Source organism: Barbus barbus, assembly GCF_936440315.1.
Source record: "Barbus barbus genome assembly, chromosome: 18".
NCBI lineage: Eukaryota > Metazoa > Chordata > Actinopteri > Cypriniformes > Cyprinidae > Barbus > Barbus barbus.
The window spans coordinates 2,334,159-2,405,932 of record NC_136746.1 but is presented as its reverse complement, the minus strand read 5'-3'; the positions used below and the strand labels follow the sequence as shown (position 1 = coordinate 2,405,932).

Here is a 71,774-nt window from a genome sequence, read left to right as displayed (position 1 = left end):
TGACATGTTTCTTACCAGAAGCTCACTCAGCAAAAGTTCATGATGCCTATCCCCAGCAATGATTAGAAACTGATATATTTAGTTTATCAAGAAGCAGTATTGGGCAAGCTACTTCCAAAATGTAATACCTTATATATTACTAGTTACTGTCTTTTGAAAGTAGCTAGTTACATTACAATATTACTGTCTCTGAATTGTAATGCGTTACACTACTTTTGAGTTACTTTCATCAAAATATTCACAGAAGTATGACTAGGCATTATAAAATGCCAAAATGTATTTTATTGCTGTTCGTTATATATCCAGTGGAGGGTAATGTGGTAGGTCTATATAGCATAAAATTATATTTAGATATGTAGCTCTACATTAATGATTCATTGTAGTTTAGTTTAAACGCAGATAACCACAAACCACATTATTACATTCATATTTACACTGTAAAAAAAATAAAAAATTGAACCAACTTAAATTTTTAAGGCAACCAACTTTTTGCAGATTTTTGAGTTCTCTCAGCTTATTTTTGTAGGAGATTCTCAACTTTTTGAAAACAAGTTGAGAAAACTCTGCTGAATCTGGTTGCCTTAAAGTTTTTTTTTTTACAGTGTAACACCTGTAAATAAAGCGAAATGTTATGTTAAGTAATATACTACTGTAATATTATTACTTTTGTAATTCATTACTCCCAACACTGTCAAGAAGAAATGATCAATCTTTATTTTGGGGCGGGGGGAGGGATCCAATATTATTTACCTGCGAACCTTAATGTAAAGTGAACACCTGTGAAGCATTTATTCATGACCTATAAACGTTAATAACCTGTGAAAGTGAACCTTATTGCAAAGTTTGTAATGTAAAGTCTTGATTGCACTTCTAGTATTTAGGCTCTGTGTTCCTATTTTCCGGTATTGTTTGTGTTTCAGTTGTTGTCGTGTTTTCTCCTGTATTCTTTTGGAGTCATTATTAAAGACTATTAGCTTTGAATCCTCCAGCATTGTGAGCTTACTACAGCACAACACTGTAACAGTCTCACTATAATAGTCTATTTTTGCTGCATCAAGGAAAACATCAGGAATCTGGTTTTGAGCAAAATGAGTATTAAACATTTATAATATGTGAGTTAAAAATGGCAGGTATTGAGTTAAAATAACTTTGTGTTTATAACTGCTTATCAATGATTTATAATGCATTTGTAAATGAGTTATTATTGGTCATTTATGATTGAACATGTTTATAATAAACCCCTAACAAAGGGAATCTTAATGTAACGTGTTACCGACATCAGTAACATGAGGGTGAGTAAATGATGGCAGAATTAAAATTTTTTCTCAAACTATCGATTTCATTTGTCAGATACAGTGCATCACGGGACACTGCGAGGGTGCCGTGGAAAAGATGTCCAAATGCAGGTAAGGCTCTCTTTTAGTCAGAAACAAAAAGGCCAACACGGCACAAAAAAACAAAGTAGTACCGGACTGGGATACGAGACGGCAACACAGTGCTTGTATCCCAGACCAGAGCAAACACTTGAAACAAACAGTTACAACCACAATTACAAATAATGCAACCAGGCCGAGTGGTGAGAGAAGGGAGACTATATAGTCTGTGGCAATGGGGAACAGCTGAGGGTGTAATAATGTGAAAGGTGTGTGTAGTTTAGAGGAGTGGAGACCGGGAGGAAGGGAGATGGTGACCTCTGGTGGAGAAGGGAAGAACTGCCGGGCCCGGACTCATGACATGACCCCTCCTCTAAGGAACGGCTTCCAGACGTTCCACCAAAAACCCAAAAGTCCGGAGGGAGGTGGAACGGGGGGGGGGGGGGGGGGGGGGGTGTGTATGGCGGGCCAGGCCCGTACAGTGGAAGAGGGCCTGGAGACAGAGGTAGACACGGGTGCCAGGATGGTGCCAGCAGAGCAGGAGGCCAGGGTGGATAAGGTGGATTCATCCAGGGAGGCTTGTGAGCGAACACCGCTGCCTCGGGGAACTGTGAGCGGACACTGCCGCTTCGGGAGATCTGTGAGCGGGCACTGCCGCTTTGGGAGATCTGTGAGTGGGCATCCCCATCTCGGGAGCTTTGTGACCGCATACCGCTGCCTCAGGGGAGCTGTGAGCGGACCCTGGCGCTTCGGGAGATCTGTGAGCGGGCACCGCCGCTTCGGGAAAACCTAAAGTGAGCTCTGCCGCCTCGGGAAGACCTGAGGCGAGTTCCGCGGCCTCAGCGGGAACATCAGCGGGCTCCGCTGCCTCGGGAAGGCCTGAAGCGAGCTCCGCGGCCTCAGTGGGAACATCAGCGGGCTCCGCCGCTTCGGGAAGACCTGAAGCGAGCTCCGCTGCCTCGGGAGGACCGCAAGCAAACTGCGCCGCCCACACCGACATCAGCAGGGGTTCCCGCACGCTGCGCATCAGCCCAGGACGCTCCGGAAGCGGGTGTGAGGCACTGGGCGCGGCCGACGCGGCCTCCGACGCCCCCCGGATCGCGGCATCGGGAGAACTGTGAACGGACTCCACAGCTAACTCCACCCTGAAGGCCGAGCCGCTCACCTGCAGAGCCAGGTCGATGTAGTCCTCCAGCGACTACTCGGGGTCCCAGTATGGCATCAGGGATTTGAAGGGCTCGGCCAGGCCTCCGTAAAAAAAGACCATGAGGCAGGTCTTCTCCATAGCCGCCTCTCTTTCAATCAGAAACAAAAAGGCCAACCCGGCACAAAAAAACAAAGTAGTAACGGACTGGGATACGAGACGGCAACACAGTGCATGTATCCCAGACCAGAGCAAACACTAGAAACAAACAGTTACAACCACAATTACAAATAATGCAACCAGGCCGAGTGGTGAGAGAAGGGAGACTATATAGTCTGTGGCAATGGGGAACAGCTGAGGGTGTAATAATGTGACAGGTGTGTGTAATGTGACAGATGTGTGTAGTTTAGAAGAGTGGAGTCCGGGAGGAAGGATGATGGTGGTGGAGAAGGGAAGAACTGCCGGGCCCGGACTCATTACACAGTGTATCAAAGGAATAGAGGTCACTTTTGGTCTTTATCTCTGTTCCTTTTGCTACAGACACATTATGATCCTCATACAAAACACAAAATAAGGTTATGGTTGCCTACACAGCATTAAGAAATTGAAAGGCTTGACACTGGGAAAACAAAAGCTCCATTCAAGACTGCAAATTTAATTTGGTAATATCCATTAATGTCACTACAGCAAGAGGGAGGGAGAGTGAATGCTCTTCAAGGTAATTACCTTCAATTTTCTGCTATTAAACTCCATCAGAATGGACAGAGTGCATATCAGAGATGAATCCGCTCACATACAGAGGGCGCTGGCCTCCACTGTGTCCACATCCACACAGGAACAACCTTTATTTACTGTATTTATTCACACAGACATCTATGAACTAACAAACTACTGAATAACTTGAAACGGGAATACATGAGGTCAACATTTAGAAAAAATAAGGATGAATTTGTCTGGTATGTGTCTTTTTTGAGTTTGTGTGAAGTAGTAAGTTACATTTATAAAATGTATCACATGAGTTTGAACAATTTTGAAGCTCTGTAGACTTTACATAAGCGGTCTGTTAAAGAAGTCATTCAAATCTACTCAAGAGTTTTCATGCATCCTGTTTACTGTGGCAAGAGGTTGTGTATATACAGCCAAAAGATACACCCTAATATAAAAGTACTTAAATACTTTCCTGTACTTTTCTATTCCAGCCATTGTCATTTAGCCAACAGCAAATGGAAAAGTTCAGAATAGGCAGTTAAAGGTTCAGAAAGGCAACAGTCCTTAGGTAGTTTCAGATGCAAAGTCAAATAGTTTGTTGAAATGCACAAAAAAAAAAAAAAAAAAATATATATATATATATATATATATATATATATATATATATATATATATATATATATTAATTACATAAAGCAACCAGGGTTCTGGGGTCCACAAGAGGGCTTCAGAAAATCTCCAAATGGGCCTCAAGATTAAATGCAGTGATTTAAAAGATGTCAAAAAGGCATTAAAATAAACTAAAACAATTCAAATTAAAATTTCTTCCCCTCAAAAATTAAGTCTCCCCCTCATTTTTTATTTATTTATTTTTTCCTTTAAAGAATGTCTTGGAAAACCTTTATATATGAGGTAGACTAATTACAAAACCTTGGGCAGTTTTATAAAGAATATACATGTTTCTTATGCCAAGCTCAACAGAATGTTCTTATGTAGGAATTGTGAGAAAGAATACATTTAAAATCTGTGTCAGTTAATTAGTTAAAAAGAGTAAGATCCCTCAAGAACATTCAGCTCTTATTTTTTAGTGACTTGTTTTACTTTACAGGCGTAAGGGGAAGTAGACTATAGATTAAAATAAGTTTTGAAGACAATAGGGGTCTTTGAATATTGCTGTGAACAATGACCTTAGAGTCAAAATTGCTGAGAAGCGCAGGCGTAAGTTGCTGTCTTTAAGCGCAAAAGAAGTCCATGTCCTACAGAGACAGAGAAAACAAAACCTGTAATGCATTATCAAAGTAAAAAAAAATACAATGTGAAGAGCAGTAGATTAAATACTTACAGTGGTTGGGATCTCAAACGTTTTCTTCTGAAAAACGTGAGTCTCATTGACATGGTTACTAGGGAAATATCCAATCACACCCATCTGGTCTACATAGCGCTCCCCGTAGACCTGCAAAAGCAAAGCTGCTGCTGTGATTTCTGGGTTTGCAGTCAGATCAGCAGAGAGAAATGTCAAATATAAAGACCCGCACACTTCCAGACCAGAAGACTCCGGCTCCCTCTGCAGGCTTGAGTTTAGAAAACACATAGATTATCTGGCCTCGCCTCAGGTTTATGTATCTGCAGTCTGAAGCGACGTAGTCTTCAAGAGCTTTAGCCATTGAAAGCACATCTGTGAGGCAGAAACAAGACTTCAGAAACAAAGAACAAGTACAGATAATAGGGGTAGTTATAACACCTTTATCTTGACTACAAAAGCAACTAATACATGTAAATACTGCTAAAATAGATCATATGATTATATATCCATTCCTTCTGTAATTATATATACATAAAGAAATTCTGGTCAGAAGTTAAATATAAACTTCTAGATGTTGATCTTCCATTATCACCCTCAGTGTTTCTGTTGGGAGATCTTTCTTCCATTAATTCTTCAAAAGAAACAAAAACATTTATCTTTACCTCATCCATACTAGCAAAAAAAGTACCATTAAACTGGAAGGATAGAACTAAAATATCTATTACACAATGGTTCAACCTATTAATAGACACTTTAACACTTGAGAAAATGACTTCCTCACGTAGAAATAAAATGACTGCTTTTGAAAAAACATGGAGTCCTCTATTAAAGTCAATTCATGAAACAAGGCATTAAATTAAGGTGTGGATAATAGTGACTTGCATTTAAGTTGTTAAATAAAGTGAGTATAGTGTTAAGTATATGTTATATATATATATATATATATATATATAATAAGTATATCTGTGTTTTGTTTTGTTTTTTTGTCTTGTTATGTGTTCAGCATGTGTGGTATAGTATTGCTCATGTCTGTTCGATGTATGATTTATTTGTCTACATTATATGCATATAGTATTGTATTACATTGTATTTATTGTACCCTTTAGCTTAATAAAAAAGACTACAATACAAAAAAAACACAAAACAATAAATGAATATTCCCACCACTATTGCAGTTTGTTGAAAACTTGTTGACCAACAAGTTGTTTAAGCTGTTACTAAGAAAACTGCCTCTCAACAACATGTAAGCTGAAAATATCTATGAAAAAAGAAACAGCTTAATCATAATTAATAACTTAGTTTTCAAGTCATTAAAAAAAGTTATGCCGTATTAGTTGTGTACTGTGGCGACTAGTGTAACTCACATGAACAGTCCTTGTCTGCACAGATCTTGACGTCTGCCAGTTTCTCCATGAGAGCAGCGTGTGTCCCGTAACACACAAACCCCACACAGATCCAGAGGAAGATCAGGCCGAGTGATTTGTCCATCTTCATATAACTGTAAAGCAGGAATCGCTTCTCAGTGCCACACTCTCTGTGAAGAGCAGCTCTGAGAGTCCAGCCGCACATTCCAGCTTCAGGGAAAAACAGCAGCTTCCGGACTCACACTCTCCCGCCAGACAAACACTCTCCCACATTTCTGCTGCAGTCCAATAACATGACAGAACACTGTGTAATAACGCTTAAAAAACATATCCAGGACTAAAGTCATATCCATATTTCCTACTTGGATTATATGAAATGTTTCCAAAACAAAAAAAAATACTGGTTATTTTTATTTATTTTATTTTTTAACCCAATGCTGGGTTCAGTCTGTTGGGTCATTTTACTGGATTGTTTTTAATATTTTTCCATAGGTGCTGGGTAGTTTTTCTATTCCTTTTATTGCAGACGGGTGGCGCTGTTGCGCTGCTTGCTTGGTGATCACTAACTTTAAGTCACTCCATTGCTAGATAAATGATAAAAATAAAGAAACGGGATAAACAAAAAAGTAAATAATATACAATTGTTACTTGAAAATAGTCAAAACAAAAACCCTCACAGGAGAAAATTACACAAGTGACGCTAAAGAAAACAAAGGAACAAAACAAAACCAATCTAACTCGATTGCAACCTCTAACCTAACTAAAGAGAAACAAAACAATAAAAGCAAGTCTTCGGTATTTACATGCCCTTACTTTCCTAACCTGTACTAACCAAACAAAAAGATGCATAAACAGTGCTCACTTCTAACCTGATGTATCTATACATTGGAATCACTAGGTTTTTGTAGCGTGTACGTCACGTGACATATTACCTGTCCAAAACTCCTGTGGCATGCGAAGGTTGTCATCAGTTAATAACAAAGAAAGCTAAAGGAAAAGTAATCACAACAGTTAACAAGATGACATCTTAAATAACAAGAAGAAAATATAACAACAAGGTCAAAACTAAAAAAAAACAAGAGAGGCAAATTACCAAACACTAAAACGGAGCAGAAAACTAAAAGTCGCCTCTGCTTTGCGTTCATCTAGACGTCTCTTTTAAGTGAAGTGAAGTGACATACAGCCAAGTATGGTGACCCATACTCGGAATTTGTGCTCTGCATTTAACCCATCCAACGTGCACACACACAGCAGTGAACACACACACACCGTGAACACACACCCGGAGCAGTGGGCAGCCATTTATGCTGCGGCGCCTGGGGAGCAGTTGGGGGTTCGGTGCCTTGCTCAAGGGCACCTCAGTCGTGGTATTGAGGGTGGAGAGAGCGCTGGACATTCACTCCCCCCACCTACAATCCCTGCCGGCCCGAGACTCGTTTTCCTCTGCATTTTCCCTTTAAGACTAGCGATGGCCCAGATTGGCAGCGAAGGCCATAACTTCACTTAAATCACAATGAAGATTGACAACCTCCTAAGCCAATAACAGTCCCGAGGGGTTGATCCTAAGAAAATGACTGGGAGGGAGAGAAAAGCGAGAGAGAAAAACGAAGGCACACCTGCCGGGACGTAACAATGACCCCCCCCCCCCCCCCCCCCATCATTACCCAGGGGCATCGATCTGACCTTCACAAAACATTGCATCTAAAGGCCAAATTAATCTTAATTTTGTAAAAGCCAACTAAATTGGTTAAATTGTTCATCTGGATGTCCCTAAACTTTTTTTTTCTTTTCAGGTTTACCTCACTAATTCGTTTTATTGCACACACACACACACACCGCAGTAATACATTTTTCACAGACTATTTCATCCTGAAGTGGAGGTTAGCTAAAGCTAATGTCTCCAATTCACTCTTACTCACTGTTTAACACTTTATCTCATTGTCAGTACAGTCCTTAGTGGGTATGCTGAGAACTCTTTAGGGCCAGAATGGTTACGAGCTTTTGTGTGGCTCGCATGGGGTATTTTTCAGTATTTCGCAGATTGGCTCCAGATCAAGTCCCAAGCGAAATGTATCTCTAGCAGAGCTGTGGCTATGTTCCAGTGAAACTCTGAAGGCCCCTGGTAGAGCTAGATGAGCACCTTATCCAAGAGAGCAGCCAAGGCCAGTTCTACTGACACGTGAGAGTGTAGCTAAGACTCCTGAGTAGACAGCCCCTAAGTTCAGCTCCAAGCCCAAGCCATACTGTCCCCATTGTGACAACAGGGATCACTACCTCAACTCTTGTGAGGCATTCAAGAAGTTGACCACCCAGATTGTAGCTTGGATTAAAGATTGTAAACGCTGTTGGAGATGCGGACGGTTCCATGCTGTAGAGTCTTGCAACCTCAAACATCCATGTAGAATCTGTAAAGAGCTACATCTCACAGTTCTTCACGATTCCATCAAAGACACCACCAGTGCTGTCCTCACCGTCAGCCTCTCATTGACCCGAGTTTACTTGGACAGACCGAACCGTACACCCAGAGACATGCTGAAGGTCATCAAGGTTCTCCTCCACAATGGACACCACACAATGGAGGCACATGTCATTCTCGATGATGGGTCAGAGAGAACCCTCGTGCTTTCCCCAGTCGTCCAGCAGCTCAAGCTTACCTGTACCCCAGAGTTACTTCATTTACAGACTGTCAGACAATCTCACACAGAACTTGAAGGTTCATCTGTTTCCTTTCGAGGTCTCAGCAGTAAGCAAGCCCATGCAGAGGCTAACTATCCCCAATGCCTTTATTGAGTCTTGCAGAATATAACTACCCAGTGGCTGCCCTTCAGCGAGCTTATCGTCATCTGAGAGATCTTCCTCTTCCCCCTGTTGACAGAGTCAAACCACTACTCCTCATTGGTTCTGTCATGCCGCACCTCTTAATGCCGATACATCCTGTAAAGACGCAGCGTTTATTGTTACGGGGGACTTCAACAAAGCCAACTTCAGAACAATAGCTCCAAAATACTTCCAACACATCACCATCAACACGCGTGGTGATCGTGTACTTGATCACTGCTACTCTCCATTCCGGGACGCCTACAAATCGCTCCCCCGCCCACCTTTCGGCAAATCGGATCACACTTCCGTTCTGCTCCTGCCTGCTTATAGGCAAAAACTGAAACGAGAAGCACCCGCCCTCAGGACAATTCAATGCTGGTCGGACCAATCAGACGCTATACTACAGGACTGTTTTGATCACGTGGACTGGGACATGTTCCGGGCAGCGTCTGATGACGACATAGAGGCGTACTCAGATACTGTAACGTGTTTCATCAGGAAGTGTGTAGAGGATGTAGTACCGACAAAAACAATCCGCATCTACCCCAACCAAAAACCGTGGATTAACAGCGATGTTCGAGCAGCCTTGTCAGCGCGGACATCTGCCTTTAAATCCGGAAACTCTGACGATCACAAACAAGCCAGTTACGATCTCAGGAAATCAATCAAAGCTGCCAAACGACAATACAAAAACAAAGTTGAAGAACAATTCAAAACCAACAACGCAAGAAGCATGTGGCAGGGTATCAATAACATCACAGATTTCAGAGGGAATAAACCAGCTACTGTGAACATTGCCGCCTCTGTACCGGACGAACTTAATCACTTTTATGCTCGTTTCGAGGCTCACAACACCGCCCACACAGAGCGCGCTCCCGCGGCTGTAGCAGAAGAGGCGAGCGCACTTTCCTTTTCTGTCGCAGATGTAACCCGATCCTTCCGACGGGTGAACATCCGCAAGGCTGTGGGTCCCGATGGCATCCCAGGCCGTGTGCTCCGAGCATGCGCATTCCAACTGGCCGGGGTTTTCACAGACATTTTTAACCTTTCCCTCTCTCTGTCTGTGGTTCCCGCATGCTTCAAAAAATCCACCATTGTGCCTATACCAAAGAAAAATAAAATCACATGCTTGAATGACTGGAGGCCCATTGCTCTGACACCCATCTTCAGCAAGTGCTTTGAGAAACTCATCAGAGACTACATCTGCTCTGTGCAGATGTAGTCTCTGATGACTCTGGGACTAAACGGATCTCTGTGCAGCTGGATCCTGGACTTCCTGACAGGCAGATGTCAGGTGGTCAGAATGGGCAACAACACTTCATCCCCGCTGACCCTCAACACTGGTGCTCCTCAGGGCTGCGTCCTCAGCCCACTCCTGTACTCCCTGTACACACACGACTGTACAGCAACACACAGCTCCAACGTCATCGTCAAATTTGCTGACGACACAACGGTGATAGGCCTGATCACTGACAACGATGAGACGGCCTACAGAGAGGAGGTGAGAACCCTGACTAAATGGTGTCAAGAGAACCACCTCTCACTCAACATCGACAAGACCAAGGAGCTGGTGGTGGATTTCAGGAGACAGAGCAGAGAACACACACCCATCACCATCGACATGACACCTGTGGAGCGAGTAAACAGCTTCAAATTCCTCGGTGTTCACATCACTGAGGATCTCACATGGTCCGCTCATACAGATGCAGTGCTGAAGAAGACACACCAACGCCTCTTCTTCCTGAGACGGCTGAGGAAGTTTGGAATGAGCCCCAGCATCCTCAGATCATTCTACACCTGCACTGTGGAGAGCATCCTGACAGGCTGCATCACCGCCTGGTTTGGAAACAGCACTGCTGGCAACCGCAAAGCTCTGCAAAGGGTCGTGCGAACTGCCCGTCACATTGTTGGAGGTGAGCTTCCCTCCCTCCAGGACATCTACACCAGGCGGTGTATAAAGAAAGCCCGGAGGATCATCAACGACTCCAGCCACCCGTCCCACAGACTGCTCTCTCTGCTGCCCTCAGGAAGACGTCTCCGCAGCATCCGATCCCGCACTAGCCGACTGAGGGATAGCTTTTTTCCTCAGGCTATCAGGCTAATGAACAGTAAAAACTAATACACCCTACAGCACACTCCCACTTTACAATATACCACGCACTGCACTTTAATTCCAATACAGTTCAAACTGGACTACCAGTACACTACTGCACAAATACAACAATCTTTTTGCCAGCACTGGATACCATCCAATGCACATCCATGACTTTTGCACATCCGGTTTATATATAATCTGCTGCATCTTCGCATATTACTGTGTGTATATAACGTAGAATGTGTACTACATACTGTGTATAATGTGTATCGGTAACTGTATGTCTGTCTAATAGTACACTATGTGTACTGAGTATATGTATGTGTATATTACACATTGTCATCTGTATAAGTCTGTACGTATGTATGGTAATGTCTATATGTAAATTGTTTATATGTAAATTGTCTATATGTAAATTGTTTCTGCAGTGTCTGGAGCACGCTCTCAAGAATTTCACTCACGAAGGCACACGTGCTGTGGTGATGTGACAATAAAAGTGATTTGATTTGATTTGATATGCCGAGGACCAGACGGAGGTCCAATAGCCATCAGAACACAGCTGGGATGGTCTCTTCAAGGTCCCATGAGCCCCAATCAGCCCTCACGGTGTTATCAGCAGTGCCTTTATATCACCACCGCTCCACCCCATAATGATCTGATTCGGCACGTTGAACAACTCTAGCAGGTCGACACCCTCCCATACAATGAGAGAATGGTCACCAGGTCCAAGCAAGACAAAGACGCTCTCGCCATGCTCCAGAACGCCACCACCAGAGTGAACGTAGATGGCGTTCAACGTTATGCTACACCATTGCTCCGACGCATGCCCATGACCATATTCCATGCCGTCAAGGATGCTGTTCTTCCTAGTCTTCGAAGTACCAAGCACAGATTGGCACGAGATCCTCAACTAGCCAAAGCCTACTGAAATCCGCAAGTTGGAATCTGCTGGATATGTAGCCAAGATAACCACGGAAGAAGCACACAATACCCTGGAGTCTTGGTTCATTCCGCACCATATCGTACATCACAATGGCAAGGACAGGATCATCTTTAACTGTTCCTTTCAATATCAGGGGCAGCCCTTGAACAGTCAGCTACTTCCTGGTCCGATGCTGGGACCATCTTTTTTAGGTGTGCTCCTGAGGTTCCGACAACACACGGTGGCCGTGAGTGGGGACATAAAAGCTATTTTCCACCAGGTACGCTTGTTGCCCAAAGACAAGCCAGTGTTGTGGTTCCTTTGGAGGAACATGTGCAGAGACCAGGAGCCCGTGATATATGAATGGTGGGTGCTTCTGTTCGGAACTACATGCAGCTCGTGTTGCGCCATCTACGCTCTCCAGCGCAGTGCCCAAGAACACCAGAGCAACCAAGTCAGTCTGGTTAACATAGTTGAGAATTCCTTCTATGTTGATAACTGCCTGCACAGCACTTCAAACTCTAATGAAGCTAAGGAGGTAGTTGATGGACTTCGTCAACTGCTGTCTGAGGGAGGCTTCGACATAAGACAGTGGGCCTGCAACATACCCTCTGTCATCGAACATCTTCCCACAGAAGCCCGGTCTGCTAACAGTGAACTGTGGTTGACCAAAGCCAGTACAGACCTACAAGAACCCCTCTAGGCCTATGGTGGGACTGTTTCAGTGACACCCTGGGTTATAATTTGCAATCAACCGAGCCCCTAGAGCCTACAATGAGAAACATGTACAAGACCTTGGCCAGCCAGTATGACCCACTGGGGTATATCATTCCGTTTACCACCCAGGCCAAGGTTCTCATCCAAGACCTCTGGAAGCAGAATTTGGGTTAGGACGATCCGATAACACCTCTACAGCTAAGAGAGAAGTGGTTAATATGGATTAGAGAAATTCCTAATCTCTTTCAGCTGCAATTTCCTCAACCTTATGCCCCAGCCTGTGCTGATTACCCTAGTGCCATCCGAGAACTCCACATATTTTGCGACGCATCAGAAAGAGCATACGGCTCAGTGGCCTATTTGCGCACTACTGATTATCAAGGCCACGTCCATGTCGCCTTCGTTTTGGCCAGAGTGGGTCCCAGAAAATGCCTCTGCATGCCTCGTTTGGAACTGAGTGCAGCCCTGACAGGCATTCAGTTAGCCAAAGTGATCCAGACTGAGTTGTCTCTTAACCTCCATACAGTAACCCTCTGGTCCAACTCAACAACTGTGGTGAACTGGCTCACCTCTGAGCCCTGTCGCTACACGGTATTTGTAGGGACATGTATAGCAGAAATCCAGACCCTCACAGATTCGGCTAAATGACGTTATATTGATTCAGCTCACAGTCCTGCTGCCCACATGACAAGAGGCCTGACACTGACCCAGCTAGCAAGTCCCCACCAGTGGAGTTCAGGAACAGACTTCCTCCTTCAACCTTCTGACCAGTGGCCATCTACACCCATTACTGAGGTAGAATCAGAGATCAGTGAGTTGAGGAAAACTGCATTCATCGGCACTGTCACAGTCTCCAATCATTCACTTCTGGACCCTAATCAATTCCACACATGGCTAGAGCTTGTTGAGGCCACTGTCATGTCCCTACACGGGGCGGCTGCTGCAGACAGTGACTCTTCACTGCAAGCTGACGACTATGTTGAAGCAGAGAAACTTATCCTGGCTCAAGCTCAACATGACTCATTCCCAATAGAAGTCCAAGCTATGAAAACTGGACAGCCGATTCCAGCTACCAGCCGTTTGGCATCCCTTGCACCAGAGTATGATAGGGACACAGGTCTCATCAGAGTAGGGGGACGGTTACGTAGAGCGAGTGACCTTGACCTTTATGCCATCCACCCGATATTGTTGGATCCTGGTCATTCTACAACGAAGCTGTTAATTAAAAAGACAGGCCGCCGACTTCTGCATCCTGGTTTTGAAAGGGTGCTAGCAGAGTTGCGTCGCCAGTATTGTATACTTCGGGGCAGGGAAGCCGTCCGTAAGCATCAGCGCAAATGCCAAGATTGTCAGTTCTGTGTAAGTGCATGACAAACCGATGTGTGCACCTTGATCTGTTGGAACACAACTTTGTAGGAGGAGATCGAGAACTACGTGACACTTTTGATGTCATGGCACCCAAACTTAAAGAGCTGCTTGCTCCACAGAAGATCAGATTCCGCTACATTCCACCTAATGCTCCTCATTTTGGAGGAACCTGGGAGCGTGAAGTCAAATCTGTAAAGACTGCACTACGGGTCATTCTGCAAGAACAAACGGTGCCAGAGCCAGTGTTGCAGACGTTGTTAGTGGAGGTTGAGGGATTCTAAATGCCAAGCCTCTTGGCTACGTATCTTCCGATGTTGCAGATGTGGACCCAGTGACTCCGAACCTACTTATGGGCCGTCGTGATGCCTCCCTACCTCAAGTCTTGTTCGACTCTACCAACCTGCTCGGAAGACGCAGATGGAGACACAGCCAGGTTTTGGCGGATCATTTCTGGACTGCCTTCATTCGAGATTACCTCCCAAGTTTACAGGATTGGCAAAAGTGGAGAAAGGATGGTGAAGAGTGTGGGCCAAGTGGTTCTCGTTGTTGATCCCCAACTTCCTCGTGCCCTCTGGCCTGTGGGTACAGTGACTGAGACGTTGGCTGGACCTGATGAAAACATTTGCACTGCTCGTGTCAGAGCTAATGAAAAATACTACACTCGCCCAGTTGTTAGGGTGATTCCACTTCCTCACTTTGAGGAAGAGCCTTGGACACTGTAGACAGACTTTCTTGGTGTTTACAATTATCCTGTGAGATAATTGGGGGTGGCTGTGTACGAAAGCTGTTGATCACACGGACTGATTTACAGTGTGACACGCAGGAAGACAGTTTGGTGAATGTTCATCTCTGCACGCTCGTTTATGCTCTGTGTAATGCGTTTATGCCTTGATGTAAGTACATCTGCATATGTATGTTTGTCAAATGTATGTTATTGATGTCCCGCGATCGTTCTGCGGTTACCATCGGCAAGCTTTGAGCACCATAGCGGCCGTACTTTGCCGTGAGAGAAACGCGCTAATCACTATTAGCATTGGCTGTATTATTATCCTGCGTTCCAAGTGTGTTTACATTAATAACGCATCATCGCATAACTATATCATGCCTATTTGCATTGGTTAGGCTGCTATTAATGTTAATGATGCAGACTTGAGTGTCTAATCATTGTTTATTTGTGTATGCTTGATTATCATGCCAGTGTGTAAATGGTTCTCAGAATACGATTGTAATTATATTTCTTTATTGTTTCTTTAGACCATTAATACAGATATCATTGCCAAAGAATTACTGGTTGAGGTGACAACCCAAAGACTGTTCAATAAATGCATCTTTGTGAAGAATCTCTTCTCCGATCCCTGATTCTCTTACCGGAATCCCGTCCATATTTTGCCACCTCAATCAGCGTAATATAGAGTTGTAGTGCCTCCGCTACAACTATAGACCCTTTTCCTGTTAGTAAACATTGTGAGGTTTTTCTGTGGGCGGAGCTTAGGTGGTGGCAGAAAGATCCCCCTGACCGCTTCACTAACGCTAGCTATGAAGTCTGTATTATTCCAGCCACAATTATATACAATTATCAGAACAAAGTATATACAATTACACATGATTAAGCATATAAATCGTCAGTTTGTTGTTTTACACACATGCACACAGACATTATTTCATACACGACATAGTGAGATACATAAGAAATTTTTAGACGCGCCCATAACAACAAAAGACAATACTTTATTGAACCTTTTCTGATAAGAAGTGTGAGCTGCCTGCAAACGCCAAGTAGGGCTCGCTGCAGCCTGCGGTGGACATCCAACCCCGCCCACATCCAAGTGTGACGTCAGAAACCACGCCCAGAAACTACGTCACCTCTTGTGATTCCTGTACCGGGGAAATCCAGAAGCAATTTACAGCCATTTCAGGGATCTAAATAAAATTATTTCGATTTTACTAATACACGTTTTCTTATTTCTTTAAAGGATGTCTAGGCTAATATGGCACAACTTAAATCTAATATATTTAATATGTCTAATGTATGGAGCTGATTTCTCATCACAACAGCCTATAAAACACTTGCATTAGTTGATTAAATTAGGATAATTGTAATAAAAAACCTATACACCTTACCTTATTCAACCTTATTGTAATGAGATAAATTCTCATTTATTACTATTGATTTTAAACTACCTAAGACACCTTTTAGATTTATCACATTTAAAGGGTTTAATTAGATTTTGTTATTGTTAAAGTCCCAACACATTGTTATAATTTATAATTATTTAATTTTCTAAAGATGTGTTGTTCCACTTATCATCAATTGTTAATATTTGAATGTTAACAATTGTTATAGGTTAATTCATGCTGTAACTGTAGGGCGAATATATGTTCCCAAATGAACTGCATATGAGAATATTATGTAGACCAACATTTTAAGTGAACTTAAAACAATCTTCACATGAACCCATATAATAAATTACATATTTAGCTACTTGTGCCCTTCAGCAGAAATATACAGAAAATGAATAGTTACCAAACACTAAATTAAATATAGATGAACCCCTTAAAGCTATAAAAGTTATTGATTTCCTCTTTTCTTCTTGGATTAATAGACATCACAGCAGCTGGTTATTAGCTCATTTGCCTGCTATTGCTTTAAAAGCTGCTGCTGCTGAACGTGATGTGGATCTGACATGCATCTTATTTTCTCACAAATCTCTTTAACTTTCTGACCCACTTCAGGTGTTAAAGTCTCAACTAATGAGCGGATGAGTTGAATCGGGTGTTTTAGATGAGGGAGACAGTGCTGGGGTGCCTCAGGACAGTTTTTAAAACCATTTCAGAGGCATGTTCTTAAATGTGACGCATAACATATCGCATGCATGCACACAGTTTTAAGGCAACTTTAATCACCTTTTTTGTAACTTCATGCCTTAACTGACGGCATAACTAGGTCATTGCATGCACGTAGTCAGGGGTGTCATGCACTCATTATTTTTGAGGGGGCTCGGTGGTGTGGTGGTGGGTGATTACAATAACACTTATGTTTGTTTCTTTCCTTTTTATTCGAAACATTCCCAAACACATTAACTGTATCACAAAATATCTTGATTCTCACCTTTATAGATGATGTCCATATGGGTCAAAGTAGCCCAGTAATGTACTCTATTAACTGCATAAAAACCTGTCTGTTCATATAAAAACATATAAAAATATGTTATGACACAAATGTGGGTGTCATGCCATAACATATTTTTTATATAACTGACTTTATATTTAATGTGAATTTATCATTGAACGTTAATGTGAATACAAACATTGTGAGTTAAGCAATTTATAACACTTTCATTGTATAGAAAGAAAGCAAAGAGCATTTTCACTGACAGTCTAGAGTTCAAGCACTCTCAACAACTCCCATTAAAATCACTGAAGCTGTTTACACTGTGAAATGAGTATCTGACAGACTCATACACACATCTGCACTTTATTGTCTCTAACGAGAGAATTCGCCAGAAAGAGGTATTCAGTCAGAAGACAACACCGATGACTCATCTGAACGCCTCTGATTGGTCACTGCTCAACAGCATCGTGTGTGATTGGTTATAATGCTGTGCTGTAACACACGTCTGGCTCTGGCTCAGCTCCAGCAGCCAACACAGAAATTAATTTAGCAGCTGATGATATAATAACGCTGGTGTGATTGCATTGGGCGGGTTTTGGGCTGGAAATCATCCATCCAATCTGGCAACACTGGATTTCATAGCGTTTCATTAATCATTTGATCCCCACTGGGCATACAATAATTCAGCAGAGGCAGGGATGCATATAAACACAGTTCATCTTTTTTCAAATATCAGAAAATCAGATCAATTTACCTCAAAAGTGTTCTATGCAGGTGAAATGTCAACATGAATCAGTCATACTCTGAAGTGAGTTTTGCCTCCATCTGAGGTCCAGAGGAAATTAAAGTCATCTTACCACACACACAGTTTTAATTTCAATTATTAGACTCTTAGGCGTCTCTTCACCTTCTTATAATCTTTAACAACTTTAAAGGTTCTCGAATTATGCCACAAAACGAAAGTGAATTAAAGAAATGCTAATGCACACAGTGTATAAATTATCCTCCGTCTCCAAAGTAAAAGAAAGCCAAAAATCCCTAGAGAAAAAGTTTTGTCTCCGTGTATGTTATTGATCATAGTTTTTTGTAAATAACCAAACTGATGTAAAAGCAGTGCAATGTTTTTGTTGTGTGACACACAGGTTATTGATGTTGCGTGGTGATTGCAGCATACCGAGATTATGAATATTCATCAGTCACTCAAATTATTAAAATACTTCCGTCTTCTTTTATTCTAGTGTTCTCACGGGATCTATTCTATTCTATTCTATTCTATTCTATTCTATTCTATTCTATTCTATTCTATTCGCCCGTTATGACAACGTATCAAAGAGCAGTAACATTATACAAAACAGTACCAAATAAGAAAATATATTTCGTTCCCTTTCGCCTGACGTAATGCGTAGAAAGTTTGCATGACGCACTTCCGCAAACTTGGAGCGGAAGTTGTGTTGTTGTTGTGGGGGTTGATCCCCGCCGGCTCGAGTTATTTAGGATGCTCGGCTCGCTCTGTTTGTGTTTATATCTGTCTGAAGCGGCGGGCTGAATGGCGTAGTCAGACACGGTGGTTTTCAGTCGCATGTCGGTGTTATTTGAGGGTTTGGGCCGGGATGGACTCGCTCTTTGGGACCGCGCTAAAGTCCGGAGCTGCAGGCAGAAAAACCGCCAAAAACGGCAGCAAAAAGTGCAAATACCGCTCAGCCCGATATCCCAAAACAAGCAATAATCCGCCTTATCTACCTCCAGAGGTGAGTTTGCTCTGGTTGAGCTGAGCTCAAACACATCTGTCTGTTTTACAGCGAGCTGTCCACTCCGCTTCCGGTTACTGCTTTTATTATATATTTATATTTCCTCCTGGCAAGACTATATGTTTGTATATCTCCGGGCTTCTGAGCATTGCGTGATGAATCTTCATAACATACATAGATGAAGCTGTAAAGTATACATTGCATTGTATAATGTCAATATACCAATCTCTTGAAGGAATGAAGATATGTTAGGGTCATTACTGTAAAGTGTGCTAATAATAAAACAGGTGGAACATGATAATTAGCCTCTCTAGAAGCTCAAAACTAGCCGAGTGCGTTGTAAACATTATAATAAACACGAACTGAATAATGTGAAATGCAGCATACACATCTTTGATAGCATAAAAACATGCTTTTAAAATCAAATATAAAGAAATGTAACACAAAAATTCTGGAAATGCACCTATAAATTATTTACTAATAAAATATAGCCTATATGTACAGTATTTTACAGTAGAACTTCATGTGTCTTTTAACATATATATTACAATAATAATAAAAAAAACTGTTATATTGTTGTGGCAAATCCATTTGAAAGAAAATATATTCCATATAACCTGTCCGTTAATTTGAGTTTATAAAACTGCTTTATAATTAACTTACATAAGAATTAGTGCTGGCAAACAAATAATCGCATCCAAAATAAAAGTTCTTGTTTACATAATATATGTGTGTGTGTGTGTTGTGTATATTTATTATGTATATATTAATACACACACATACAGCGTATATTTTGAAAATATTTACATGTAAATATTTATATTCATATAACGTGCATAATATAAACATATTTTTCTTAAATATATACATGTATGTGTGTGTATTTATATATATTATATACCTAATAAATATACACAGTACACAGTAATAAGAATTGGATTACAGCATATTAGAGAATTTGAGAGAATTCATGGTTTTCACTTTTTTGTTTGGCTGGCAATAAAGGAGAGCTTCGGTAAGAAAGAAAACACAAGACGTGGACATCAAACGATCAATAAAGATGAGAGAGAAGGAGTGTAATGAGAGGTTGGGCCGTTGCATGAATCATTACTGTGTCCGTGTTGTTTCACTGCAACAGCTGATGAATGCTGATTCAGTGCTGTTTCTTTTACACTAGTAGAGTCACTCAGATGATTGATTACTGTAGTCGTTAGTGGGACTTGTTGAACTAGATTGTTAGAATTTTAATGAAAGCAAAATAATTTTATCTAGGGCTATGTTCAACACCACGTTTTTGTTTGTTTTCCTTCTTCATTTTGTCTGTACTTAAATTGTGACTTGTTTGGCAATTAGCAAAGCTTGCTTCAACTTACCTGACATGCAGTTAAAATGTGATTTAATGCAGTGTGTCTGATCTCAAACGACGGTTAAAGTAGTAAGATGCGTATAGTAAGAGGCTATTCAGATCTGTTGACTTTGTTAGCGGTGTCAGCGCGGCTCTTTCTCTTCTTTGTGCTTTTGAATCCTGACCTGTGTGACTTTGAGCTCGGTTCAGCGTTAACTCTGTCCTGTCTTTTGTTTCAGGCTGAAGAGGGAAACATCGAGTACAAGGTAAACTCTCCACACGCTAACATTGCACAGATATTCACCGAACACAACGGAGCGCCTCAGATTTGGACATGAATGTTTGTTGAAAGAATACATAATGTTTTGCATTGCTTTTATTCATGCATACTTACCCTGTAAGTAGCTAGCAGTCTGAGCGTCTCCTGTGTAAATGCATGCAGTAGCAGATTAGCAGAGCTTTTTATACACTACAGCCGCCGCCGGCAAACAAAACAGTGCTGACGCTCCCATCATTACTGCCCAAATCTCAGCTAAACATGCTCAGCCGGACTGTTGTTGTTGTGTGTGTTTTAGCTGAAGCTGGTGAACCCCACGCAGTACCGCTTCGAGCACCTGGCCACGCAGATGAAGTGGCGCCTGCAGGAGGGCCGCGGGGAGGCCGTGTATCAGATCGGTGTGGAGGACAACGGGCTGCTGGTGGGCCTGACAGAAGAGGACATGAAAGCCTCTCTCAAAACCCTGCGCAGGATGGCTGAGAAGTACGAACACACAGACACAGCTTTACACGCTCATTCTGCGTGCTAATGTTAACCTGACAAACTCATCTTGTCTCAGTTATATCAAATCAAATATCACAGGAGCATGCAATTAAAAGTAAAAAAAACCCACCTGCAGAAAATATTAATGAAATAAAAGGTCACTTTGTGACTGTCTTAACGCATTTAATACACATTTAAAAAGTGCACTTTGTAATGATGTCAACGCTTTTCTATATAAAGTACATTTTAAGTCTTTGTTTTAATCATCTTTTGTTGTGCTTTAAAGAAGTACACTTATTTTGTTGTTGAATAACGTAAAAACACATGTAAAGTACTTAATATTAATTTTAACCATAGTGTTATTTTTCATTACTAAATTGCAGATACATCATTACAAATGTGTGATTACAAATATATTTAAATACACGATATGCTTGTTTCAATAGAAATGATATTAAAGTATATTATCATGCATGCCTGTCAGTACTTTCAGCAGTACTTTAACCATATCTAAAATATAACATGAAATTAAATAAAAGATGCACTTGTGTCAAAAAAGCACTCTGAAGTTCAGCTAATTGCATTTGACATGCATTTAATCTTTCATTTAATTCCAGTTAAGTGTCAGAAAACATTATATTCAGTTTGCACTGAAGTATATTCTTTTAAAGTGTATTATTTCAGTCATTAGCACTCTTAAGTATGCTAAAGTGTGCTTGTTGTCACGAGAAGGGCTGCTGTGTTCTTGGCTGGTCCGGTGAGGGTGACAGCCGCAGTGTAGTGTTGTGTGTGTGAATGCTGTGTGTGTGTGTGTGTGTGTTCAGGGTGGGTGCAGACATCACAGTTCTCAGAGAGAGGGAGGTGGATTACAACTCGGACGAGCCTCACAGAATCGCTGAGGTGCTGGTCAGGAAAGTGCCAGATGATCAGCAGGTAATCGTCTGCTGTCTGTGTCATGTTCATCTGGACCCGTATACACAAAGTGGTTTATTGCTAAAACTAGCTCCTACATCTGAAACGTTAGGAGTAGTGAAGAGGACTCCTAAATCACGAAGACCAACTCAAATGGCTGTTACCGGCAATCTGCCTCAGAATATAAACATTTTAGAAACATTTGACGATAATGAACCTTTAGGGTTTGGAGGTTATCCCAACTCCAAATTTTCCTTTGATTATATCCTTTTCATTAACCAGTTGGGCAAGAAGTAACCGCTGTTCTTGTGTCCAGTTTGGTTTGCATGTCTTTCTTAGGGATGTGCGGGTCTAGTCGACGAAACAGTACAGCTCCTACTAGTCGACACTGATAACAATACTCGATTACACGAGAGAAAAAACATGATGATTACCATCATTTTAACGTTACATTTAAAACATTTTAAATAACAAGTTAAAATAAAACTTTTGAAAAAGAATACATATCAAAATATATAAATATTTTTCAAAGCGTATCTGGGCAGAATCTAACCTCTCATGCGTTTTCTTCATGTCAGTTGCGGCGAGCTCAAAATGACCAGGCGAAAGACCTGCAAGGTGTGGGATTTTTTTTAATTAGAAGGAGATGGAAAAGTTGTGTAAACTGTGTAATGTCAAACTGGCTTACAATAACTCTACTGGAGCGATGCGTAATCTTATTCAATACAGGCGCACATGCAATAGCTTGGAGGCTAGCCAAAGCCAGCAATGTCAATCTTTCATACGTCGCTGCGGTCCGTGATCCCATCCGCGCGATCTATTCTTCTAAACGAAGACCCACTTCGGTGGTGCTGCTCTTTTCAAAACTGTCTGCTTGCTTGCAGTTATCTCTCTGCGTGCGTGTGACTTCAGTTCCTGCCGAGCGGCAGGAACTTTATTTTTTTCAAGTGCAGAATCGTCTAGTCCAGTCTTTCTTTTACTTACTTTACTTTACTTTTGTCATTTAGCAGACGCTTTTGTCCAAAGCGACTTACAAATAAGAAAAAGTAACTAAAACTAAAAAGTTACAACTCTATAAATACTATCTACCCACATATTTAAGAAAATAAAGAAATTAAATAAAATTAACACATGCATATAACAACAACATTTCAATAATAAACATATCAATGAAAAAATTAAATAAAAAGCTACTACTATCCCTTGCCGGTGTCCCTGCCCGGTGGAGTCGCACGGTAGAGTCGATGGTCTTTACACTCTTTACTTTCTCCAGACCATGTTAACGTGTTAAATTCACTGAACAAATGCGCATGGTCTGAGTAAGTAAAACTAGCATTCTTTTGTTTTTAGACAATATAGCCAACATGAAGTACATTTTTAAAAGCCATTTTAATGCTATTCCTTGATAAACGTTCCTATTTTTATTTTTTTTACTTTTGTTATAATATGTTGGCTAACTTTATATGAAAATGAAGAATTCTGTCAGTCTATTGATTGATTTTCCATTTCTGCATTGCTCCAGCTGATCTGAATAAATAAGCTATGCACCGGTTTATGCTGAGTATATGCTCTTTCTTTTTTTCTGTTTAACGACCACCTAATATTAAATGATGATAACGCGAGGCAAGCATATGGCATAATCATGACCTATTTTTAGCAGAATTCATTTGTGATTCGACCGTGTGATTCAAAGATTTAAGTATTTCAAGTGTAGGCGGTTATATAGACACACGCACTTTTTTTTTTTTCTTTTGCCCTTTTTTTGGGGGTTTGTAGTTTTTAGACTAGTCGACTAGTCGGATACAAAACTTCCGTTTAAACGACAGTCAAATTAGTCGTAGCGCACATCCCTAGTCTTACTATCTGCCACAATTATTCTACTCTGTTAATTAAAAGGCGGTTTATATGCATCCACTAGGAGAAGCATACATGTAAGAGACCGACAAATTAGCCAAGGGTGGTTCTAAACCCTTTCTAAACCATTTAAACCACTTCAACACATTTGAATGAAGAGCGCACACACTGAGAGTTATGATACGCACCTTCCCCACACCACTATACCTAATCATTGTGTCTCATATGCACGCCAAAGTCAGTTTTTGCATATAAATAGCACATCAAATAGAAACAGAAAATTGTGCCATTGACACGCACTTGCATGAGACTGTCATTCACTTTTGCATCCTCTCGAGCAAATAAGCAAATATACAAAATATTATGTCACAATGGCTGTCTTGACGAGTATCCAAATAAACGCAGTCGGCTACATCTTAAGCATAGACCGTTAAGAAAATATTGGATGTTTCTCAGTATGCATTTCTTATAGTAGACTAATAATGTTAATCAAACAACAAAAGAAAAACATGAGAATCACTCTCTAAGTAACTGTAACTTTAATAGGTATTGTAATAGTTTTCATAAGCACAGTAAAATACTGTTCATTTAGGTAATTTGTATCTCTAAAACAAAGTTTGTCTCGGCAGCTTAGTGAATGGGTTTTAAGAGAAAACTCTTAGCTGAAAATTTTTACTGCTATTCAGGAGAACTCTTAGTGGTAAGATAAAATGTTTTGTGAATACGGGCCCTGATGTGTTTGATGCTCTCAGGCCTGTGTTAATGGCGTTGTGTGACGCTTCTGCAGTTCTTGGACCTGCGGGTAGCGGTGCTGGGTAACGTGGACTCGGGGAAGTCCACTCTGCTTGGTGTACTCACACAAGGAGAGCTGGATAACGGGAGAGGGAGAGCACGACTCAACCTCTTCAGACACCTTCATGAAATCCAGACCGGACGGACCTCCAGTATCAGCATTGAGATCCTGGGCTTCGACAGCAAAGGAGAGGTGAGAACTGCTGCACTGTGTGCCTCAGAACTGAAGAGTGTCACACATCACTTTATTTCTATGATAGGATGTCAAGTTTCATTGTTGCTTGGCAGCTGTAAACAAACTAAGCTCAAAATCTGCCTAACCCCATTTTATAACAAGTTCTGTCTTGCCTGGACTTGTTTGGGATGTGTCCCGATTTGTATTTTTGCAGTATTCTTTCACTAATAACTAATAGCCACACACATATATTTACTGTTGCATCGTGGTTTACACATTTCTGCTGTCACATTACGTACGTACTGCCCAGCCGTAACTTCATCCTAAAGGTGTATTATGGATTATCATAGAGCTGCACAATAAATCGCATTTTAATCGAGATCACGATTTCTGCGTCTCTCGATTTAATAATCATAATCCTCTTCGATATTTGCCTGCTGGTTACTTATCCTGACAACATTTCCTTTTACTTTGACATTTGTGTTATTTTGCATTGATACCAAGCCTCCACAAGAGTTCATGGTTGCGGTTGCCAGATATCAAGAGTTCAAATCCTCCAATCGGAGCTGTTTTCATAAATCAGTAAATCTTTTGCACATTGGTTTACTTATTCTTCCCAACCTGGTAACCATGCACGCGCGCACACACACACACACAGACACACACACTCACTCTACATTATGGATAAAGCACTCATGAGCTGAAAATACCTGTAAAACATGTAAGCTGGAATATAAAATAAAATAACGTGTGTAATTCAGGCAGTATGTTTTCTTTCATGCAGTTGTTTACTAAATATGCGGGCAAACCATGCGAGTTGACCATCTCTTAATTTGTGCTAATGTATTGCAATAATTCTGATTAAATGTAAAAATTGTCAAGATTTTTAACCATTTTTCATGCTGCTCTAGATTATCCTCAGCATTAAAGATGAACTTTGCATGTGTATGTTGATTTGCATCGGTGTCTGTTCTTATCTAGGTGGTGAACTACAGCGAGTCCCGAACGGCGGAGGAAATCTGCGAGAGTGCCTCAAAAATGATCACCTTCATAGACCTGGCAGGCCACCACAAGTATCTCAAGACCACCATCTTTGGCTTAACCAGCTACTGTCCAGACTTTGCCATGCTCGTGGTCAGCGCCAACACCGGCATCGGTAAGCATTTACAGCACGGCTGACATTGTGCCATCAGGCTGCTGTTTGCTTGAACCTGTTTATCTCAGATAGTGCCGGTGAAGAACAGTCTGATAAATGTCAAATCACACAGGGCGGGTGACACAAATAGACCTCATAATGTTTGGACACGTCAATCCATTTTTGGCATGGAGAACATCTAATCAGCTGTTCTCCTGGATACTCAATAATCCTAGCATATGATCTTATGTAATGCAGAACGTCACTCTTAAGTGCCCCCCCCCCCCCCCCCATTCCGTCTGTGTACCATGCCCCAAAATACTTCAGGACTGTTCTGGTCCTGGACCAAAGTGGGTCTTGAATGAAAATATAGGGAAACTGACGAGGCAGTCTAGTTGTGACTGCAGACCATCCACCGCCTGTAATTTACTCCTATCCTGGTTTAATATGAAGCTGTAAGCAAGCCATTTGTAGGTTAATTACCCTTAAAGGAACATTTCACCTAAAAATGTGCTCACCTTCAGGCCATTCAAGATTAGGATGAGTTTGTTTCTTTATATTTGTAGAAATGTGTCCGTGCATCAGTGTCTCAGCAGTGGATGCTCTGCAGTGAATGGGTGCCGTCAGAATGAGAGTCCAAACAGCTGATAAAAACATCACAATAATCCACACCACTCCAGTCCATCAGTTAACATCTGGAGAAGACAGATGCTGTGTGTTTGAAACAAATCCATCACCTGAAATCTGTTAACTCTGTGTTAAATCTTAAATATCTTCAATTCGGCTGTGATTGAGTCACTTGGAGCAATTTCTTGTGCAGTGTGGACAGAAACTTGGTGTAAAGCATTTCTCCTGCTGCCATTAACCGTATAATAACCATAACCAGCAGACCTGTTAGTTTTTATGAGTGATAGTTTGCAGATTTCTTGCTAGATTGTGTACAGGAGGTGTGCCTCCTGGTCCTGGAACAACATATGCTGACTTGCCACTATGTTGTTTAGGTTTTGGGAAGTAGAGTGTCAGAAATAGGAGCTGATATTTGGGCGAGCGGGTCATGCACGTCTTTAAAGGAGAACACGATGCCCTGTCCGCAATGCTACACCAGCGCACTTAAATTATGCAAGAGCAGACGGAGGCGGTGGTGTACAGTATCTGCTGCACCTCTCTGAGTTTGACTTTCCATAAGCAAATCCATGCAAACACAGGCATGTCCAGTTCTCCAATCATTAACCGGCTGGACTTTGGACAGATTTTACTGGCCTGCCACAGAGGCAGCTAGACGTGACCCGCTGTTATTTCCATGCTCTGGACTGTGTGAATCAGAGTTTAAGGAAGGCATGTCAGTGACGCTCAATGCCTTTGGCTGTCAGATGACCTGCTAAAGCTTATCACACGCCTACAAGACACATTCTGACAAGGGTTTCGCCGGCCGCAGCCATCAGCTGGAAGGTGCAGGGTGTATTTCCCGCACCAGCAAACATAACCACTCCCTCACTGACTTTGAGTCCATCACAAACTAAGACTGCTGATTGAGCTGATGCTGTCTCGTGTCCAGTCAGGCTGATCAGACAAACATTTTCTGTTCAGAACTGCACACTATGGACGTAATCCTTATCTGTGAAGCTATTATCTCAGATATGAGTGTTTCACTTTCACTGTATCGCTGGGATTCCTGGCTCAGTGAAGTATGAATAATTGCAATTAGATGTTTTTTCTTTTGTATAAAGGTGTAAATTCTAAAACAGAATTGAAATATTGGTACATGCACATAACTGTGAACTTAAAGTACTGAGTAATAGAAGACAGCTAGGAGTAGGTTCAGGGTAATACATAGATATTACCTAGTAATAGCAATAGTAAGTAGTCAAGTCTCCTTTATTTCTATAGCACTTAATTAGGGCTGTAGCTATCGATTATTTTAGTAATCGAGTATTCTACCGATTATTCCATCGAGTAATCGGATAAGAAGTCATTTTTCTTTATTAAAGAGCAATACTAGATATACAAGAGCAAATAAGAGATCTCTTAAAATAAAAAACTAATTTGTTTCCTTAAATAAATATTTTTATGGCTGAAACTGCATACATTAATAACCGTTAAAACTAAACCCATTTAATGCATTTAATTGCCAAATTACATTCAAAATGTAATACAAATATATCAATAAAAATATAAAAATGAAATAAAAATACAAAAATCAATTTCACATTACTTTAAAAAATGTAAACGGTACAAACTAAAACAAAGGCATAAATCAAAATAATAGTAATAAAAATAATAATACCTAAACATTGCATTTATGTCGTGCAACTGAACTCAATCTAACAAAAGCTCAAGCATGACCTAAGCCTTAATGTCTTCTTGGAAGGCTTTGTGGCTTTTGTAAAAGGCAAAAAGCAGTGGACAGGAAGGTAACTTGAACAACACAATTTCTGAACACATTTTTCTGCAACATGAAATTAGAGTTATTTGGAGAATAAACCCTCTTAAATATCTCTCTACGTTCTGGTGTGTGTGTGTGTGTGTGTAAAACTTGTTTTTGATATTCTGTGTGGTCAGTTCACAGCAGTGATAGAAATTAATCAATAAGTTTAAATTGATTTTTACATTTTATGGGCATTTTGTATCTTTATAAAGCCTTTTTTTTCTAAAAGTGTGCATCATCTTTTGAGTCAAATGCTTACATTTAATCAGTCAATTAGAATAATAATACATTTGAGCTGTTACCAAACAAATGATATCAGTATCAACAAAATTCATCTTTGCAATGCAGAGGAAACACAGAAGCTGCATCTGAAGAGGCGTTTAAATATAGGCCTATTTACACACTATTAATTCAGCTCAGACGGACATGAATGCATTTCACCTGCAGTTACAAATGCATAAGTAATATTTTGTTATTTTAAACATGAAACATTGAATACTGATATCTACAATTATTTTAAAAATGAAAAGATACTTTAGATGTGAAATTAAATCCGTCAGTAGGTGGCAGCAAGTCACTGTTAACAAGTGAGTCATTGCAACTGAACCGAATCATTTAACGGTTGATTCATTCAGGAACGAAACACTGTCATGTTGCTCTGAGATGCAAAACATTGCTTATTGTTTTAATATTGATGATTTTGGCATACAGCTCATGAAAACCCAAAATTCCTATCTCAGAAAATTAGCATATTTCATCCGACCAATAAAAGAAAAGTGTTTTTAATACAAAAAAAGTCAACCTTCAAATAATTATGTTCAGTTATGCACTCAATACTTGGTCGGGAATCCTTTTGCAGAAATGACTGCTTCAATGCGGCGTGGCATGGAGGCAATCAGCCTGTGGCACTGCTGAGGTGTTATGGAGGCCCAGGATGCTTCGATAGCGGCCTTAAGCTCATCCAGAGTGTTGGGTCTTGCGTCTCTCAACTTTCTCTTCACAATATCCCACAGATTCTCTATGGGGTTCAGGTCAGGAGAGTTGGCAGGCCAATTGAGCACAGTAATACCATGGTCAGTAAACCATTTACCAGTGGTTTTGGCACTGTGAGCAGGTGCCAGGTCGTGCTGAAAAATGAAATCTTCATCTCCATAAAGCTTTTCAGCAGATGGAAGCATGAAGTGCTCCAAAATCTCCTGATAGCTAGCTGCATTGACCCTGCCCTTGATAAAACACAGTGGACCAACACCAGCATCACTGACTGTGGGTACTTGACACTGGACTTCAGGCATTTTGGCATTTCCCTCTCCCCAGTCTTCCTCCAGACTCTGGCACCTTGATTTCCGAATGACATGCAAAATTTGCTTTCATTCGAAAAAAGTACTTTGGACCACTGAGCAACAGTCCAGTGCTGCTTCTCTGTAGCCCAGGTCAGGCGCTTCTGCCGCTGTTTCTGGTTCAAAAGTGGCTTGACCTGGGGAATGCGGCACCTGTAGCCCATTTCCTGCACACGCCTGTACACGGTGGCTCTGGATGTTTCTACTCCAGACTCAGTCCACTGCTTCCGCAGGTCCCCCAAGGTCTGGAATCGGTCCTTCTCCAAAATCTTCCACAGGGTCCGGTCACCTCTTCTCGTTGTGCTGCGTTTTCTGCCACACTTTTTCCTTCCCACAGACTTCCCACTGAGGTGCCTTGATACAGCACTCTGGGAACAGCCTATTCGTTCAGACATTTCTTTCTGTGTCTTACCCTCTTGCTTGAGGGTGTCAATGATGGCCTTCTGGACAGCAGTCAGGTCGGCAGTCTTACCCATGATTGCGGTTTTGAGTAATGAACCAGGCTGGGAGTTTTTAAAAGCCTCAGGAATCTTTTGCAAGTGTTTAGAGTTAATTAGTTGATTCAGATGATTAGGTTAATAGCTCGTTTAGAGAACCTTTTCATGATATGCTAATTTTTTGAGATAGGAATTTGGGGTTTTCATGAGCTGTATGCCAAAATCATCAATATTAAAACAATAAAAGGCTTGAACTATTTCAGTTGTGTTGTAATGAATCTAAAATATATGAAAGTCTAATGTTTATCAGTACATTACAGAAAATAATGAACTTTATCACAATATGCTAATTTTTTGAAAAGGACCTGTATATATATATATATATATATATAAGTTAAATAAACTTTATTCAGCAAGGATGTTAAATGGATAAAATTGATAGTAAAGACTTCTATTGTTAGAAAATATTTCTATTTTGAATAAATGCTGTTCTTTTAAACTTTTTATTAATCAAAGAAAAAAGAAACACAGTTTCCAAATAAATATGAAGCAGCACAACAGTTTCAACACAGATAATAAATCAGCATATTATTATGATTTCTGAAGGATCATGGGACACTGCTGGAGTAATGATGCTGAAAATACAGCTTTGATCACAGAAATAAATGCTATTTTATAGTATAGGTATTAAAATAGGAAACCAATATTAGAAATTGCAATAATATTTCACTATATCACTGTGTTTTCTGTATTTTTGAAATTAATACAGCCTTGATGAGCAAGAGACTCAAAGTCAAAAACCTGATAAATAATTGACCTTGTTTTTGAGTCTATAATATAGCCCTAATATAATATATTATCAAAACAAACTATTTAAACAGATAGAATAGAATAGAATAGAATAGAAACTGAAGCAAAACTTAAGCTGAGATCTGTTAAATATAAAAAAAAAACGTGAACATATGCATTCTTCTATATCTGTCTAAACATGGTTATGAAGTACAGTTTGTACAATACTCTTGTGTGTGACTGTACATGTTTCAGAGTTGTTACCGTTCTTTGCCCATCCTCCACTATTTCCAGCACTTAATCAAGCCACTCTTCTTTAATACACGAGGACGTTTTATTTCACATGTCATTGTGTTTGTGTTGTCTCTCGTGTTGAGCGCACCGCAACATTTGAAGTATTGAGTTTCTACAGAGACTCATTTGGTGCATATCGTTCTCTTTCTATGAAACCGGCTCTAACTCTGTCGTGACATCAGCTCTAGAGCGGTTTGCCCGAGCATTGCTATTATTCCCCTTTTACTGGTGGCATTCAATCAAATGGCTTCCCAACTCATTTTTGTGTGCTCAAAAATATATATTTTTATTTAATTATTTCTTCTGCGCGGTCGCGCGTGCGCTCAGCTTAGAGGGAACACTGCGTGGGAGCCCTGTATTTAAGGTAGCCCGTCGGGCAGGGCAGTGATGCATTTTGGTAGCTCGGCTGGAAAACACACTAGGACGTCGGGCTAGAGATTTTGCGAGCCTGACATTGTATGTAAATGCAGAATTAATAATACTTTCCAAACAAGTTTTCTGTTTCCCACAAGATGATAACGTGGTGTCACTTCCACCTTGGCCTGGTTAAACTGTGTCTCCATCAGGAACATCTATTTGTGTATGATAATGCAGAGCAGCTGTGACCGCCGTGTTTGTTTACATGTTGCTCATCCACACTCAGTACCTCCTCCTGTCTGCACACTCCCTCAGGATCAGATCCTCTCAGCCCCAACACCAGAGGCACCCCAGCCCCGGCTGACATCCACAGCAGCTGCCAGAATTACTTTTCATAGATTGACTTCACCAGACGGCCTGCATAAAGACAGAAAAGTACTTTGATCAGGAACTCCACACTCGTTTGACCAAAATGTAACATAACTAACCACAGTTTGTTCTAGGGATGTCCCAGTCAGGTTTTTTGGCCCCGATCCGAGTATCTGCCGATAGCGAGTCCCGATCCGATACTTGTATATTCCTATAGGATTGTATGTTTGGTGCACACTTCAGGTACATTATAGTTAAAATAAATATATGTATGATTGTTTATGTATGTATAATACAAGATACACACTCTCTTTGTATGTGTATGTGTATATGTGTGTGTGTGTGTATACAGACATTGTCAAAGGCAGATGTAAATATGTTACAATTGTAGACGTTGTGACTTTTATGGTCACAGTTATGAATATGGGACTACTGATATAAACTTCTTGTATTTTATATGTACAATAAGCAGAATAATTGCAACATAGTGTTAAGGTTAGAAAGCATGAAGCTCACGGTGTCAGAACGCCAGTCTGTCAGTCAAGTCCAAATCAAGATGCAATCCATACAATGTGTTATGGCAAGGACGTCTCAGATAATCTGATGGCAGATAAAAGTAAACGATGATTGAGAGAGTTACACATTGAACACAGAAGCTCAAACGTGTGACGCACTAGAACAGACCTCATCTCTGCACACTTCTTCTTCTTTTGGTTTTAATGGTGGTTGGCACATACCGCGACCTACAGCACAACACCGGCATGACAGCTGACGTAAAATATGGATTGTGCTCCGGAGAGCCGAGACCCATTGGTTAAAAAAACGCGATACTTGAGATGGGCTTGAGACATCTCTAGTTTGTTCTGTTTACGTACTTTTCAGGATTCGGGAAATATGTAATTAATCAAACCACAGTAAAAAAAAACTGGCTTGGAAAAAGATAATCATGATCCACTGAAGTTCTTACAGGAAACACCACTGAGTTTAGTGATCATTATCGCCTGGATTTTAAAACTAGGCATCATGTACTTAACGAGTTTGTAAACAATTATCATATACTAATAGATTGAGGATCACACCGAACACAACAAACTTGCACAGAAAGAGACACACGACTGTTATATAAGAAGAAGAAATGGAGCAATTCCAGTAGGGTCCTTGCACCATCAGTGCTCGGGCTCTAAAAATTGCCTCAAAATATAAAATATTGTCTGATTTTCTCTGACTGCATGGAATCATATTCTAAAGCAACTACTGTGTGGATCACACACTGTGATATTGTATTTATTTATTTATTTATTGTTCTTTCTGCAGACTGGTTCTGACATTCAGAAACTAGTATTTGCTCATCCATCTGCAAATCAGGGAAAGAATCTGTGCAAAAGTTATACAGTGTATTCCAGCCCTGAAGAATTAATAATCACACACGTTTTGAGTAGACTACACTGTTCTGTTTGTGGATATCTAGCTTACTTGCTATTAATGTCTCAAAACTGAATTTCTTTGAAGAACTGATGCCACAAACCTGGTAAAAAGTGTACATTTTGATCCCTGGAAGTTAATTTTAATTGGTTCCTTTTTAAGTTTTTAGTTTGTGTCCAGTGTGTTTCAGACAGTCAGTAGGTGTGTACCATTTGAGGTTGAGATTAAATGATGTAAACATGCAATACTGACCAGATCAGAGCTTACAACTGAAAACATCTGACCTGGTTGCTTGCTCTTTGGATGTGTTTTGTTCTCTTTGCTACGCCCCATTTCTCCATGTAAGATGTGTACTCTCTCTCTTCTCTCAGCGGGGACGACACGAGAGCACTTGGGTCTGGCCATGGCGCTGAAGGTGCCCATCTTCATTGTGGTGAGTAAGGTGGACCTGTGCACCAAAGGCACCGTGGAGCGCACCGTCCGACAGCTCGAGCGCATCCTCAAGCAGCCGGGCTGCAACAAAGTGCCCATGCTGGTGTCCTCCACTGACGACGCCGTCACTGCCGCCCAGAAGTTTGCACAGTCACCCAGGTACACCCACCCAGATGCAGAGTGATCAGAAGACATAGCTGTGATGTTTCTTAGGCTGCACAATAAATCGCAATGATATCGCAATCACATTTAAGAAAAAGCTGTGATATTCATGCGTGCATCTTGTCAGTGAAGCAGGGTTCTGTGATCAGTAGTAAATCTCCATCCGAAGGCCAGAGAAACTCCAAATACCCAAAAGTGAAGAAACCCAGGAAATCGCTATAAACAGAAGATTTAACTGCTTTCATTGATTCAACGTGACTAATAAACACACGACTGTGACAATATATGGTTTATCTGAGTTCTGATTATAATTTAACTTATAATAAAGTATATAATAATGCAATGCCTTTATCACTGCTTAGAATAGGATGAAATATGTTGCATGCCTTATTCTGTGTAAGAAGCCACATCATCTCACAGAAGGATTTATTTCAAACACTGGACTGACGTTATGAAGTGAGTTTGGAGTAAAAACATGTTATTAAATGTGGTATTTTCACGTGCTTTCAGATGGAGCAGCGCTTACTACACAGAGCCGTAGTTCACTGAGAAGCTATCACGCTCAAACTTCATCAGAATCTGTTGTCTGTCTTGTTCTCCTGCAGCATCACCCCTATCTTCACCCTGTCCAGCGTGACTGGAGAGAGTATGGATTTGCTGAAGGTCTTCTTTAATATTCTACCTCCCCTCAGCAACAGCAAGGAGCAGGAGGAGCTCATGCAGCAGCTCACCGAGTTTCAGGTACAGCTGTGCTCTTCATACAAGGCCCTCATTAACGATCTTGAGTTGTTCTGAAAGGCTTGGCATGTATGTGAATGAGAAAAGGTGTGGAGAAAACTTGCAAATCAACAGTTCAACGAAGTTGCTCTTTAAAATTTTCTAAACATGGTTGATTAAATATAAAATAACTTAATACTGTGCATTCCTAAGGGCAAAGTATTTTCAGGACTCAGATAATATCTGGAATTTACGAGAACTTTCTATTTTATTTCCATGTTTCTAACCCAGCACTATTGTGTTACTGATTATGAATGGATATCAACCCAAATTGGGTAAAATTATCACAGCGTCCTTACCAAATAAAGTTTTTTCTTTGTTGTTTTTAATGTCTCTCCTTCATGAGTTTGTGTGTTGTGATCCTGTAGGTTGACGAGATCTACACCGTGCCGGATGTAGGGACAGTAGTTGGTGGGACTCTTTACAGGTGTGTCCTCCTTTCTTCCCTCTTGTGTGTGGCGTCCAGTACGGAAACAAATTAACATAAAATTGCTTTTTTATTAAGCAGTGGATTTACTGAACAAATGGCTCTCTTTAAATAAAATTCAATTATAAAAAAATTTCTATTAAAAATCTACTTCAGCTTCTGCTCTACATTACTATAAGATTACAATTAACAACAGAGCCCAAATAGTAATGTACTATTTATTTTTAACTATTATAATCAACACTCAACTTAAAAAAATTGTATGCAAACATGTAATGTGCACATATTGCAGTATTTAAATTAACTTCTAAATCAGGGGTTTTCAAACTGTGGGTCGTAGAGTGGGTCGCACAAAGCCACTTGGCGGCAGCTAAATGACACACACACAGTTCCTAGGGCTGGACGAATTGCGATATTGCTCAATGCAATTTTCGAAACACAAAGGCTGGGATTTAAAACATGCTTTGTGTGTTTTGAAGCGCGGGTGCGCACGAGTTGCAATAACAGTGAGGGTCTCAGAGCGACGGTTCATTATTCCTTTATATGCATTTAATCCATAAATTGTCTGTAAAAAGCATTTCACATGTACGGGTTGAGCGGGGCACAAATGCGGGGTTGATTGTAACACTACACAAACATTTCCACATGCTAGCAGCGGGTAAGTGCTGTGCAGGTAAAACCTCGTTCCCCGATCTCAAGTGGCGCTATAGTGACCGATGCTAGAGGCCGTGACCTTTAGCCTAGAGGTCTGCAAGCCCGTCGGGTCCCGGCACGCTGAGTCCATTCGGGCTGATTACAGATCGGGCTCGTTTAGCTTCTCTCCTTTAATTGTGCCCATATACGCGCAGAGCACAAATGGTGACTGTATGAAATGCGGATTATATTATAACTATTACACATCGCCTTAGCAACACGCAACACATATTTGCACACATTAGCATACAGGTGACACTTGACCATGCAGAGCATCAGGGAGAATTTGGAGCACGGTTACTAAAAGTTCCCAATGCTTCGGGAAAAGCTGCATTTTGGATCGTCCATGCATTTGATGATGATCCTGACTCACCGTCTCCTCATGGATGCGCCTTTAGAGTTTTTCAGAAGCGTTCCTTCTCAAAACCGAAACTTCTTTTTTTCTTTATTTTATAAAAGCATGTTTTGTCGTGTTTTGAGTGCACATAAATAAAACTAGACCCTTTACAGTTCCGAACAACGTAGCCTATTACTCTTACCTTTTATGAGCAAAAATGACACACATTTTGAAATGTTTCAAATGCAAGTGATCGCTCTGGCGCCTCCATGTGCTGTAAAGCGCGCTTCAGCTTCCACTCTCCGCACAAACGACTGGTTATGCGTCAGTGCACATTTATCTAGGTTAAGCGTTTAAACTAACATTGTGGAGCTGTTGTATAACTATAAATTAAATTTTAGACGTGGCTTAATTTATCAAACATAGGCTATGATCAACTCACTATCTTCCACTGGCCGCTTGGTCGTTACTTTAAAAAACTAAAACTTACATTTAAGAATAAAAAAATGCTCCAAACTTTTTTTTAAATTTAACTTGATAAAATAACGCAACAAAATACAATTACTTTGCTATTTCATACAAAACTGAAGTATTTTAATAGCTGAAACAGTAGTATAAGCTGTTTTGGGAGAAGGACTCGGGTCGGTAATTCTGATAAGCTGTCGGACACGGGCCGGGCTAGGGCCCGTGCAGGGCTCTACTTTAGTCTCCTTGTCTTTCCTCAGTTGAAACAATGATTGAGCGATTAACATGAGGCATGAGATGTTCATTCGTGTTTATTTCGCATTAAAACTAGTAGCAAAGAGGAGGGGATGATCACGCTGCCGTTAACTGAGGTGCCTATACAGCAACCACATCAGAGAGCATCAAAATGGCATTTATTGCTTGAATTTCCAAAAAAAATTCACATAATTTTAAAGATGAGACTTTGTTTCTTATCAAAAGTAACAATATATAAAACTGGAAGTTTCCAATGAAGTTCCACTCGTGCAGTGGTTAAAACAATGCTGTGTTTATGCGGTACACGAAGCGAAAGAGCCGGACAGAATACGTGCACCATTACACCTCTAGAGTCTAATGAATGTGTGTTTGTTCAGTGGGATCTGCCGCGAGGGAGAGCAGCTGGTGGTCGGACCCACGGACGACGGGAAGTTTCGTGAGCTGACGGTGTGCAGCATCCAGAGGAATCGCTCCGGGTGCAGGGTGCTGAGAGCTGGACAGGCCGCTACTCTGGCGCTGGGAGATTTCGACCGTTCACTATTACGAAAGGTGAGCTTGTCTATTGGTGTCTAGAGTGTAACGGCCATTGAAATGGACCAGGTTTTAAAATGAGCTGTTATACTAGGATCTTTGTTAATTGTCCATAGAAAAAGACTAGTGTAAAGCATATAACGCTGTTATTTCCTGGTTGTTTTCTGGCAGGGAATGGTGATGGTCAGCCCAGAGATGAACCCCACTATCTGCTGGCGCTTCGAGGCTGAGATTGTTTTACTCTTCCACGCCAAAACTTTCCACAAGGGCTTCCAGGTGACGGTGCATGTGGGCAACGTTAGACAGACGGCCACGGTCGAGGCTCTGCAAGGAAAGGTGAGTCTTCTCCATCTGGCTGATTGATGGGTGGCTGGATAATAGGGTTGTGACGGTCAGGAAATTTTCTGTGTCACAACTACTGGTGGTAATACCAGTATCAACGTGGTGGTGGTGGGGGGGGGGGGGGGGGGGGGTCGTTTGAGGTTTCACTCTTTTCCTTGCTTTTCTTCGGTTTTAAATGGCTTGTAAAAGCTCCGTGTGCATTTTACTTTCACTTTCAAATTAGCGGCAATTCGGCATCAATTACTTGAATTCAATTCAAGCAACAACAAAATACAATATATAACTCTTATTAACAAACGAATAAAAATGCAACATGCTATATGCCTAATATAAAATAACATATAACTTACAAATTTTAAATAGGTATACAAAACTGAAAATCAGTAAAGACTGAGGAACACATAATTATAAAATGTAGAACGTTTATTAGCAAATAGGTTAAGAAAGTTTGGAAGCACAGACTGCACACCTTGATGTAAAATAATGGGAAAAAAATCACACAGTTTAAATAAAATAAAAATCAACAAATACTGTGGAACCAAATAAATGAGAAACGAATGTTAAAACACCTTCCAATATCACCTTAGATAAATGGCAAGTCAACAGGCTTTTCAAAACCCACAATATTTTTTAAAACAGGTGCTTTTACATTTAGTTTTAAGCCATGCATTAATGAACCATTAATGCAGCCACTTTTTTAGTTTTCTATTGCGTCAGACGTGTTTTCTCACTCAACTTGAAAACTTAAAGAAAGTTCAGAGTTCCTCGCGCGTAATTACGACTTTGTGGTGACATTCATGTGTGTTCAACTTGTGAATACAATCTTTGCTGGATCCGTGCATTAGGTCTTAAAGTGACAGCAGCCTAATATACCTGCTGCTTCTGTGTCCTTAATGTTAATCAAACTAAATCACTCACTGCTATGACGGAGTCATTTTAGTAGCTCTAATATGAATCAATACATATTTACATTTGATGACTTTACTCAGTATCTGTAGTGTCTATTTCTTGTTAGTATGTTAGACCTGAAGCCTTAGAACAGATATGACTGAAATAAAGAGTGCTTTATTGTGTTTTATGTGTGCTATTGCTGGTAAATGTCCTTGATCAAATGTGTTAGGCTAGATTGTGAAATTTTAATAGCGTTTAAAATGCTATTTCTACAAAAATAACCCCCAGAGATCAGTCATTAGTCCACTGGATTTAGAAAAATCATTCCAGGTTTAAGAGGTGTTTCATCAACTACTGATTAACACTCATTTTTATTTAAATGATCAGTCAGTAGGTTATTATGCCATGTATTACTTTGTCTTTGGAAGGCTTTTGTCTTTCAAACACATTAAAATGCACCAATTCATGAATTAATATTTTTTTGTCATCTGATCCTCTTTCACCTAATATAGTTACTGGAAGTTTTTAAAATAAATATTTTAATTAAATATTTGCATGTTCACGGTTCTCTGACGTTGGTTATGGTCACATGACATGCAGGTAAACAAACAAAATATTGAATTTTAGTAAGTGGTTTATTTTGATTTGATTTTAAAAGGATTTATTTTAATTGAACATTTTTATGATTTAATTAATTATTAGCTTTTCATTCAACTCGAAAACTCAGGTCAAACCCGGTTTGGGAAACTATTTGTGAGCCTGGAGCACAAAACCAGTCTGAAGTCGCTGGGGTATATTTGTAGCAGTAGCCAAAAATACACTGTATGGGCCAAAATTATTGATTTTTCTTTTATGACAAAAATCATTAGGATATTAAGTAAAGATCATGTTCCATGAAGATATTTTGTAAATTTCCTACCATAAATATATTAAAACTTAATTTTTGATTAGTAATATGCATTGCTAAGAACTTCATTTGAACAACTTTAAAGGAGATTTTCTCAATATTTAGATGTTTTTGCTCCCTCAGATTCCAGATTTTCAAATAGTTGTATCTCAGCTAAATATTGTCCTATCATAACAAACCATACATCAATTAAGACTTATTTATTCAGCTTCAGATGATGTATAAATCTCAATTTTGAAAAATTGACCCTTATGACTGATCCAGGGTCACATATGATGTTTAATGCGCTTCATGGTTTTAATAACAACAAATGATCTATATTTTCTTACTCTTTGTATTGTTTTCCAATATGGTACAAGATTATCCTATTTTATAATCAGTGTGATAAACGAGATCAAAAGCAATCTGATTATATTGCTTAAACTAGTGTAATTTAATGATTATATTATATTATGTTACAAATTAAACAAACTTGGTAATCAATGATGGATTACCCAGCTCTGAGCATGATTATATATCGGTATTATGAAATGAAATGACTGTATTGTGGTTTGGGTGGTATCACCTGCCCCCAGACAGAAACCAGATCAGTCGATCTGTCTGTATCAGTGAAAGGTCCTGTGTCCATCTGTCTCCTGCAGGACGAGCTGCGCACCGGCGAGAAAGCAGTGGTGCGCTTCAAGTTCATCAAGCACCCCGAGTATCTGAAGGTGGGCGCCAAGCTGCTCTTCAGAGAGGGAGTCACCAAAGGCATCGGCCAGGTCACCAAACTACAGCCATCCAAACACAACTCTTCTCAGCACGCCCCAGACTCAGTGCTGTGAGGCTTGAACTCGAGCGGAGCTTTACCTGCGTTTACAGTCATCCAGCAGCGTTCAGACGGCACTGAACAACACTCTCAGCCTTTATAACCCCACAATCCTCCTGTCACTATTCACTCACCAAAGGACAGAGATTGTGTTTCAAGACAGCAGATTTATCTTTAGGTAGTTGTGTTTTTATTAGCGATGTCAATGAAGAATATGGTGGCAGCTACAGTCGTGAGAGTGAAATCATCGCTCTGCTGTACCAAATGCCAGAAAGCTGCCTTTTTATTTATTTTAGCATTTTCTAAAGGGGTTTTTTACTCTCAAGCTTTAACAGCACAGGCTAGAAGTCACCAAGTGTCCTTGTGCTGCTCCTGACGCTTCAGAAGTCGATCTGCCTTGACCGGTCTCTGCCTGCACGCCAGTGCTTTAGTAGCTCAGGAAAGCATTACGTCACACGTCACTGATTATGCAAAGCAGCCGTTATTCCTGCTCTCCGTCTCGTTTTCTCTCTTGGGTCTCTAAGCTGCAGTCACTAGTATAGTGTGTCTCTCTGAACACTTGGTTTGGTGCTAAGGCTTTTGATTGGTTGTTTTTAGATGTTTGTTAGCTAGCGCTGTCCTGTACCCATCGCATGCATGTTGGTCTTTAGTACTGAGTCACATATCAGGACATGTTCACGCTCAAGTTTCTACTGCATCACTGTTCTGTGTGCAATTTTAGAAGAAAAAATGTATTTGAACCAAAAAAGACAGTACATTTATAGAGAATGTCATAGAGAATTCTGGACGTTTTAGTTACTTAGATTTGTAATCATTTCTACTTTCGTTTTACACCGAATGTCTCTTTTCTGGCTTTACATGCTAGATGTTTTTTTGAGATTTTTAAAAATATTTTAGCCTTATTTTTTTGGTGAATTGGAATATTTATGTACAAATTTGTTTGTATATTGTGATGTACATAAATAAAAGTTTATTACAGTTAACGCCTGGCCTGACAGTGATTTGGTTGTGAACTCCAGCCTGTTTTCTGTTGACTTGTGCTAAAATGAAAGCTGATCAACTCAAACAGGACAGCTGATGATTTACATCTGTATCATAACGCTTCGTCTGCCACATACTTACAGGAAGTGACATTCACCTCAGAATTATTTCAATATGAGCAAAGAAGCCTGTGAAAATAAATTTGCTTTTATTCTTCAGATCTTTCATGCAGAACAATTATTCCCAAAAATCTTTCTCACTGAAGTTACAATGGATTATATTTCTCATAGTTATAATGTATTATAAGCCTCATATCTTGCTATCTTTCTTGTGCTACTTTACTTATAAGTGGTCATTGATTGCTTTAAGTATAGTAATAATAGTATTTTTCCCCCAAACAGTCATAACATCAGATATCAGATCAGATGAATGTGTAATATGACACATTTGCTTTGCACTATTTAATTAGATTATTTTGATGGTACCCTTTAGACAGCTGTTGATAAGTAGCTCTGCAACTACATGTCATCTAGCAGTCATTAGTAGCATGTCTGCTAAATACACTTTATTTTGATGGTTCCCCAACAGACAAACTGACTATAAGTAACTTTGCAAGAACATCAACATTCTACCAACCCTAACCTAACCTTAACCTAAGCCTACAATACTCTGATGAGAGTTAGCTGACATGTAGTTGCAAAGTTGCTTAGTCAATAGACTAAGAGACCATCAAAATAAAATGTAAACTAAACATTGCTTTTTTTTTTTGTTGTTGAAATTAAGTAGCTCACATCTAAATGAATATTAGCCTCACAGGGAACGCTCAAATATCACTCCACACACAACCACTCACAGGATACTGTAGGAAGATACTGTGCAGATCTTAAATAAGCAATGCCAAGATATATAGTCCATTATAAATGTAAAAGTAGATTTAATATGGTGTTCTTTGTGTTATAAATAATCATAATCTTGAACGTTATAACCACAAGTGCGTAAGCATTATAGGCCCGGTTTCACAGACAGGGAATAAATTGTAATAAATTGTTGCTAATAAATCTGCCAGAAAACTAAAAAGTGTGCAAAAGTTTGACTTTTAAGGGTACAACAGCCCTTCACAAACTCAACAGTTTCTACAGTAATAACACAAGTGTTTCCCTGCAGGAAAATACACCAAACAGCAGCTTCATCAGCACATGATGTTTGCTCAAACTCCAGCATATTCTGCTGTCAGAAACTAAAACACTGCTGGATCTTTAATCTTCCTATTTTTCTGCTGGAGGTCCTGGTCGTCAGATAGATGGCGTGATCCGTCGTGATCCAAAACAAACTAAATCAATCATCCCAAAAATGTGTCCCTGAGAGCAAAACCAAGCTTCTGCCACGGCCGTCCTCATTCCCTGAACCCTGTAGAAGATGAACTGAAGAGAAGCACCAACACAGAGCAGAGGACCTGAAGGAATGGTGTCTGATCTCCTTCTCTAACCTCATCAGGCATTATAAGAGAGACTTTAGAGCTGTTATCATGACTAAATGAGGTTGCAAAAAGCACGCCAATGATTTTGGGCTATGTGTATTTGATAAAAACATTTATTTTATAGATTTTTCTCACCCATTTTCAATTGTTTTACTTGAAATATTAGATTTCTGTGATTTTTTTAATAAAGATACAAATGAAAAACAATGCAGAACTATATATATATATATTTGTTTGCTCACATTTACCAAGGGGGCCAATACTTCTGAGCTCACCAGTCCATCTGTCACTGTATGTAATACTGCTGAGAAAACAGCACAGCCTTCTAGAAATACAGACAGCATGCAGCTTCTTTATTCTGTACAGCATTAATCAAAATACACATTCCATATGAAAATCATATCTTTAATACATCCATTTCCCATTGGCAAATATTATCAAAGTGACTGGAAAATAGATGAAGATCTTTAATTTGATCTGTAGTTCAACATGACAAAAGAATTAAATAAAAGATGTCATGATATCCCAGCTTCACGCTGGAAAGTTTGCAGTGTTTCCGTCATGATTTGCTGCCCTCTAGTGATGTGAAGTAAATAATGACAAAACTAACCAGGATGTTGCAAGTGCCTTGAATAGGTACAGTTAACCTCCAAATTAACAACATTTGCTGAACGTGTCCTCACACTTACACCAAGAGGATGCAGATGAGTTTGTTTCTTCATCAGGTTTGTAGAAATCTCTCTGCATCAGTGTCTCAGCAATGGATGCTCTGCTGTGAATGGGTGCCGTCAGAATGAGAGTCCAAACACTGATAAAAACATCACAATAATCCACACCACTCCAGTCCATCAGTTAACATCTGGAGAAGACAGACGCTGTGTTCATAAAAAATCAAGACTAAATTTTTACTTTAAACCATTGCTTTTGGCCAAAATACGAGTCTATAATCTGTAATAACGCTTCTTCCAAAAAGTCCATCTTCGTATCTTAAAACCTTTTTATCAGTTGTTTGGACTCATGACGGCACCCATTCACTGCAAGCCATAACTAGAAGAGCCTCTAGAGAGTCAGAAGCCAAGATACCATTCAAAACACCTTAGAAACTGCATTTAACAGCACATATTTCATCATATCACTGTATTTATTACATTAAAACATGGCACCAGAAGAATACTTCTCACGTGGGTCATGCTATGGCTTTTCAATTATTTCAAAATGTTGCGATTCAGTTCAAATGAAATGAAGGTTTCTACACAAAAACTTTTGTAAAACAGATTTTCCTCCCTGGTTCTAATCCTCTGCCAGCAAACAGCCAGAGTTATGACCGGTGTCCTGATATGTCATCATCACACCCCTCAGATTGTCCTGCCAGAGCTTACTGCGCATGCGCACCTCAATATTGCATCCTTTTTCTCATGCTGAACAACAATTACTGTAACGGTAGGTTTAGGGTAGGCATAGACGTTAATGAACCATAATTTGACAGGTAGCATTTTTTGTTGTCGAATTGTACTGTTTTAATGGGAGGTAGCAAAATATGACAGGACAGCACAAATCAACAGAACATCACGATTACAGGTGACGATGGAAATGATAAAGTACACACTGATATATTTGCAAATATCCACAATACCACAATGTGGAGTAGGCAGAGAATGACATTTTGGCAAAAAAAGATTGTTCATGTTATGACCGCTTTCATGAATGTTTATATGTGTAATCATGACTAGTCAATGTCTCCATGTTTAGTAGATCAAGCTCTCTATTTAAGAGAAGAAAATTGAACAATATTCCGTCGAACAAATTTATTATTGAAATAAAACAGTAAAATTTGAAAGGCACAAATATTTCTCATCAAACCTCGATCATATAAAAGCTGTCTGGGACTGCGGTCAAGTCTTTCTGAAGAAGGAGTCCAGCGTGCCGCTGTTTCCCAGCACTCGCGCTCTCTTGGCCTGCGGGCCCCTCTGAGTCTTCGCCTGGCTCTTCCCGCGGGACGACTGCACGGGCCCGGCGCTGGACGCCGAGGAGAATGACTTCTGCAAGTCCAGAGCGAAGTGATAGTCCATGTGCTCAGGCATTTCCCAGACCAGCACCTTCAGTCCACAGCGCTCACACGCGTGAAGATCCTCCCCGTCTGACGGAGCAACACCGCTGAGCGACTCCGATCCAGCCGCAGCGCTCCGGTCCTCAGGCAGAGCGGAGAGACAGTCTGCCAGCTGGAGCGTCTTCTCCAGACCCTTTCTTTGGAAGAAGGAGGAGATGCCAGGGGCATGTTCATCTTTATGAGCTTCCTCCTCTTGCTGTTTCTTCTTCTCAGCGGCCTTCTTAAACAGAGACTGGATGGCCCCCGGGCGCTTGGGGCTCGGCTGTGTTTTGGGGGTTTGTGGCGAGGCTAGACGTGATTGTGTTGAAGGTGCATCACTGGACAGGAAGCTTGCTATTCCTCCAGATGAGGATGAGGGAACATCGCTGAACTTACTGGCCGACAGATGTAGACAAGTCAAAGCAGGAGACCTAAGAGAAAAACATAAGCAAGCCTTAGAGAAATAACTCACTCAAACTAGGGCTGGGTGATAAAACGAGATCAAATTGAGTCGCCATAAAATGCATGTCAATAATAGACTAACTCTTGCATGTTCTGCATGCCTCTGTGAGAACGAATGGTGTGGTTTTTCTCAACATATGAGACATTAACATGAGAACTTCCTCTCTAGAGCTGCTTTGAGAGTCACTTCACATGCTTTACACCGTTTACTGTGAGAAAAAATAATATGGTCAAATACACACTCAAAGTAAAACTGAAAGAACTTCACGACAACCCGTCACAATAATGTTCAGTTTAACTTGAAGAAATTATGACAGACATATATGACTATTGTATTCTGAAATGTTATAATAATAATAATATTTTTGAGGAATATCAAACCAAGGTATTTCTTCATTAATTCATTATACAGTGCTGTTGTGTAGCATCTTGTTTGACAAAGATGCAATGTTTTGTTTAATTTGTTTTTTTCCCATTATATCTTAAATTAGCTTTATTAACTCACTTAACTAGACACCATTGTTGTGATAAATTTGTATTGAATCTTGAAACACAGAATCCAAAAAATGAAACAGAAAACAAAATTTAGGGGAAAATAGACCTGATTTTATCGGGCCCTAAATTAAAGGGTAGCTATATGGCGTTTAACTGCAAACAAACTAAGTATCCTCACATTCTGGGTGCTCAGTGGCTCAAGTCAGAAGAGCTCAACCTTCATGTCACGATCTGCTTGTCCAAGTCCAAGGGGGTTTCACCCATTTTATGATTAGAAGGAAAAATCTGTCTGCTTCCCTTACAACAGTACTTCCCAAACTAGGTCACCTTTATTTGAAATGGCTTTATACAACGCAGATTGTTTCAAAGCAGTTTCACAGTAATAAACTCTGTAAAGTTCATCAATTATGAAACGCGTTTAATTCAGCGATAAGCAGCTCTGTGGAGGACAATAGTAGAGATCGACCGATATATCGATTTGCCGATATTTTTCCCGATATTTAAGCATTTTTCCATAATCGTATATCGGTTTTGTAATATCGGATTCCCCGATAAACACCGCCATCTTGTGGACGTTTTGAGAATTGCGCGCAGGATCGCAATTGCAGCGCGTCTGAGGGGAGACGAGACAAAAACGGCGTGCAGGTACTTGATTTGCTGTAGTTAGTAAACTATTTAATATTACAGTCATTAATGCACAAATTAGATGTATTACATAAATGCCTGATATATAGTTTATGCAACTTGGCTCTAAGAAATATGATAAATAAGATACTCTGTCAAGCCCTGTCCCTATAAAGATATAACTTTGCCTGAAATAACACAGCCATGAATTAGAGCATGTTGGAAATAAAAGCGCTGAATTGAATTCTCTCTCTCTGTGGTCTATTAGTCTCGTGAAGTCGGAGTCACGTAGATAATCCGTCAAGTCCTCTCCCAATAAAGACGTAACTTTGCATGAATTAAATAATACAGCCATTAACGATTGCATGTTGGAAATAAAAGCATTGAATTTAATTCTCTCTCTGTTGTCTATATGCTCATCGTTATTCTCGTGAAGCCGCTTTCATATTGCAGTTCACTCAGCGGTTGATGCTCAAGAAATGCTCAGCACGGCCACTGCATGTAACTTTTAACAAGATTCACTTTTTTGAAGCACCCTAAATTGTATTAACACTTACTATATAACCATTATTTAGTTTATAAACATCTAAATTAATACAACTCTATGGGAATTCTCTGCAATCGATGGCAGTTTGAGTAGCCTATAGTTCTGTGTAAAGGCATAGATAAACCGCGCTGTCAGCAGCATAATTTAGAGCATGCCAGTTGAGAAATGCAATAAAATACAATGCTTGTTATATTCCAATATTCCAGAGAATATTATTCCGTGAATTAACATTATCCAGTGAATTATTCTTCACTCTTTAGCCTATTAAACAGCTTATAAACCTACTAAAACTGTAGTTAAAAATGAAGTTGATATGACTCCTGTTCTTTATTTATTTTCTCCATTTGAAAACATTAGCCATACTATGTTTATTTTGCTTACTGCTAATATTAGTGTTGCTGCTAAAGCTTTTTATTGTTGTAATACGAAGATTAAATTTAACATGACAGGGCTCTAGACTGCGACCAAAATGGTAATTTTTTGCGAGTTAAAATTTGACGTGGTCGCATTTGTTCGAGTGCCTGATCTGTGCTGCTCTTCATATAGCGCGCGCTGCCAGCCGCAGCACATTATAGCAGGAGTCAGATTACACTGATCACGTGAAGAGAGGTGCTTTCAGCGCAAGCGCTTAGTGGGTAGAGCCTGGTTTATACTCTGCGCGTCAGCACGAGCGCGAAGGTGCGCGTCGCGGACGGAGCTCAACGGAGGATTTTGTTTTCAAACTAAAGTAAAGGACCGCTGCTTAAACCAGAGAAGGTGAACATGCTGGTATTCTTGTAGAAAAAACATGCAAGTCCTGTCAGCCACAGCCAGTTTAGTTTGACTTTTCTTTTCGTTTTGAGAAGCTTGTTATCTTTGCTGTTTACCTCACGTTACGCTATGTAGGCTTTCCTTAATTAAAAAAAAATATTAATATTTATTTGCTTCCTCAGAGTTTGCTAAACATTCTGTAATATACTAGGTATATAGTACAGCATGTGGTGTGTCCTGTGCCATGCCTCGTCTTATTCGTTTTTGTTGATAAATGTTACGTAAGATAGTTTGTCATTGTCAACGTACTGTTTTATTGTTGTTGTGCTTTTTAATTAAGAATAACAATGAATCCATCTTTTGTTTTAGTCTTAAAAAGTGAAAGGTGTATAGATAAACAAAACACAATGATCTTTTCTTGTAAAATGTGACACCAAGCTCACAAATTTGAAAGTGAAAGCGCACGAAAAAAGGAATTCCTGTTCACAAAATTTAAATCACAAATAATAGTTGAATGTTGAACACTTTCGTTACCATATAACTATAAACTATGATAAAAGTTCATCAGCATACATTGATTAATCAAATGTGCAAAAATAAAAAACAAATTGCAAACAAATTATGTGCTCCTGAGACCAACTGAGAAAGTTAGTCGCAAAAGTGAGATCAGTGGGAAGAATGAGTCTAGAGCCCTGCATGAAAGACTGCTAATTCTCAAAACATTTTTTTGTTAAGATGACTGAAAGGAGGAAAAACCAAAGTGAAGTATGGACTTACTTCAGGCAGTCATTTATTTACTTTATAACAGTAAATAAATATCGGTTCTGCATATCGGTTATCGGGCACATAAGCATGCAAATAATTGGTATCTGTATCGGGTATAAAAAATCAATATCGGTCGATCACTAGACAATAGTGTAGTTATTCAGCTCGAGTCAGCTCAATGCTGATTCACTTCAGGTCTTAGGGTTTGTGAAGGAACTGCAAATTGATGAAAAGCTAATGATTAAACCATACTAATTAAAAATTTAAATATTTTAAAATAAAACAAATAAAAATGACTAAAACAAGATTTTATTTGTTTAGACATCAAACGACCACTGACCAACATCAGAGAACCATATACGAATGTGATTAAATATGAACTTCTCAGAGGGACTTTAAATAAATGTTTGGCTGACAAACAAGGCTTGGGAATCTCTCCTCAACAAGTATCTAAATATAAATAGGGATAGGGATCAGTGAATGAGTGAACAAGTGAGCGATTTTGGACACAGCTACTGTCTGTTTAGCCCCGCCCACCGATTCTACATCGCTGCCTGTTTAGCCCCGCCCACCGATTCTACATCGCTGCCTGTTTAGTCCCGCCCACCGATTCTACATCGTTGCCTGTTTAGCTCCGCCCAACGATGCCACACCAATGCCTGTTTAGCCCCGCCCACCGATTCTACATCGCTGCCTGTTTAGCTCCGCCCAACGATGCCACACCAATGCCTGTTTAGCCCCGCCCACCGATTCTACATCGCTGCCTGTTTAGCTCCGCCCACCGATGCCACACCAATGCCTGTTTAGCCCCGCCCACCGATGCTACATCAATGCCTGTTTAGCCCCGCCCACTGATTTTAAATCGCTGCCTGTTTAGCCCCGCCCACCGAATGTAGTGTTTATGAGACAGGCGAATGCAAGTCTACACAGAAACCAAACGATAACGATGCTCCGACAACAAGACGCTGTTCAGTGCCAAACTGTAAAAACAGTCGTTGCATTGCCTTCCTTCTGATCTCAACATTAAGAAAGAGTGTATGAAGTTTATTTTTAATGAAGATCCAGACCGCGTCAGTAAGAACTTGGTCCTTTGTTCACTTCATTCACTTCACTTCATTCACTTCACTTCATTCACTTCACTTCAAGGAAGATGGCGGCGCGATCGATCGCTGCGGCTGCTCCGGGTCCCAAAGACGGTGCTTTTATGTCGTTTAATGTCGTCTGTTCGTCTCCAAATAGTGTCAGTTTACCGCTAACTCTTAAGGAAATCACCCCAGAATTCATCTATGATCGCCAAAGTCTTTTGGATATCAGCAACGCTTACGTACACCAACTCTCGCCGGCGGCTACTGAGAAGCTACGAGGCCTTTGTTTACTGCTGGAGCCGGACCACGAGACCGCGGCCTCGCCTACTGACGCTACCCGCACAAGGCAGCGTCGCAAGCGGTGTGAGAGAGGACGGAAGCGCGGCAAGCGCGGAGGTATACGAGCTAGGCTAAGAGCTAACCCCTCAAGACCGGCTCTTCCAACACTCATGCTCTCAAACGTCCGCTCTCTGGAAAACAAACTGGACTTAATTCAACTCGGTCGATCTACACAGCATGAGGCAAGGGACTGTTGCGTGTTTGTTTTCACCGAAACATGGCTAAACGACAACATCCCGGACTCCGCCATTCAACTGCACGGGCTATCCCACTTCCGAGCGGACAGAGATTCATCACTGTCTGGTAAGACACGCGGAGGTGGCTTGTGTGTTTATATCAACAAAGACTGGTGTAACAATGCTGCGGTATTATCAAAACTGTTCATCGCTGGTGGAGTTTATGGTTGTGAAGTGTCGACCGTTCTATCTGCCGCGGGAGTTCACGGCCATTGTTATCGTTGCGGTTTACATCCCCCCGTGTGCAAACGCTAAGGACGCGCTTCGTGAACTGTATAGCGCCATCAGTGAACAACAAACAAAAAACCCCGACGCCTTTTTCATCATAGCCGGTGACTTCAACCACGCAAACTTAAAGACAGTTTTGCCAAAGTTCTACCAACATGTGAACTTTGCAACAAGGGGAAACAACACACTGGACTTTGTTTACACAACAGTTAAGAACGCTTACAAGGCTGAACCCCGCCCCCACCTCGGGTACTCTGACCACATCACTGTTATGCTAATCCCAGTTTATAGACCACTTCTCAAACTCACCAAACTGGTTGAAAAGCAGATCACAGTATGGCCAGACAATGCCACCTCAGCACTGCAGGACTGCTTCCAGGACACAGACTGGAATATGTTTAAAGAGGCAGCCACCTACAACAACCACACAGACCTGAATGAGTACACTGAAACTGTGACTGCTTACATCAAAAAGTGCACTGATGATGTGACAGTCACCAAGACCATCACCACACGTGCAAACCAGAAGCCATGGATGACAGCAGAGGTTCGTGGGCTGCTAAAGACCAGAGATGAAGCATTCAGATCAGAAGATAAAGCAGCCCTCAAAACAGCAAGAGCCAATCTGTCCTGTGGCATCAAAAAAGCAAAACGGTCATATGCCCAAAAAATCAACAACCGCTTCACAGACAGCAGAGACACACGGAGCCTGTGGCAAGCCATTCAGACCATCACAGACTACAAGCCCCCGCCACAGGCCTGTGATGAGGACACATCCCTCCCCGATGCACTCAACCACTTTTATTCACGGTTTGAAATGCAGAATGACACACCTGCACAAAAACTGCCCACACCTCCCAACGACCGGGCGCTCTGTCTGTCTCCAGCCGACGTAAGGAAGACCCTATCTAGGATTAACCCACGCAAGGCTGCGGGTCCTGACAACATACCTGGCCGTGTTCTGAGGAACTGTGCTGCACAGCTGACAGATGTCCTAACAGATATCTTCAACACCTCGCTGAGTCAGGCAGTCGTCCCCACGTGTTTCAAATCCACAACAATCATACCGGTACCAAAGAAATCACCTGTGTCCTGTCTCAATGACTACCGTCCCATAGCACTGACTCCAATCATGATGAAGTGCTTTGAGAGGCTAGTCATGCATAACATCAAAACCAGCCTCCCCAACACACTCGACCCGCTCCAGTTTGCATACCGTCCAAACCGCTCTACGGACGATGCAATTTCCTCCACCCTCCACCTGGCTCTTACCCACCTAGAAAATAAAGACTCCTATGTTAGAATGCTGTTCATTGACTTCAGCTCGGCATTCAACACAATAATCCCACAACAGCTCATAAATAAACTAAACCTGCTGGGCCTTAACAATTCCCTCTGTAACTGGATCCTGGACTTTCTAACTGGAAGACCTCAGTCAGTCCGTGTCGGCAACAACACCTCGAGCACTACAACACTGAGCACAGTTGCCCCACAAGGCTGTGTGTTTAGCCCGCTGCTCTTCACACTGCTGACCCACGACTGCACTGCCAAGTTCAGCTCCAACCACATCATCAAGTTTGCTGATGACACAACAGTGGTAGGTCTCATCAGCAACAATGATGAAACGCACTACAGAGAGGAAGTGGCACAGCTGGCGGAATGGTGTGGCACAAACAATCTGTCCCTCAATGTGGAGAAGACAAAGGAGGTTGTGATGGACTTCAGGAGAAACTCCGTTGACCACCCCCCACTGACCATCGACAGCTCGACTGTGGAGAGAGTCAGCAGCACTAAATTCCTGGGGGTGCACATCACAGAGGATCTCACCTGGACCACCAACACCATGTCACTCTCCAAAAAGGCACAACAGCGCCTACACTTTCTCCGCCGGCTGAAAAGAGCAAGTCTCCCTCCACCCATCCTCACCACATTCTACAGAGGCACCATTGAGAGTGTGCTGACCAGCTGCATCACTGTCTGGTACGGGAACTGCAGTGCTGCTGACCGCAAGACCCTCCAGCGGACAGTGAACACAGCTGCAAATATCATCGGTGCCCCTCTCCCCTCCATCCTGGACATTTTCCTGACACGATGCTCCAGCAAAACCAACAGCATCGTGAAGGACTCCACCCATCCCTCCCACAGTCTCTTCCAGCTCCTACCATCAGGAAGACGGTACCGGAGCATCAGAGCCCGCTCCGCCAGACTGCTCAACAGCTTTTTCCCCCAGGCTGTCAGAGCCCTGAACTCAAACCACCCCGCCCCCCTCTGAAACCCCATGCAAACCCCTACCTCCTGAACATGGACCACCCCCCACCCCAAACCTTACCACACCAAAGAAAAACTGTATGGAACTTTAATTATTTTTTTAAATTTATTTTATTCTTATTTTTCTTTACACTATGGACACTCTCCACTATGGACACTTTACACTATGGACACTCACACTCTACACTATGTGCACTATGGACACTTACACTTTACACTATGTGCACTATGGACACTTACACTTTACACTATGTGCACTATGGACACTCACACTCTACACTATGTGCACTATGGACACTTACACTTTACACTATGTGCACTATGGACACTTACACACACTGCTGCGTGTGCACAATCTCACAAAAAACTCAGCAATATATGTATGTTTACATGCTCATGCACTACAAATCATCCTGCACTGTTCCCCAACCAGCTGCTGACTCAAATGTCTCTCTTTGCACATGTACAGTATTTGTGAAGCATTCGTATAGTTTGTATTTTTTATCTTCTATTTTTTAGTTTGTATAGGGTAATATTTATGTGAAGCATTCGTATAGTTGTATTTTTTATCCTTTTAGTTTGTATAGGGTAAATACTTATATATATATATATAGTATACTTATAGTTAAATCTGTCAGTAGGTTAGTAGTGTATAGGTTTATAGTGTTTTTTTTTACTTCATTGTTGTAATGTCTGTATTTATGTAGCACCGTGGTCCTGCGAGACACGACATTTCGTTCCACTGCATGTCCCCACATGTAGCGGAATGACAATAAAGCTCAACTTGAACTTGGACTTGAACTTCATTTTAACGCGGATTCGTTTACAAACAAGGCACAATTCGAAAGATTTAAGGTAAAAGACAATGCCATGCGACTATATTGGATCCAACAGTAAAGTCACAACAGACTATAGTGAGTAACTGTTTTTATAACGTGATGACCATTGCTTTGCCTGTTAAACAGATTGCTTGATATTTACTGAGTACTTATGTGTATTTGACCTAAATCACAGCACTGTTTATTTATGAGGAAAGTACTCATATAATATACACAACTGTTAGCAGTGGGTGTTTACTTCCGAGTCTACAATCCTCCATGCCTATTCAAACTGATCATTCTGTTGAGGAGGTTAAAAACAGGACAGAAAATAGCCTATTACTTCTAAATTATGTTTTTATGTACAAATCTTGATAACATTATGAGTGGACCTCAGAGAACAGTACAAAATAAAAAAAGAGGCAGTTCATGACCCCTTTAAATAAAAAAAATTAAAAAGAGTAAATGGCAAAATAAAGACTTTAATATTTGGATCTAGATCAGACTTTGGCTACAGTTGGTCATTGTCACTCACCACGCCTCCTGGTGGCTTCCTGCGGTGTTAAAGCTCTTGATGATGGCCAGGCTGTCGGAGGTCATCTTCACAGCATCATAGCAAACAAGAGCACAGCAGCGAGAAAAACTCTGACCTCCAGCCTGCCGGACACCCACCGTCAGCTGTTTGGCCACCCGCCCGTTCTGCAGACAAATCAACACAAATGAAGAGAGGAAACACATTAGTGATGTCCAGTTCAGCGAACCGGAGTGAATCGTCTGAAACAGCTCGGGCTCCAGCAGCACAGATCTCCAGGTTACTCGATCTGATCTCACTTCCAGACGCCTGACAGTCACTGCGACTCGAAATAAGTCAATAATAATGTTCATTCAGCGCTCCAGTTCCTCCGACAGTCACTGAACTGAGGTCAACTCGGACCGATGGGCCGCTGATATGCGAAACGAACACAAATGAACGAGTTTATGGTTTCTTGTTGATATTGTACAAAGGTAAGCTGGTGAAGACTAGTTTATTCACTTTAGACAAGGAAAACATCCACGTTTCACATCATTATTGCTGTGATACTTACACAATGACGTAATGTATACGCAATTATATTATGTAAAGAAACAGGTGAATCTGTCATTTGAACCAGTTCATGAAACAAACTGTCTGAAAGAACCAATTAACACAGAAAAGAATCAGACTTCCCATCATTATGCGATATCATATCACAGGCTGTAATATCAGTATTTTAATCTAGAATTGCACTCTCTGCCATAAACATCTTGAAACTGCAAAGCAAAATGGATGTTTGGTGTGAATGATGGTTCCTGTAAAAATCTGAATAAGCAAATCTTCCAGCTGTTTGGTGCTGTCAAGCAACATAGAAATGTGTTGTGTTAATAAACAATAATCTCCTGTCCAGAGGAGAACTGGCCCCCGACTGAGTCTGGTTTCTCCCAAGGTTTTTCTCCATTCTGTCTCAGAGGGAGTTCTGGTTGCTTGCCGCTGTTGCCTCTGGCTTGCTCAGATGGAGACACTTCATTTCTAGCGATTATCGTTGATTTGATTTCACAGATACTATTTAAACTAAACTGATCTAGACAATGACATCACTGAATTAAATAATGAAATGCCTTTAACTGAAAATTGAGTGTTTAATCTTATTATTATACATTACTGACACTCTATCCTCCAATCTGATACTGTTAAGTGCTTTGACTCAATCTGTATTGTTAAAATAACTATATGTATTTATCAGCATTTCACTTCATTTTAAATCTCAGTCCATCAGAATTCACTATAACACTATATATATATATATATTCACTATAAACCAGCACTACTTCACTGATAACGGACTCACCATATCTCTGTCTTTGTTCAGTCGTTCCTGTAACTCGAGGGCCAGCTGATGAAGCCAGTGCTGCACCTGCACAAGAGAGCGGGTTACATCAAGAGTCCACACCAGTCTCAAATCTGCCATGTACTAGGGCTGTCAAAATGGCTGAAAAACTACATTCAAATTTTGTACTTAAATGTGATCAATATTCAAATTATATTTGAATTTAAACGGGTCATATGATGCGGTTTCAAGTTTTCCTTTCTCTTTGGAGTGTTACAAGCTGTTTGTGCTTTGCCCTGAAGCTGCTAAGACTAAAGTCTCAAACCCAAAGAGATATTCTTTATAAAGTTAAGACTCGTCCACGCCCCTAAAACGCCTCATTCAAACACACCCCCACGTCTACATCACGGTGTGGGGAGATTTTCATAACACCGCCCAAATGTTCACGCAAAGAAAGAGGGTGTGATTTTTATTCTGGCTGTAGTGTTGTTGCTGCCGCCGGCACCATGTCCTGGAGACGCTGTGTTTCGCTGTGAAAGCTAAAGTACTTTGTTTGGACTTCCAAAAGAGGACACAACTAGAAATCAGTGGTGAAGTTATAACACTGTTCCAGAACAGTTCAACCCAAATATTAGAGTGTGTGCAGCGCATTTTACGGAGCACTATTTCCTGAACCTGGGAGAGTATCCTTGCTTGCAGGCTTGCACAAAAGCGGTTTCTATAAAGTGGAGCAATTCCAAGTTAGCAATGATAGTCTGGCACTTCTGACTCGCAGCCTGTAAGTATGTTTTCTTATTTAAAGAATTTGCCACTGACGATTCATACGCGAATTTTGAGTAATGTAGAGTAGTGCTTGCTGTTTGTTGTGGCTCTGGTCACAAAGGCAGACATGCGTAATGTTTATGAGGCGCGATGCAAAGCAACGTGTAAAAAGACAGTATAAGTCATTATAATCAATAATTATGACCCCATGGATGCAACAAATGCCTCGTTTATTATGGGTAATATTGTTTTAGTCTCGTCGCACCAGGACACGCCATCACAATAAGGTGAGGGGCGTAACATTTCTGTCACACGCTTGAGGTATTCGGCCAATCACAATGCACTGGATAGCTGGCCAATCAGAGCACGCCTCGCTTCTCAGAACGATGAGCTTTGTAAAAATTGGCACGTTTCAGAAAGAAGGAGCAACCATAATATACAGTATGTGGAAAATAATGTGTTTTTGAACCACAAACCACGTAAACATTGCATTACACCAAATACACAAAATAATGTTCTTTTTAGCAACGTCATATGAACCTTTTAAAAGGCATAATTTCAGTTGGGGGGGGGGGGCTTTTGGCTTCACTCCTGAGGCCACAAGAGGGTGCATCGAGCAAAATATTACTATGAGACACGTTTCTTCAAAGAAATAAAAAAAACACTATCTTTGAAAAAGGTGCATACTGTTTAAAAAAACAATTAATTTGCTTAATCAGAAACAAGCCAGCATCATGTATGTGTGTATAGTTTAATACAAAGGATAAAAGAAGGGTAAAAAAAGCAATAACACCTGCATCGTCATCGCATCTTGTGCGCCACTGATAAAGCTGCCCGTTTTTGCATTCAAATGTGGATTTGTTATTTTAAATTCAATGAATATTTGAAATTAATTTTTTTTTTTGACGGCCCTACCATGTACCTGCTGTTTTGTAGCCAGACAGGTTTTTCCTGGGAAGTTCTTGCTGCAGCCGATGGATTTGGGGAGCTGTCGAGGCTTCACAGGCTCAAACTCGATCCCTCGGCACAAGTCATACAGCCACGACCTGAGGAACAGAGATGAAATGAGCAACTCTACCTGAGATACATTTACAACAGAACTTTCTTGACGTTTTAGGATTGTATTGGTTTTGATGAATCTTTCTCAGGCACATCTTCCACTGGCAGCTTTTTCTGGTTCTTACCCGGTCTTCTCTCCGAAGTGCTGCTCCAGCTGGATTTTGCTGAACTGAGTGAGATCTCCCATGTTTTCCACTCGCAGAGTCTCGATGATGGACTTCCCCAGCTTCCCACCCAGATTACGACTGAAGAGCAAACACACATGCATTTACAGCCCATTTTCACTGTTATGGGACACTATGAGAATCAAGTGTAATATCGTAGTCATAGTACACGTGATCTACTTACATTTTCCTGATGGAAAGAGTGCTGAAGAGTTCTGGAACGGACCCCAGTGGCAAAACTGTTTGGCGATTAGGCTTGTTTAAGCCACATGCTAGTTTGGCTAACACCTATGGCAAAACAATACAATTCTGATCGACCCTACTAGTGTTGAAGATGCCATGCTCGGATTCATGTGAAGATTTTATTCATGTAAACGATTGTTCACTAAGCAAGAACGCAGACCATGTTTTGGAGAAATTATTCACTAATGCATTCTGGGACACACTAGCGTTTAATTTCATATAAGAACTACCTTATGTACAATTTAAATCTTTGTTATACAACTGTTTTTGAGTGTTGATTATTATATCTAATAGCAATTGGATTTAAACATTTGGTTGCACTTTATTTTAAGGCATTCTTGTTAAAGGGCTAGTTCACCCAAAAATGAAAACTCTGTCATTAATTACTCACCCTGATGTCATTCCTAACCCATAAGACCTCCGTTCATCTTCGGAAATCAAAAATCAGTGTATGTACAACGTAGAAAATGTATCCGTGTGGCGCAGCTGACACAGAAGAGCTTACACTGTTTGGGTTCGGTGGGTATTCTCAAAAATGGGGCTAGGGTGACACGAGGAGATGAATTTGAATAAATTAATTTTTTTGTTTCTGTTGCGCACAAAAAGTATTCTCGTAGCTTCGTAAAATTACAGTTGAACCACTGATGTCACATGGATTATTTTACCGGTCTCCTTGCCATGTTTCTGAATGTTTATCGTGTAAGGACACTTGCTGTCTATGAGAGTCAGAGAGCTCTTGGATTTCATCAAAAATATCTTAATTTGTGTTCAGAAGATGAACGAAGGTCTTACGGGTTTGGAACGACATGAGGGTGAGTAATTAATGACAGAATTTGCATTTTTGGGTGAACTAACCCTTTAAAGTTTAGTTATACATTTAAGTACTGAATAATACTAATTAACTACATGCACTTACTATATGGTTAGGGTCAGGATTAGGGTTACTTGCATGTAATTAAGCATAATTAATCGTGTAACAAGGACACCTTAAAATAAAGTGTTACCGAACATTTGCCTGAGTTGTTCATTTTAACCATTAATATAATATTAATGTAACAAAGGACAGAGATCCCAGTGTAGTTTATAACTTTAGACAAGATATTTTTTCTGAAAATAAAAATTGACATTTTGTACCAGACATATATCCACGAACCGATATAGGATCTGAGATCTGAATCAAATCAAAGGTTCGTGAATCAGAACTGAATAGTGACGTCTGTGTCCTAGTTACTGCTGTTTAGCACTGACCAGATCATCTGAATGAAGCGTGAGCACCAGGAGTAAACAGTGTAAATGTAAAATGCAGCAGACCTTGTTGTGCGAGACGCCGGCGGAGCATCTGAATCCGGTGTGTTCCTCCACGGCGGCCCTCATCTCCTCCACTATCAGAGCGCCGACGGTCAGATGCAGCTCCGCACTCGAGGACAGATCGCTGGAGGACAGATGCTCCAGCCACTGCTGCAGGCCTCGGAGCCGCTGCTCCTCTGCAGACACCAACACACCGCTCTAGTGGCCACCGATACTGGTTTTTAACAGCCGATATATTCTTAGAGAGCAGGGTGGCCGATATACATCATTTTTATTTATTCCAATTAATATTTAAGAAATATGAAATAATTTGATTTAGAAAAATGTGTAAAATAAACACACTTATACTTTGGATGACAACTACTTGATTCTGTAATCCTATTACAGTATTTTTCACAAATAAAGAAATATTTAAAATTAAAGCTGAAAGCAGCGTTGAAAGGACCCTGGGACTCACCGCCACCCGGTAGCTTTAGGAAAACAGCGAACGGTCAGCAATATGCATTTAAAGTGGTAAATATAGAAGGAATATTATATGTGCCAAACTTCCTGCTGCCAGCTGGTGGCGCTATGGTGACGCTTATGAAGTTTGGAGCAGATTGAACATGTATGTTTGAGTAAAGCATGGCATATCCTGTTGTCAACAGGTGGCGCTATGATTATAATGGAATATTGGCCTGTAGATGTCTTCAGGTCAGGAGTCTTATCGAACAGGTGAAGATCAGACATTGTATGTCTGAGTTATAACTACTTCCTGTTTCATGGCGAACAAAACACATCTAAAATGAAAGAGAGCTTTTGCAATTGACTACAAATAGGCATATTTTTACAGACTGCCGAAAGCTACAGAAGAGATGGATCACTGCAGTTCACAGAAACAAATGGACTCCAGGCAGCGAAAGACAGATCTGCAGTTATCATTTCATGTTATTATGTTGAATTCTGCGGTTCTGCATAACTGGATGTTTTTAAATAAACAAGGACAAAAACTAAGTTTTTGGTCTGGACGATTTGAAGATATATATATATAGCATTGATAAGTGATCACCCGGCTTTAGACTAAACCTATTTTGTATTTACCAAACACGTTCACAGGCAAATGTATGCATTTCCTCGACATCAAAATCAGGCACACATAAATGTCAGGAAACACGATTCCTGAGTGCATATCAATATTCATGGACCACTGGATCTTTGGTAAGTTGTAAGGAACATTATATCAATTCCAGCAACCTTTAGTTTAAACTGATTATCGCTTGTTTTACTCGCGTTTTCGCACCTTCTCTATTAAATCCAGTCATACAGAAGCTCTTTTGCCATTCAGTCCAGCTGAGGGGCCATGGTCCGGCGGGAAAGTGACATCAACACATTCACTCTATTAGACAGAACTGCTCAACTGTGACAGCAAACACTGAAGAGAGAATGTGAGCGCTGTGCTCAGGTGCTGCTGTTCTCAGCGCTGTCAAAATAAAAGTCAAACACATCCGCCAAACAGAAAAACCTATCGGCCGATGCAGATACTTGAAAAATGTGGCAATTTATCAGTCGACCACTACACCGCTCGCTTCCTTTTTCAATGAAAATAACACGTGACCTTCTGTCAGTTTCAAACACACCTTTATCTGTCGCTGCATCCTCACTCGATCCGCTGCTGCTGGTTTGTGGAAAGCCCTGAACGTAGGTGCTCCTCAGCTGCTGCGGCGTGATGTCCTGGACGCTCATGTGCTTCAGTCTGTCCTGCACGCTGGCCGTGAGGTCCATGTATGCCTCATCGATGCTGGCCCTCTCTATGACCGCGAAGCGCGACATCACCTCGATCACCTCCACACTGGCCTCCCTGTAACTGATGCACAGCGGAACACACTCAACCAAAAACACATGCAATTAATAGCTGCTGAAAATCCCCCCTCAGACCACCCAAGATGAGTTTGTTTCTTCGTCAGGTTTGTAGAAATGTGTCTCTGCATCAGTGTCTCAGCAGTGGATGCTCTGCAGTGAATGGGTGCCGTCAGAACGAGATGAAACATCACAATAATCCACAAGTAATCCAAGTCCATCAGTTAACATCTGGAGAAGACAGACGCTGAAACAAATCCAAAGTTTTGGACTGTTTTTTTTACTTTGTATGCAGATTTCTTTCCTGATTCAGACCAGACAATTACTTCACTGAAGAAAGCATTATTATGGATTATGAACTCATATTTTAGTCGGAAGCAATAGTTTGAAGTTAAAAACATCTTGATTAGTTTCAGCTTTTGTCTTCTCCAGATGTTAACTGATGGACTGGAGTGGTGTGGATTATTGTGATGTTGTTATCAGCTGTTTGGACTCTCATTCTGACGGCACCCATTCACTGCAGAGCATCCATTGCTGAGACACTGATGCAGAGACACATTTATACAAACCTGATGAAGAAACACACTCATCCTGATCTCAGATGGCCTGAGGGTGAACCCTTTTTCATCATATGTGTCCCTGGAGCACAAAAGCAGTCATCAGTAGCACAGGTATATTTGTAGCAATAGCCAACAATACATTGTATGGATCAAAATTATAATTTATCTTTTATGACAAAAATCATTAGGATATTAAGTAAAGATCATGTTCCATGAAGATATTTTGTAAATGTCCTACCGTAAATATATCAAAACTTCATTTTTGATTAGTAATATGCATTGCTAAGAACTTCATTTGAACAACTTTAAAGGAGATTTTCTCAATATTTTGATTTTTTTGCTCCCTCAGATTCCAGATTTTCAAATAGTTGCATCTCAGACAAATATTGTCCGATCATAACAAACCATACATCAATGGAAAGATTATTTATTCAGCTTTCATATGATGTATAAATCTCAATTTCGAAAAATTGACCCTTATGACTGGTTTTGTGGACCAGGGTCACAAATATTTATTTTTGGGTGAACCTTTCCATTAATGAACGACAGTGATCTGAATACACCTTGTCTATGAACAACAAAAATGTCTGTTTTAAGTGATAACAGGGTTTTTCAAAAATGTGTGAAACCAACATGAATTGGTTAGGAAGATTACATTCCTAACTTGTCACATGCATCTTAAAAACGTCCCTTTTCCTCATTTTGGATGCCCTACATTGGGACTGAACAGCATCACAAGAAGAAACGTGCACTTACAAGGTGAGATCAGCCTTCCCATGAGCCTCTCTGACTCGGGCCACCTGTAGATCAGGACAGAGCTTCCTGGCATCATCTGCCCACATGTTCCTGCTGACCCCATGAGCTCTGGCCTCATAACTCACTGCTATGATGCTGACAACACAACACACCTCTGCGCTTTAACAGGGGACTTCAGGAGACACGTCCAGCTCATTTTTAATAAAGGAACCCAGCTATTTTCTTGACATTTAAGCACACCACGAGAGTTCTAGCAATCAAACATGAAAAAGTCACAATAACAAATGGGCTATGAATAGCTGCAATCAAATTTCACCTTCAAGTTGTTTACTGTAATTAGTTTTGTGGCATTTTCGTAGTAAATTATTCTACATGGACGTACAGTGAAGATCTAACGTTACAGTGCTGTCTCACCCTCCGCCTTTCCATGTCTTGTACTGCGCCACCACGCAGGGTTTGTTTCTGAGCTCGGGGTTGATCCTCTGCTCCACTTGCACATAGAAGCAATCCATGTCCACCAGCGCCACCACTCTCTCCTTCCCAGAGTCCATCGACACAAACACTTCAATAACTCAGGAAAGACACAAACACTTCAATAACTCAGGAAAGACCCGAAACAACCGCGCGCACTTCTTCTGTTCTTTGAGGATCGCGCGCTGAGTCTGTTCACTGCTCTCTAGTGGACTTCAGCTCAATAACCAAGACTTTGGCTCCTATTTGATATACATTGTTTTTGTTTAATTTTTATTTTGTTTTAATGTGCATATATATAATATTTAGAACTTGTACAGGATAAAATAAAAAAAACACTAAAAAAGAAATACAAAATTCATGTTTATCACTGCATTTCTTTATTATTATTAAGCATGCATGGCTGGATAGCCAGATCAACATAAAATTATTTTTGAGTATAATGTAACTTAGGAAATAAACTACTGATCCTACTGGGAAAAAAGCTGCATGCTGGTTGAGCAACAAATCATGCAAAGGGGTGGTGATGGTGCAGTGGATAAGACACATGCCTTTGGTGTGAGAGACCCGGGTTCGAATCCACTGTGAGACACCAATGTGTCCCTGAGCAAGACACTTAACCCCTAGTTGCTCCAGAGGCGTGCGACCTCTGACATATATAGCAATTGTAAGTCGCTTTGGATAAAAGCGTCAGCTAAATGAATAAATTACAAAAATAAGTTATATTGACACAATGACACTAAAGTTTCTAAAGCCTTATGTTTTCTATTTTTCAGTTATTACCTTGAATTTATTACAATATATTAACTATGTTAATTAAATTATCTTTAACACAAAATTGACTTTTCTCATATTTAGTTACTTAATGTGATATTATGAATAATTTTCTACTTTTACTGTACAATTAATTATATACTATCAACTTAATAACAAGTAATTATGCATTTTGTTAATTATGCATATACCCTAATCATGATTTATGCAGTATTTTATTTTAATTTTTTATGTGAAAAGAAAGGCAGACTGCCACATGCAGTGCCTCATTTGGATGTCTTGGGAGCTCGACTTCCCTACGTTTCTCCTACAAATGGGCCTTGAGCTTGTTTGGAGGTTCTAGCAGGGGAGCGCAGCTACTTCTATACCAACGGCGGTCCGCGGGGATCGTCCTCTTCCACCGAGCGCGGAGCTTCGGGAGGGACACACATGGATCGGTGAGGGAGGGAGGGGACACCCGCCTAGCCAGCCAGATCAGCCGAATCAACCCTAGCGATCAATGGGGTGACAGATGTCGCAGCCAGATCGCCCTCACATCCAGTTATCACTGTGCGTTCACGTGGCTTATAAACCTCGGACTCCAGCGTTGCTTCTCTTGACGGTAACCTCATATTCACTCACTGCTTTCACGCGCTCGCTATACTTAAGCGATCGAGTATAGATGTATGAAACAAGACACGAATACGAATTGTGTATTAATTCGTTTTTTAGTCTCTTTTTCAACTTAAATAGCTTGATTTCCCACAATTCTTTGCTGCCATGTGCAGCGCTGCCATTGGCGTACGTAATAGTGACGTAAACTGAATGCCACAAAGTGTCAAGTCAAGTCTGCTTTATTGTCAATTCTTCCACATGTACGGCACATACATACAGAGAATAGAAATTGTGTTACTCTCAGACCCTTGGTGCATACAGTTAACATTTAAGACACTGACAGTAGACGTTCAAATACAGATAAATACAGTTTAAACATATGTACATACAACTATACAGATATACAAATGAGGACATTGTAGAAAAATAAAGAAAGAGATAGATAAAGTGGCATAAGGCACATGGCAGATAGAGTGCAAACCAGTTAAATAAAACAATACTGTGCAGATATATGTGTAGTGCAAGAAGAGCTTATCAGTCTGATAGAGTGACAAACTAAAGAGGTAGTTTGCAGTCAATGCTGGATGAGGTAGTGATCAGTCCAATGCTGCACAAGTGACAGGTGCTGGTCACAGTTTTTAGGTGGGGGGGGGGGGGGGGGGGGGCTCATAGTGTCAGTGTTCAGTGTTGCATGGGGTAAAAGAGGGGAGGGGGGCAAGGACAGGAGGGAGTTCAGCTTCCTGACAGCCTGATTCAAGAGTTTTATTTGTCACATACACAATTATACAGAGTAACCAGCAGTGAAATGTAAGAAATGTAGCCTGATGTATGAAGCTGTCCTTCATTCTGCTGAAAGTGGACAGATTTAATTTACTCGATCAAATATAGATGTATGAATCACGACACGAATTGTGTATTAATTCATTTATAATACACTTGTAAAACTAAAACAGTGGGTATTTCCCACAATGCTTTGCTGCAGTGTAAACTACAATTCAGAGTTGCAAAGCGTGGACAGATTTAACTGATATTTATACACTTTCTACATTTTGTGGTCTACATACAGAAAGGTTTTTTTCATTTGCTTTGGAGCTGACCTTATTCAACCAGTTTTTGCTCAGATTTCTGATCGTTTGTCATATCATGCCCAGCTTTTAACTTTGTTTTCAAAATATTAATTTGTTTTTACACTTAAGACATGTCATTCCATAAGGAATATTATCTGATTAATTTGTTACTTTTGCTGGCAAAGTTTAGTATAAATAAATGTAAATACGGTGAAACCATTATTTCTAATTAAGTTAAGCAATACCTCAAATATATTCATAATCTGAAGAAAGATGTTAAATGTATGTATGTATGTAAAAATTCCATGTTTTAATTTTTTTTCATTGTAATTTTACATCTTTTTTCCCTTGTCTTCACCTCCTGTAAAATGTTGAGTGAGTGATTAAAAAAATGTTAATGAAAGTGGACCAAGATCATGTATTCAGAGGGGGTCAGTGATCTCATGGAACTGGTTATAATGTATCCTTTCACACCGCCTGAAAACAAACAAACACCTCAGTAATATGGAGCAAAAGGCCAAAGATCGCTTTCTCCCAGTGTTTGAAAAGGTACTGACAGCTGACGATGCCCTCTGAAAGAAACACTTCACTTCCCCATTTTGAAGCATGATTATCCAACATTGGACACACAAAACTGCAACTACGGATTGTGTTTCTGGTTTTTAGGGTCTTGCACACTCACAGTTCCTTGTGGGAAACCAGTTGAGCCGTGCTGACGTTCACCTTCTTGAAGTCACTCTGATGCTGCAGGAGTTACTCCCTACAATACTTTCAACCTTTCCCAAAATCCAGGTGCTTCCCACACACACACACACACAACCCCAAAATTGCTTAATGAAACCATTTTTCAACATGATGCTGTAGTTAGTTTATTACAATAACATCCTTAAACATTGGCATATGACAAAACAGCCATGGAGTCATGTGAAGTTTCACTGATCATACAAATGAGTATATCTGATGATTAAAATAAAACTGTACTGTAGTCAGAAACACAGTAATAGAGAGTAGTGTGGTCTGGTTTAGTGAAGGAGTGAGTTTTCCTACGATTCAAAGAAATAATTAAAATAGCGGTACAGCAAACACATTGTATCTGTCGTTTATCTAATAAGCATTGTGATTATAAATCCTGTATAACCTTTGATTTGTTTTGCAGGCGTTTCAGGAGAAAATGAAGGCCTTGCCAACAATCAGCAAGTTCCTCCAGCCGGGCGGTGCAAGAAAACCTCCACCCGATGAAGCATATGTGAAAACCGTGAAGGAGGTGTTGAGCCACCTTTTCATATAGATAGAAGACCCATGGCTTTACATTAATTTGAATTAATTAACAGTCAATTCAAAACCATTAGATGCTGTAGATGCATTAGATTCCTTTGTGTTACAAGATTAAAGCTGAGACTCTAAAATGGACAGATTTCTTTGGAATGTACAAGATACAATTTGGTGATAAACCGTGATAATGCTGTGAAATGAACACTGCAACGGTCCAGTAGATGCTGTGAGAAAGGTCCGTCCACGAACTCTTAGAAGATCAAAATTCGCAAAACCATGAGGAGGCTGAAAACAGAAGACAAACCAGCAGAATAATCAGCTGTCAGTGCTTTGCCACATCTGCACCTGTCAATGTGAATTACCATGTATTTGATACAGTAATAATACTCCAGCTTACGTCTGTGAATTGCTTTATTGGAGCAGATAAATAGAATGATTTAATATAACCCTCCTTGTGCTCATGTAGTGAAAAGCAATGTGTGAAAACATGACTTTAACTAGACTTGTACTGCATTTGACTTCTTGCATCAGACATGGCTCTTCTTGGCTATTTGGGTGAAATGATGTTCGTCTGATTTTGATAAAGAAATTGTCCCCAGAGAAAATACATCAACATTGAAAATCATCTGAACATACCTTTATAAAACTTAACACAAGAATTGATATATTTTACAACTGTGATGGTCTGAGCTACAGTTTTACCTCAGTCCTGCCATGATTCCTGCAGGCATTAATTTCCCAGATTTCCTGAATCTCATTCCCATCACAGCAGTCAGAACACCGGCGGAGACTAGAGTGAAGAAGTCATGAAAAAGTACGATATATACTGCATTTCTAAAGGATGGCCATTAGTGGTTTAATTTGTATACTCACTCAGAGAGGTCCAGTAATCGTGTGGATCATTTGTTATTCTATAAGCTCCATACGCAGACACACTTCCAAAGAAGAGTCCAGCCATTAATGACACCACACTCCCTGCAGAAGTCAGGAATCACATTAAACATCTCCAGCAATCCCTTACAATAAGATCGTATGGGATGAATACAGACTGCAGACATGGCACACCAAAGCCTTTAAATATTATGATTTTACAATTACCATGGTAAATATAGCAATAGCATAGTCCTTTTTTGTTAGCTATACAATACAAATGTGAATGGTGCATAATGCTTAAAACTCTATTAGAACCATGAAAAGTGGACAAAAAACAAACAAACTTACATTTTAGATTTATAAACATATTAGAAATAAGATTTTAAAAAACTGATCAATAAATATAATTTTCTATCATCTTTAGCCCACATTGAAGAAATACCTTTTCTTTTATAGCCCATAAAGCCGCCCAGAGCCAGAGCTGCAGCATAGGCGAAGCCCCACCAGTCCACTGCCATTCTGAGCTAGAAACCTGGATAATAACAAACACATACTGCCTCAGCATTCAGAGGGAATCAGAACACATACGAACACATTCAGCAATGCCATTACCAAATATCGCGGGGGTTTATAATGAAACAGCGGACAGAAGCTGTGCATGAGCTGAATGACTCTGATCTGATCTCTGAGCTGAAGTTCATAACAAGGAAGTGACGACATGATGACGCCAGGAGGAGGAAGTGAATCAAGCGCTTTTGGCGCCAAATCAGAAAGCGTGCCACTCCACATACTGAAATGTTTTTACATGAACATAGATTTATGAAAACAAAGGGTTTTATTTTATTTTGTAATGTACGTGTGTGCGAGCGCATTACCACGTGATTTGTGTGTGGTTAAGAAAAGGATACCAAATTATATTAAATAAAAATACATGTGTACTGCAGATCTTTCCATTTATTAAATTTGACAATTTAATTTACTGTATAACTTTGCAGTGTGCAATAAACAGTGTTGGGCTGTAACTAGTTACTGTAATAATATTACTTTTTGTAGTAAGTAATAGTATAACTAATTACTACAAAGATTTCAGTAATTATATTACAGTTACCATCCATAAAACAGCTTAATTACGTTTGATGCCTCAACCCCGCTGATTTAAAATCTAACAATCAAAACATAATTCCTAGATTTATTTTCATAATTTTGACGACTCGCACATGCATGTGATGTCCCCAGTGCAGCTTACATTCAGCAGATAGAAATATTGTATTATATTGATTTTGTCAGGAAAAAAAGATGCTCTGAACACTATTGTGTGGCTTTATTTTACTCTGGCATTATATGCCTCTGATCAGCATGTGGTATGTTATATTCAGTGTTGGGCAAGCTACTTGGAAAATGTAGTGAGCTAAGCTAACAGTTCCTCTTCATTAAATGAAGCTTCACTACACTAAAGCTACAGCCCTGAGAAATGTAGCAAGCTAAGCTACAGCAACATGGCAAAAGTAGTTTACTACATCTAAAAAATCGTGTTTATATTGAACCAACATCATACCAAGTCAATGCTCTCTCAGCGATCAATAAAACTGTTAGTCAAGCAGATAGACCGGCATAATAGTTCAGATTAATTGTTTATACGACCACTATTACAAACCAATTTGTCAACAAAAATCAGTGTCATACGGTGGCCGAGAGAGCTCAGCGCGCTGCAACTTCAGAAAACACATGCAAATAGAAAAAGCACCAGAAAATCAAGAAAACATCGGCAGGTGGTGCAAATGTTCACAATACAACCAAAACATTTTATTTGCAGTGCGTTTCTTTGTTTGGTTTAGTTGTGAGCATTTGCAGCACGTGTGTTGTAAAATTGAGGAAGTTGTTTTCTTAATTTGCAGGTGTTTTTTCTATTTGCAGCGTGTTGAGCTCTCTCGGCCACCGCAGTATCATGTACAGGGTTTATATTGTGACATAAGCTAAATAAATGTTTGCTGTAGGCCAAAAACCTCCTAGTGGTAGTTATTATTGTGGCTTTATTACATACAGATACATTTATACAAAGGGTAACACTTAACAATAAGTTTCAATAGTTAACATGAACTAAGAATAAACTAATTTATTATTAACTAATAAATTAGTTAATGCATTGTGAACTAATGTGAACTACCAATGAACAACTGTATTTTCCTTAACTAACATTAACAAAGATGAATAAATAGGCTACTGTAATAAATGTATTGTCCATTGTTCACCCATGTTAGTTAATATAATGAAATCTTATTGCATAGTGTTACCATATAAATGTATAGCCCTATACAAATAGGCTAAGTTTATTTGCATCGTTGCATGTGTCATTATATTAAAATCAAGTTCAAATACAAAGTTTTTGACAAGCATATGGTTTTTTTCCCGTCATTACCACCACATCAGAGGCAGTACATGCATCGCATTACAGTTTTCTGTCGCTATGTGGGCACTCAGTTTTTTCTGTTCACACATCACATGTACATAAGTATTTACAGCCTTGACATTCAAAACTGAGCTCAGGTGCATCCTGTTTCCACTGATCATCCTTGAGATGTTTCTACAACTTGATTGGAGTCTACTTGTGGTAAATTCAGTTGATTGGACATGATTTGGAAAGGCAAACACCTGTCTATATAAGGTCCCACAGGTATCACTGCATGTCAGAGCACAAACCAAGCCATGAAGTCCAAGGAATTGTCTGTAGACCTCCAAGACAGGATTGTATCGAGGCATAGATCTGGGGAAGGTACAGAAACATTTCTGCACCATTAAAGATTCACAGAAGCATGTAGTCTCTGTTACCCTTAATGGAAGAAGTTTGAAACAACCAGGACTCTTCCTAGAGCTGGTCTCCTGTCCAAACTGAGCAACTGATGGAGAAGGCCTTGGTTAGACTGGTGACCAAGAACCTGATCATCCTCCACCTCTATGATCATACGTGGAGATAGGAGAAACCTACAGAAGGACAAGCATCACTGCAACACTCCACCGAACTGCGCTTTATGACAATGTGGCAAAACTCAATCCTCTCCTCAGTCAAGACACATGAAAACACACTTGGCATTTGTAAAAAAAAAACAACCAACGAACCCTCAGACTACCTCAGGCAAGATTTTCTGGCCTGATAAACCTCAATTTCAAGCATCATGTTTGAAGGAAACCAGCTCCGCACATTACTTGCAGAGCACCATCCCAAAAGTAAAGTGTGCTGGAAACAGCCTCATGCTGTGGCAGTATTTTTCAGCGGCAGGGACTAAGGGACTCGTCAGAGTAGAAAAAAAAAAGGTCAGTGCACCAAAATATTGAGATAGCATTAGTGATAATGATTCTCAGACTAGGCAGAAGGTTCAACTTCCAACAGGACAACAACCCTAAGCACATAGCCAAGATAACAAAGGAGTGGCTACGGGACAACTCTGTGAATGGAGATATCTGAAAACCGACGCTCCCCATCCTAACCCTTCTGTTTTATGTTTTTAATAAATCTGCAAAGATTTCAAACAAACTTTGAACACACACAGCTTTAACATGGACATTACTACATTCAACAGATGCATGTGGTATAAGATTCTTGATCAAATATAATAATTCATTTAAATTACTGGATAACTTCAGAACCAAATTGTTAAAAACACAACCCCATCACAATCTCACAACCCCGTTATGATCAAATAAGTAACAGGGTTGAGTGTGACGGTTGTGATTTTTTGCTCTAAACGCCCTAAATGTAGTGAATAAAGGGAGAGCACATGGTATGCATGATATTAAGAAATCATGTATATTCTTAAAACAACAAAGATCATTTTCACAAGTAATCATTTTCTATCTTTATTTGATGTAACAGGGTTGAGTCGTTAAGCTTGACAATCACAATATTAATAATGTTTTATTTATAAAAGAAGGTGGTAACTTGCCTATGTCTGCTCACAATGTTGTTCAGAAGAGTTATATGATTTTAATGAATAAGTTATTGTTGCCTACAGGGAGGGAGGGAGCTAGAGCAGACAGCAACACAAAAATAATATGAGTGACAGCCTAATAATTCAATAGTGTATTAGAATTTTTACTAATTTTGACATTTAGGCACTTCAGAAAACATGTTTTAATACACTATACTGTATATTTTGAACACTGGGAAGTGATTTTCAATGACTCTTTCTGCAGGTTGCATCTTTGCACCAGTAGGTGGCGACAAGTGGCTGTCTTCAGTCACTGATTTGATCAAAAAGCCACATTTTACAGTTAAAACAATTAACACAGCCACTGCCTAAACAGATTGCAGGCCTATGTTTACATTTAAATTGCATGCAAAATTTTCCCAAAACAAAACATTGCATAATGTCCTCTGGTTTTAAAACATTTAATACAGCTTTAAAATGTCAAGAGAAAACAACTGAAGCTCTTTAGTTATTTCACAAAAAAAATCATTAAAATATCCTATTTCCCTAACAAACAATAATCAGTAATTTGTCATATATTGCATGTCCTGAATTACCCTGAAATGCTGGGTCTGTAATACACACAGCACCGGAAATTGAGTGCTTTAAATAGTTCACAATTGAATTTTAAAGAGTATATACCAATAATAAACCATAAACCTGTCAATTCCCAGAGCAAACAAGCATAAATAAAATATAGAAGGAACAAGACTTGAGAAGAAGAAGGAGACAAAGTGATGTGGGTAGAGGAAGAGGCCCAGAAATAGTGAAATAATGTTCCTTTTGTTATAATGTAGTTATGTTTTGTCTGTGCAAAAGATCCTTTACAAAGTTTCTGTAAAGCCATACAAATTCTCATTCCTCGATAATGGTCCCCAAATCTGTCTCCCATGTTTTCAACTTGATACTCTTTAAACAAATAAGATAAATATCCTGCTTCTTGGATTCTGTAAAGTAAAGGCTA

At 40.3% G+C, this 71,774-nt stretch overlaps 4 protein-coding genes and 1 pseudogene across 7 annotated transcripts; 2 read left to right on the top strand and 3 right to left on the bottom strand.

Moving 5' to 3' along the window:
- Window positions 1-3,939: 3,939 nt before the first annotated feature.
- Window positions 3,940-6,113, bottom strand: LOC306884280 (otoraplin-like). Its single transcript, XM_079440018.1, has 4 exons — window positions 5,893-6,113; window positions 4,761-4,900; window positions 4,568-4,678; window positions 3,940-4,481 (listed from the first exon to the last, which is right to left on the bottom strand). Exons 1-4 carry the CDS (start codon window positions 6,095-6,097, stop codon window positions 4,458-4,460), a joined length of 480 nt encoding a protein of 159 aa, XP_079296144.1. The 5' UTR covers window positions 6,098-6,113; the 3' UTR covers window positions 3,940-4,457.
- Window positions 6,114-18,310: 12,197 nt separating this feature from the next.
- LOC306884723 (GTP-binding protein 2-like) lies at window positions 18,311-41,302 on the top strand. 2 transcript variants are annotated; one of them, XM_079440870.1, is made up of 13 exons: window positions 18,361-18,674; window positions 19,680-19,760; window positions 20,259-20,285; window positions 20,595-20,779; window positions 21,604-21,712; window positions 24,333-24,530; window positions 25,494-25,668; window positions 33,449-33,668; window positions 34,277-34,412; window positions 34,817-34,875; window positions 37,003-37,174; window positions 37,328-37,492; window positions 39,938-41,302. In XM_079440870.1, exons 4-13 carry the CDS (start codon window positions 20,646-20,648, stop codon window positions 40,118-40,120), a joined length of 1,551 nt encoding a protein of 516 aa, XP_079296996.1. In that variant the 5' UTR covers window positions 18,361-18,674; window positions 19,680-19,760; window positions 20,259-20,285; window positions 20,595-20,645; the 3' UTR covers window positions 40,121-41,302. The 2 variants fall into 2 exon arrangements, with proteins under 2 accessions (XP_079296995.1, XP_079296996.1); XM_079440869.1 differs by lacking the exon at window positions 19,680-19,760 and having other exon boundaries at window positions 18,311-18,674.
- Window positions 41,303-42,890: 1,588 nt separating this feature from the next.
- LOC306884450 (DNA polymerase eta-like) lies at window positions 42,891-62,490 on the bottom strand. Of its 2 annotated transcripts, none has more exons than XM_079440313.1 (10): window positions 62,212-62,490; window positions 61,798-61,932; window positions 60,262-60,488; window positions 58,649-58,821; window positions 57,279-57,382; window positions 57,056-57,175; window positions 56,794-56,917; window positions 55,131-55,196; window positions 53,801-53,964; window positions 42,891-45,079 (listed from the first exon to the last, which is right to left on the bottom strand). In XM_079440313.1, exons 1-10 carry the CDS (start codon window positions 62,346-62,348, stop codon window positions 44,455-44,457), a joined length of 1,875 nt encoding a protein of 624 aa, XP_079296439.1. In that variant the 5' UTR covers window positions 62,349-62,490; the 3' UTR covers window positions 42,891-44,454. The 2 variants fall into 2 exon arrangements, with proteins under 2 accessions (XP_079296439.1, XP_079296440.1); XM_079440314.1 differs by having other exon boundaries at window positions 43,694-45,043.
- Window positions 62,491-65,119: 2,629 nt separating this feature from the next.
- Window positions 65,120-65,991, top strand: LOC306884133 (glutathione S-transferase A4-like; annotated as a pseudogene). Its single transcript, XR_013785923.1, has 3 exons — window positions 65,120-65,252; window positions 65,370-65,495; window positions 65,860-65,991. The product of XR_013785923.1 is annotated as a glutathione S-transferase A4-like (transcript).
- On the bottom strand, window positions 65,552-67,571 carry LOC306884134 (transmembrane protein 14A-like). Its single transcript, XM_079439824.1, has 5 exons — window positions 67,461-67,571; window positions 67,291-67,380; window positions 66,849-66,950; window positions 66,678-66,765; window positions 65,552-66,260 (listed from the first exon to the last, which is right to left on the bottom strand). Exons 2-5 carry the CDS (start codon window positions 67,364-67,366, stop codon window positions 66,227-66,229), a joined length of 300 nt encoding a protein of 99 aa, XP_079295950.1. The 5' UTR covers window positions 67,367-67,380; window positions 67,461-67,571; the 3' UTR covers window positions 65,552-66,226.
- Between the last annotated feature and the right edge of the window lie 4,203 nt (window positions 67,572-71,774).

Excerpts from the sequence above, each read along its gene's own strand:
- LOC306884280 (XM_079440018.1), bottom strand. The coding sequence starts at position 6,097 with ATGTGCGGCTGGACTCTCAGAGCTGCTCTTCACAGAGAGTGTGGCACT. Across the intron at positions 4,679-4,760 it reads GAGTCTTCTGGTCTGGAAGT|GTCTACGGGGAGCGCTATGT; the intron begins GTGCGGGTCTTT and ends TTGCTTTTGCAG. Across the intron at positions 4,482-4,567 it reads CGTTTGAGATCCCAACCACT|GACATGGACTTCTTTTGCGC; the intron begins GTAAGTATTTAA and ends CTGTCTCTGTAG.
- LOC306884723 (XM_079440869.1), top strand. The coding sequence starts at position 18,342 with ATGACGCACTTCCGCAAACTTGGAGCGGAAGTTGTGTTGTTGTTGTGG. Across the intron at positions 18,675-20,258 it reads CGCCTTATCTACCTCCAGAG|GCTGAAGAGGGAAACATCGA; the intron begins GTGAGTTTGCTC and ends CTTTTGTTTCAG. Across the intron at positions 24,531-25,493 it reads GCTTCGACAGCAAAGGAGAG|GTGGTGAACTACAGCGAGTC; the intron begins GTGAGAACTGCT and ends GTTCTTATCTAG.
- LOC306884450 (XM_079440313.1), bottom strand. The coding sequence starts at position 62,348 with ATGGACTCTGGGAAGGAGAGAGTGGTGGCGCTGGTGGACATGGATTGC. Across the intron at positions 57,176-57,278 it reads ACTCTTTCCATCAGGAAAAT|TCGTAATCTGGGTGGGAAGC; the intron begins GTAAGTAGATCA and ends TTTGCTCTTCAG. Across the intron at positions 56,918-57,055 it reads CACTTCGGAGAGAAGACCGG|GTCGTGGCTGTATGACTTGT; the intron begins GTAAGAACCAGA and ends TCTGTTCCTCAG.
- LOC306884134 (XM_079439824.1), bottom strand. The coding sequence starts at position 67,366 with ATGGCAGTGGACTGGTGGGGCTTCGCCTATGCTGCAGCTCTGGCTCTG. Across the intron at positions 66,766-66,848 it reads CGATTACTGGACCTCTCTGA|TCTCCGCCGGTGTTCTGACT; the intron begins GTGAGTATACAA and ends TCTTCACTCTAG. Across the intron at positions 66,261-66,677 it reads GGAATCATGGCAGGACTGAG|CCTCCTCATGGTTTTGCGAA; the intron begins GTAAAACTGTAG and ends TTCTGTTTTCAG.